Here is a 72,089-nt window from a genome sequence, read left to right as displayed (position 1 = left end):
AAAAAAAAAAAAAAAACCCACTCAGTAGCTATGGTTAGGGGAGGAACCTCCGTTTAACAGGCAACAGCTGTAAGTTAACAATGTCCTATTTTGGATGTCAGTCGTGTTTCTATTCGCAGGCAGCTGTCTGAGGAGCTGCGTGGATGTGAAAGTCATAATGGGTTACAAATACCAGTGCGGCGGCCGTGATGTGATGTGATGTCGTTCGCAGAGAGAGTTCAGTTCAGTTTGGTTTGGTTTGGACCGCTGACAACGTTACAAATGTATTTATAAAATACGACATATCAGACTTTACATCTGTTTCTGTCAGCGGCAGGAAACTGGGGGAAAGCAGTTTGACGTCAAAGCTACAACTAGGCTATTAAATCCATCATGTGCACCCCCCAAACCCCCCTGCTACATAAACCTGATGCTGTGAGGAAACTACATTCATTCATTCTCCATAGAGAGCATAAGCGGAAGCAGGAAGTAACGTCACCATGGGACCTCAACTCGAAAAAAGTCTCCATGTAAGTGAACGGGAGTCAAAGTTTTATTTCGTGATCCAATTGAATTGTGCCATGAGAACAAAATATGACCTCTACCTGTTTAAAACATAACGTTTCATGCCGAGAAATCAGCAGTTAAAACAGAAGTGAGTGATATATTTGTGTTCATATAAGTCTTAAATAGTTATATCTTCCGACAGCAATCACTTACATAGAGTGTTTGGTCTGAAATACGGGTCTGTCAGTCCCTCTGCTCTGCTCTGAGCCGAAGAGAAAACATTTATCGTATCCTACAGTTTTTATCCAATGAGGAGAGAGAACGGCATGCAGGGCTGTGTGTGCAGCCAAGGAACGCCGTGAATGTGGTGACGTAGCGACGAGGACTGTTATGGTGCGTTCAAGGAAACTCGTATTTTTCCGACCGTGAAGTGGTACCAGTTCGATCTGGTACGAGTTCACCGGTCGGAAGTTACGAGTGGCCGTTATAGTGACTTTCACCGGTAAAACAGGTCGGAAAAACACGAGTGGGTTGCCTGGAACGCTACAAAGTCGTAAGTTGTGACTTGAAGCTGTAATTTACGATTTCAAAAGCCTGCCTGGAACGGTTCCAGGGTGCCATTCCGAAGGGCCGCCACTCCGAACGTTTACTTTAATTTGTCGGAATGCCGACCCTTAATTATTTATGGGAAAAGGGTGCCATTACGAACCTGAAAGAAAGGGTGCCATTCCGAACCTGAAAAAATCTTGAATGGTTTACGGCACGGAGTACACAAGTCTAATTGCGGTGGTAGCGTAGTGGTCAGAGCATCTGCTTTTGACGCGGTGGATCAGGGTTCGACTCCCGGGGGAGATACATATTAACTGCGATTTTATTGGCCTCTACCTAACCTTTTTACTAAACTTAACCAACTCCTTTCTACATTGCCTAAACCTAACCAAAGCACAGAGCAAAGACATTTATTTTCAGCAGGAGTGCCGCGGCTGCATCAGACCATGGATGTAATGCATCAGACTCGCACCTGGGTGAAACTTTGGAGGGGGAGGGGGAGGGGCCGGTCGGGCGCTGTCCCCGCGGCGCGTCGTGTCAAGCCGGGCAGGAAGTCAAACCAAAATAAAACACATTCGGAACGGCGGCCCCTCGGGAAGTTCGAAATGACGGACCTTCGGGAATTTTCGGACTGGCAGACCGTCGGAATGGCGGTCCTTCGGAATGGCGGTCGCCCCCCGCCTGGAACGCAGCATTAGCGATAACGACCGGATCACTCACTTCTGCTTTAATCATAAAACGGCAACAGAAGAATGTATTTTGTGTGACAACGCTCTGCGGACTACAGATCTGGTGTCCCACAAAAAATACGTCACCAACTGAAAGGGCGGCATGTGGTGACGTCACCTACGCGACTTGTCGTCTTTCTGGTAGAGGTCATATTTTGTTCTCATGGCACAATTCAATCTGATCACGAAATAAAACTTTGACTCCCGTTCGCTTACATGGAGACTTTTTCCGAGTTTAAGTCCCATGGCGACGTTACTTCCTGCTTCCGCTTAGGCACTCTATGGGCTTTATGCACAGCTCCACTACTTCCTGAAACAAGCCAGCTCGTTTATTTCCTGTCTTACATTATTGGACAAACTAATTAATCCAGGTGTGCCTGACCATTGTTGTGAGGTCAGACACACCTGGATTAATCAGTTTGTCCAATAATGTAACACAGGTAATAAAGAGTTCACTTTTGATTCGTCCAAAACACACACTATGAAACATCCAGATACCTCCATACTGCTCGTCCTACTGACCCAAGTGTCCTGAAGTAACAAGGGAGGGTATCGCCCGTAATTAGCTTAGCTCAAACACTGGAAGTGTATAGGTAGTGTTAGCCTGCCTCCACCTAAAGTCATCAGAGAAACTCTTCAGGAACTCTAAACAGAAACCGGCGGGCCGATCTTCGTCTCAGAGCTGACAAAACTCTCCGGTAAGGCATCTTGAGCGGTCAAATGCCGGTAACGGGACGAGATCGGTCAAAACGGAGGGTTCAAGCAAAGACGGTTTATTTTGGTTCAAGCTAGCTACATCGAGGGTAGGTTAGCTTCCTATTTCAAAGTAAAAGCACTTATGTATATAAAGGGCAACGGGTGTTTTATTTTGTGAAAGTAACCGGAAGTGCGTTGGTCACAACGGCTAGCTTGAGTAGCGATGAATTCGCCTGAACAAAATTGTAAACAGCTGGTATTTAGACAAATTAACGACACACTGCTGATCTAAACGGCTACTTTCTCGCCTAAAAATGTTTGAAATGTCGATAAAGTGATATATTTACAGAGTTTAGAGCTAAAATGAAATCAGCTTCTGACTGCTGATTTCGGCTCGGGTAGCAGGCAGGCTAACACTACCTATACACTTCCAGCGTTTGAGCTAAGCTAATTACAGGCGATACGGCTCTATCTCCCTCGTTACTGCACGCACAGTCGAAAGGATGGTGTCTATCTGCTGGTCATGGACTCTGGAGTGAGGCAAGAGAAGAAAAAAAATGTTGGCGTTTCCCTTTAACGTTGAGCATAAATGGGCCTGAACTCTTTAACCTTCAGGATGAAACGATTTTCGGCGCTCAGACCGGGGGAGACGGCACGCGTGAGCCAGATAAGCATCTTTACGACATTACGCACTAGAGCTCATGGGAAATGTAGTTTTAATTTCAGCAAAACAATACCACTTCTGTCCACGGGGTTGCCAAAATCAACACAATATGAAAGTGCTTTGTAGGGGCTTTAATATTGCGCTTGCTGTATGTGTTGTTTTTGGTCGTGCTTGAGTCTCAGGGGTAATAAAGATTACCTTGACTTTGACCTAGTTCAGTCTTCGGCAGCAGTAAAATAGTAAGTTAATGTTGATATCTTGGAAGCAAAAGGAACAGTGTTAATGATTCCCTGTAATGTCTGTCCAGCAGATCATTTATCAAGGAATGAATAAATTTAGACCGAGCCTGACGCCAAACCTTCTTCAGCACATACTAAAATTATTTATGCTCATAAAATATGAATTCAGTCCAGAGTTGTCTGACTGAACTGTGATAATGGAGATATGACCGGGTCGGAGCGTCTCCAGATCCTACAGGAACTGGTCCAAGGGACAGAAGGAGGTAAAGGAGGCAATGATTCACTCGTGGACTGAGGACCGGTCTGGTCTGAGTCCACGGAGCAGCTGATGCAGCAGTAGCGGGTTCTGGTTAGCCGTTAGCCGTCACCTCCTCCACCGCCACCACACAGCTGTGTCTGTCTGGTCACGGACGGGTCAGAGAGACCTGACCTCTGTTCACCGCTGGATGTTCCCTCAGTGGCCGTCTGAGCGTCAGAACTGGACCATGAGGTCTGAGTCCATGAGTCATGGTTTCTTTGACATCATGGGGAACAGATGGCACCAGGATGCATGATGGGAATGATGGGAAGAGGAAGGAAAATCAGCGCTGGCACTTTGATGCTCTCAGTGATGATCTGATAGGAAACCTCAGTGTCCTGCTCTCACTCCTCCTTCATGTGACACTATCGGCCTTTTACAGCAGAACATTGGGCCTCATTCACCAATATCTCTGAACATTGGTAACACTTTACTTGACGCCTATCTCTTTAACACATTATAACCATACTTATAATGAGTTATAATGCAGTTATAGCACTGTATAACTATAGTTATAAACACTCATAAATGACCATAATGCTTTTTATACAACAGTTAGTTCCGACCGGTCCCAACCGAGCAATTTGATTGGACAACGAGACATTCCATAGTGCTGATATACAGTATAACAGCACTGGGACTAGGGCTGAAACGATTCCTCGAGTAATTCGAGTACCTCGATTACAACAAATGGTCTGAGGAATTTTTTCTGCCTCGAGGAATCGTTAATTTAATTGTAGTTCAAGCGGCCGCACGGACTACTTTCAACTGCACCGGTAGATTCAGGGCACATCGGACATAATTTATGGTTGAATTTGCGATGCATCTCTTCTAGCCTTCTACATCGGTAAATTCCATGGTTAAATCGATCATTTCATTTTCCGAGGGAACCTGAACGCACCACTGCGGAGCCGTGCCCAGCCTCCTGCCCCTGCTCCTGCTCTGACAGCAGCAGCAGCTGTAGTCAGAGCCGCCAAGAAAAGTAAACAGTCCGAGTGAAGCGGCGGGTCAATACTCGGCCGTCAGCGGCTGTAACTAGGAGCAGGGCCAGGTGGTAGTGGCTCTGGTTGTAGTGAGCTGGGAAGCGGTGGTAGCCGCGGATGCTAACCGCTAGTTAGCGGTAGCGGTTAGCACCCGGACAGCTAGCAGGGCTAGTACAGTCAAAGATATTCAAACCGTCTTTGGTACAGCCAGAGCCAGTCTATTGACAATTATCAATATTAGAAATTCTCTGGTACAGCTCTCCTACTCTGCTGCACGGACCTACACCACTGAGCTCTGTCACTGGCTGGAGAGAAAACACAGACTCTTCACCCAGAAATGTCCTGTTCACAACAAAACATCTGTGACTTGTCTCTTTTAAGTTGTTTTGTGAAGCACTTTGTAAACTTGTGTTTTTAAAGGTGCTATAAAGTTATAACATAGCAAAAGTCCAAACTGCAGAGGTGCCACCACACAAGACTAGCCCATATGATTAAGCTGGATTTCATTTCTACCATTTATAACCTCTAGACTGTACCTTTCAAATATGATTTATTGGTTTGCCCTGTAAAAATTAACCAAATATAGGCAACATCCCTCAAATTGATACAGAGAGTAGCCTAAAGCAGAATGGTATTGAGGTAATAAACGTGATGTGGGAAGAACTCTCATATCACAACTGTATCAAACATCATATCGAACCAAATCTCTTTGTAATTAAGTCATATCGTTATCAAATCGCATTTGAATCGCAATACAGCAGAACAATCCTGCCTAGGAGCTATCCATGGTTAGGCTACTTAACCAAAGTCTCTTGAAATATCAAACAAAGAAGCTTGAATGGCCAAAATCCAGAAGTTATCATGACGTGAACCATATGTTGCGGTGTAAAAAAAAAAAAAAAAAGACCGTTGGTTCGGTAGAAACCCGGCTTATCTTGAAAGTAATTTAATTTTATTTATTTTTATTTGTGTTTTATTTATTCTTATTTATGTTAGCAGTTGCCTCTTTGGTAATGTTTCAAGACCAGAAAATACTTGCTTGTGAATTTAAGAAATAAAAACAGTTGATTCTACAAAAGGAAACCAATTGGTCATTCATTATTAAGTGAAATATGTTATTTTCTCTTGTGTATTCATAATTGCTCTTTAACCAAGCAAAAATACGTTTTATCCGATTACTCGATTAATCGATGTAATTTTCAGTAGAGTACTCGATTACTAAAATATTCGATAGCTGCAGCCCTAACTGGGACTTTTCACAGACATAATCACTCCGCTGTTCAGCTGGACAGGAGCTAAGTCAGAGCCACGCTCCCCATACAGGAGCTGCCCCATCTCTCTGCTGCTACTGTTGCTGCTGCTGCTACAGTTATAAACGGACGTGAACATTAAAACCTGGACCTGACCTGGTCCGTCTAATTGGAGATAAATCTCTACTAAACACGGCTGGAAAAAAATCGCCGCGGGGGCAACTACGTTTTGACGGTGATGTGTTTTGATCATAGACTGTAAAAAGAATGGACGTAGCGTCCGTGACGTCACCCATTGGTTTGGGGGAGTCTGTTTTGTGCCGCTACTACGGGGGTTAGAACCGCGCCATGTTGGATTCTACTTGCCATATTTGGAGCGGTGCGGCCGTTGGCCGGCCGAGAGCCCGCCCACTGGCCTCGTAGCAGCGGTCGCCGGACCTGTCACTCAACGGTTCTGCGCCCTGATTGGCCAGAACTTTAACCCTAATAATAGTAAAACGGTAGAGTTTAAAAAAAATTCACCCCCCTCAGAGTGTGTGCGGGGGTAGAAACTATCGATTGAGACCAAAAAAATAAAATGTACCAGGCTGTAAATATGTTTTTTTAAGCTGTAAAATCGGCTATTTTAACATGGGGCTCGATTGGAGTTGCTCCCTTCTGGAGCCAGCCCCCAGCGACAGCCGAGGGGATTGCAGCTTTTTGAACGCGGAAGTGAGCTTCACTTCTCAGACCGACAACTGCCCCCTTGGTTTTGATATTAGCATTAGCTGTTGTTAGCCACGTAGCTCAGCTACTTAGCTTCAACTGTGTTTATATTGATTACATAGCAGATAAACACATGTAATACGGTATCGACAACGTCTCTGTGTCTTCACGCTGGTCCTGTTGCTGCGGTGCTAATCAGACACGGGCTCAGAACCAGAACCAGCACTGGAAGCAGCTCGGTGGAGAAGCTTGTAGCTAGTTGCAGGCTAGTATGAAATGTTTATGTGTTGCCTGGCAACAGCCTTGTCTCCCTTCCAGTTGCAGAACTATTTCTGTTGGCGGAGCCAAATAAATGATTAAATAAACAAACAAATCATAATCTCTTGTAGTTTATTACTGTTTTAAAATGCGCTCGTAGCACTGTTGTATAAAAGCAATATCACACTCGAGGTCGTGCTGTTGTACTGTATATCAGCACGGTGTGATTATCTGCGTCTGCTACGACCGAATCACAGCCGTGCTGATATACAGTACAACAGCACTCCCTCTCGTGTGATATTGCTTAAATAACATTAAAGGTTGACTATGTAGAAATACAAGAACAACAACAGAAAAAGAATTCCAGCAGTCGATTGCCAGACCGTTGCTAGGTAAAACGGGCCGTTGCTAGGGACTCCGCTCTGAACAGAGGACAGCAGAGGAGGAGAACTATGCAGGATATTTACCTTATGTTTCATTTTTACCGTCATTAACAGCATAATAAATGACTTGTAGCTTGTTACAGGGACAGTGGAGGCTCTCTGCCTTCCACACCGCTGCTGCTCAGAGCCTCCGCTGTCACTGCTCTCCTCAAGTTGGAAAAAAAAAAAAAAAAAAAGGAGCTCCGTGGCACCGAAAGTCCGCGACGATAAACGTGTTTATGACAGATAAGACTACACAAATACACCCATCCTAACAAGTATATGATAATCCATTGATCCACCGATTGATTATTAAAAAGGCTTGGTTGGAAACAAACGCATAGGACCGGGAGGAGGCAGGAAAACAGCTGAGAACTGAGCCACATGTCGGCTACAGGCAGGTACGAATGTAAACAGAACGTTGACAGAAAGTCATTGTCGAGCCCGTCAAAAAAATTAAAAATAATAATTCAGACTAAAAAAATTTTTTTTGTGGAAAAGCAATACTTTCATTCTGTACCCCTCTAAAGGCCCCATGGATGTATTATTTTTGAAAAAATATAGCTTTTAATAAATATTCTACATATTCAACCTTTAAGCATAACACACTATAAAGCATTTTATCATGACTTACAAGGTCAGGTTTTATAATGGGTTATAATTGTTGGTAACTCACTGACAATGACCACATTGATAATGCATTATTAATATAGTTATAATGTGTTATAATTGGCTTATAAACATGTATAACTATCATTATAAACACTTATTAATTATCATAAGGCTTTATAACAATAAGCATAAGACATCATAGAGCATTTTATAATGGCTTATAAGGTCTTAGTATTATAATAGAGTTATAATGCTCTATAATGTGTTGTGCTTATTGTTATAAAGTCTTATGTGATTTATGAGTGTTTATAATGATAGTTATACACGTCTATAAGCCAATTATAACACATTATAACTATATTTATAATGCATTATCGATGTGGGCATTGTCAGCCAGTTGCTAACAATTATACCTGACCTTATAAGTCAAGATAAAATGCTTTATAGTGTGTTAAGATTATTGTTATAAAGCAGTGTTTATAGTTATACAGTGCTATAACTGCATTATAACTCATTATAAGTATGGTTATAGGCGTGTTGCCATAAAATATTTTCTTAGATTCTTAGAAGAAGTTGTTCTTAAGAAATGTATTAAGAAAATTCTACGTCAGATTCATTAACGTGTTCTTAGACCACAGAAATGTTCGTAGCTGTATTACAGGTGCCAAGTGATCCCAGTTAACATAGGATTAACATGGGTAAACGCCCCATCAATGCCCGTTATCATCATCAATATATATTATCATCATATGATGAGTCACTTCATTGCTATTAGTCTACTTGCCAACAATGAGTACCCGGAAATGTTGAGTACCCCAAAGTTTTATGTTAGAAATAGATAGTATGGGTCCCCAGTATTCAGAAACTGCCGGATGCTAACTTATATATATTGGGCAATTAGCACAATTGACATAATTAGCATAAATTAGCATAGTTGCCTATATGGGCAATATTTCAGCAAAATTGACTTGGCTGATCTGGGCAATATTGGAGTGGTTTTAGGGGTTATTGATGATGCTGAATCCATTTCTGACATTTTCAAAATTCAAAATGGCTGTCTAAACCGGAAGGTACCAGATTGAATCCATCAAAATCGGCCCACTGGCGGTTTAAATCTGGTCACTACCGGTTTAGACAGCCATTTTGAATTTTGAAAATGTCAGAAATGGATTCAGCATCATCAATAACCCCTAAAACCACTCCAATATTGCCCAGATCAGCCAAGTCAATTTTGTTGAAATATTGCCCATATAGGAAATTATGCTAATTTATGCTAATTATGTCAATTGTGCTAATTGCCCAATATATATAAGTTAGCATCCGGCAGTTTCTGAATACTGGGGACCCATACTATATATTTCTAACATAAAACTTTGGGGTACTCAACATTTCCGGGTTCACAATGGGGCCCTATGGGCTGGCAAGTAGACTATATTGGATGGTGTGGTTCCCAATAAACATGATTAATGTGAAGTGTCAATAGTGCTTTTTAACAGACCACAGCACTTCTTAAATAATTAGGTAACACTTTATTTTAAGGGGTCCTTGTTCCTGTGTATCTTTAATTACAGTTTAATTACCTATGTAACCGTATGTAATAACATGTACTTACATTGTAAATACATAGTGTATTTTGGTGTACTTACAGGTCCTTGTTACACTTGTAATAAGAAATGCCAAAGTGGCCTCTCTCTTTGCACAAGCATTTCTTATTAATTAATTAACTTATTAAGTGTAACAAGGACCTGTAAGTACACCAAAATACACTATGTATTTACAATGTAAGTACATGTTATTACATACGGTTACATAGGTAATTACACTGTAATTAATTAGGTAGATACACAGGAACAAGGACCCCTTAAAATAAAGTGTTACCAATAATTAAAATAATTATTAAAAACATAAAAAATGATGAGAAAATTATTCAAATTTATACCATATAATATTATACAACTGCAGAAAACAAAAAAAATCTGACTTTGTTCTAAACTAAGGACAAATCCTGTCACAATCTGTATAAAAACTGCGTAAGTGGGATTTAAGACCAATTTTGAAGAGTTAATTTGCAAAAGCAGATAAATGCCATTTTGAAAAAGGTGAGCTGATGCTTTTGAATTATTCTTTGCATTGTGTTGTTTTCAATAAAGCATTATTTTTTTTGAGCTACGTCTGTTTTTTTTTATGTCTCATCTCCTTGGTCAAGGCCACTCAACTTTGGTTTGACTGTGTAAATAATAACTAAAATTTGTTTTGAAAATTTTTGAAAGTTATCTGCTTTTGCAAATGAACTCTTCATTTGTTCTTAAAGGGATAGTAGCATTTTTTTTGAAGTGGGGTTGTATGATCTACAAATAGCCCCTAAGTACTTTAATTGCAGTAGCAGACTCTCTGCACTCCTCCTGTTAGCAACGCCAGCCCATAGCCCTGCCCAGAGATTTACAACATACATTGTTGTGAACAGACCCAAAGAAACGGCCTATTTTCGCAGCCTAAAAGAGGTTTTACCTGAAAAAAAATACACAGTTCCATTGTTCGCTATAATATAATTTTTTCCAGCCCTTCAAAGTGCAGGAAAAACACAGTTTTTATTTGGACCTAACCAACTGCTGATCGGCGGGCGCTAACCCTGGGCCGGAGGGATACGTGAGTTGGTTAGGTGGCGTTGCTAACGGGAGGAGTGCAGAGAGTCTTCTACTGCAATTAAAGTACTTAGGGGCTATTTGTAGATCATACAACCCCACTTTTTAAAAAAAAAATGCTACTATCCCTCTAAGAACGGTTTGTGAATGAGGCCCATTGTTCCCTCACACATTGAAAACACTGATGTGGTTTGAGGAACATGACAGAAGTCAAGGTGTCTCCAGATTAAACAGATCATCAACAGGCGTCTTAACTTCAGGTCTGGATGGAAGATGGAGGATGCTTGCTGACCTCAGGAGTCTGTCAGAGCTATTTTTGGGAGCTAAACAACCGTAGGCAGCTGGTTTACATGTTATATATACTGTGTAATGTCATCAGACTCAGATAAAGTTTATAGCAGCTGCAGTGAATGACGCCAGGAGGAAGTCGTTTTACATCTGTTTTCATGCATTTAGCTCCTGAACACACGTTTTACACTGATGCTGTGTGTCGGACATTTGGATTCTGGATCTGGTTTAATGACACTGGTTGGTAGTTGTGTGGTTTTTTATTGTATTTATTAATTTCACTTCACTTTGTGATGGATATATTTCTACTGACTGCAAACCAGACTGGCCCTCACCATACACATTTTATTTTGTCCATTTTCCTGAGGTCTTGGAAAAAAATAAAAAAAATAAACATCAAGAGATCTTTAGATGCCAATCAACATATAACAGATAACAACAAAACACACACCATGCAGTGTGTAGCAATGTCAAAACATCAGTTAAATATTGATCGGCACAACATATATCTCTTCAATCAAAGCTGACACACCAGGGCGTCAACCATAGAGATACCACACTATGCTGTGTGACGGAAACCTCAGACTCATCTCTAATTAGTTATATCGTTAACTCAGGAAGAGAGAGTTTCTTTTTTTCTTGAGATCTTAAGTAAATGAACCAATTAGGCCTATCTCAGGAAATAAAATGTATGAATGTGTGACACCTTGAACCTTTGAAAAGTATTATTGTCCTAAAATCAGACTCCACAGAGGTACAGTAGTAGCAGATGTTTTCTCTAAAGGACTAAAATATCCACAGCTGGATCTTTTCTTTGTTTTTTCTTTAGGTTTAATCAATGCACATATTTTCCTCTGCATACAATGAATGTATGGTGTGTATGTATGGTGAATGTACAGGTCACAACTTGTCCACCAGAGCGTTGTGGAGTTGTTGGGTTGTGTATTTGATGAGTTTGATGAGGGACAGGGGACCTGTACCATTCACCTCCATTGTGTTCCCTGAGCAGCTCACTTCTCTGCCCCGCCGATCTCAAAACAACATGCACCGATAATTAAAAGTAATGAACCTACTGCTATGACTAATAGGGATTATGGTCTTGGGGGGAATTTTCCAAAATGTTGAACTATCCCTTTAAGGTTTTGAGAAAACGGGTGGAGGTGTCAAGAAATGTGTTTTGTTTTTTTTGCAATTGGGAGATACTGTAATATAAACAGTGGGGGATTCCTGAGTTTGTGTTGTTATTATAATGTCGCCAAATGTGACACTTCTTTCTGTTTCTCTTACAGTACTTGTACAGTAGTGAGGGGGTGCGCGGTGCATTGTGGGGGATACAACAAATACAGCGCAGAAAAAAGAGACCAGCGGGGGAGTGCAGAAAGGAATTAAATAAAAACCACAACACAACAGCACCTCATCTATGTTATATATTTAACTTTGTAAGCCATGAGTTTGATGAGGGACGGGGGACCTGTACCATTCACCTCCATTGTGTTCACTAAGCAGCTCACGTCTCTGCCCTGCATAATGCATATCTCAAAACAACATGCACCGATAATTAAAGGTATAATGAACCTACTGTTACTAATAGGGATTATGGTGATGGGAGAAGCCAAAAATTTGCCAAAAATGTTGAACTATCCCTTTAAGGTTTTGAGATAACCGGTGGAGGTGTCAATAAATGTGTTGTTGTTGTTTTTTTTGCAATTGGGAAATACTATAATATAAACAGTGGGGGATTCCTGAGTTTGTGTTGTTATTATAATGTCGCCAAATGTGACACTTCTTCCTGTTTCTCTTACAGTACTGTACAGTGAGGGGGTGCGCGGTGCATTGTGGGGGATACAACAAATACAGCGCAGAAAAAAGAGACCAGCGGGGGAGCGCACAAAGGAATTAAATAAAAACCACAACACAACACAACAACAGCAGCACCTGGGGACAAACTTTTAACTGTGATGTGATGATGAAGATGTGCTTTTTTAACACCGTGAGCTCCGGGCGCAGGGCAGCGGGCTGATGACAGACAAACGGCCGCGACGCAGCAGCAGCAGCAGCGGAGGAATGTGAGCGGAGCAGCGGCGGCAGCAGCCAGCAGGTCCAGGAGAACCGAACCGCTGTCTCTGTCTGTCTCCGACCGGCCGTCGTTACCTACAGGCCCCCTCTCTCCCTCCCCAGCCCCGCTCCCCTACGCCCCACAAGGTAAAAGAAAAACAAAACAAAACAAATCCCCCCCTGTCTTCTCGCAGCGTCTGTCTGAGCTCAGTAAACCTCCGCTGTGTCCCGTCGATAAAGAGCGAAAAGCGAAGCCAAGCTAACGGGCTAACTAACAACAGCAGCAGCAGCAGCAGCAGCAGCTCCGTTAGCTCGCCTTAGCTTGGTGGCTAACGGCTAACGGCAGTTGGTTAGCGTCGTCTGTGATGTGTACGGGGTTACCCACGGGCAAACCGGATGTGGCTCAACCGGCTTCAAAATAAAGGAGGAGGTAAACTGAACTACTTTTTATTTTTTATTTTAAAATACATTCAGTAAACGTTTATGCCGTTAAGTTATTTTGTAATTTCCACAGGCATGTTTAAAATTAAAATGTCAATTTCAATAGCTTGCATGCATACAGTTCAATTAAATTTGTGTATTGTCAATGATGTCGTTTAAGCATTTTAGTAGTGGCATGATTATCATTGCAGTTGACAAACATTGTTGATATTGGCATTGGTATCAGTTAACTACGACTGTACTTTCACATGTATATTATTTGAATAACTTAGTGTTGAATGCACACAATAACAAGGTACATTTATACATGGCACTAGGCCCAGTGTAATATAAAACACAATTTATACATAATGTATATAGTTGGGGGTCCCTTCTTCATCTCCATCAGTTTGGGGCTCCTTGGCCTAAAACATGTTGAAGACCCCTGGTTTATGCTACTAAGTTATTTGCCATAATGTTGCATTTATGAACCAATAGAGCGAGACACATAATACAGGTCGAGACTGGAGCTAATTTTAACACAACAACACGAGTAAAATCAGGTGATGGGAATACATAATCAGTGTTAATGTCTTATATTAATTAAGAATAATACTCAAAATGATGAAATCAGCTACATCTTAATATGTGGCCATTAAAAAAAATCCCCTTTTAAATGAAATATTAAGATAAAAGTAGTGTAGTTCTTTTATTTTGACAGTTGGAAACGGAAGTGCTTTTCATGTCTGCGCTGACTTGACCTGTTGACTTGACACTGTTAGCCAGAGCTAAACTGTGATTGTAGGGAAACATTATTTGTGATCTGTTGGACCCCTTACACACTCACATAGTTTATCCTTTACACACACATTAATACACACACACACTTTGTTGTTGTGACTGTTGTCTCTCCACCGTCTGTTCCCGCCAAGTGTCTGTGTGTGTCTGTGTTTGTGTCTGTGGCCACTTTTCTCTGATGAGTGATGTAAACACAGTGAAAGTACCAGGGCCCTTTGCTGCTGCTGCACCACAGAGCTGAAACCACTGGCTTATTATCCAGATGTGTTTGTGTGTGTGTGGGTTTTAACTCGGTGTTTGAACAGATCACCGTGGTAACCGGAGCAGGTTAATTTAATTTAAAAGACACCTGCATATTAGCCAATCAGATCCCAACCTACAGCATCCAGACAGAGACAAAGTAAATGATAATAATAAACTTTAAACACTTGAACCAGGCAGATGGATGCACAGATGTTCCCTAATTACAGAAGGACAATCACATCTGCATTTTTATTAATAGGCTAATATTGTTTTCTTCCATATCCTTAACACAATTTTGAGTCTTTTATTAGAAAAACAATCCACGCACTGTCAAATATGTCCCATATTTCCAGTCTGATAAACCCCAGTTAATAAATAGTTTGTTAACCAGATAAAAAATTATCATATTTTACCAAATACTTTTATTTTTTTGTATTCTCTGAACTGACTTATAAACAATAAACCATGAACACTTGTACCAGGCAGATTGATGGACAGTTGTTCCCTAATTACAAATGGACAATGACATCTGCATTTTAAATAATGATATTGTTGTCTTCCGTATCCTCAACATCATCACCGCTTTGAATAACAACAACATTTTTTGTCGTTTATTAGAAAAATAATCCACCCAGTGTCAAATATTTCCAGTCTGATAAACCCAAGTTTGTTTACCAGATAAAAATGCTCACATTTTACCAAATATTTTCATATTTGTGTAACATTTCCCAGCTTTAATCTTATTTTAATAATTAGCAACTACTCCCACTGTTGCAGAAACACACTCCTAAGCAGAGTTAAAGTGATACGCCAACATTTTTTTTTCTTGTCTTGCCTCACTCCCGAGTCCATGACCAGCAGATAGACACCATCCTTTCAACTGTGCGTGCCGTGCAGTAACAAGGGAGATACGGGCACAGCTGGCGCACCGCTAATTAGCTTAGCTCAAATAATGGAAGTGTATAGGTAGTGTTAGCCTGCCTCCCCGAGCCGAAATCAGCAGTCAGAAGCTGATTTCATTTTAGCTCTAAACTCTGTAAATATATCACTTTATCAACATTTCAAACATGTTTAGGCGAGAAAGTAGCCGTTTAGATCAGCAGTGTGTCGTTAATTTGTCTAAATACCAGCTGTTTACAATTTTGTTCGGACGAATTTGGCGCTACTCAAGCTAGCCGTTGTGACCAACGCACTTCCAGTTACTTTCACAAAATAAAACACCCTTTGCCCTTTACATACAGAAAACCACGACGATAGAATTTGTGCTTTTACTTTGAAACAGGAAGCTAACCTACCCTCGATGTAGCTAGCTTGAACCAAAATAAACCGTCTTTGCTTGAACCCTCCGTTTTGACCGATCTCGCCCCGTTACCGACATTTGACCGCTCAAGATGCCTTACCGGAGAGTTTTGTCAGCTCTGAGACGAAGATCGGCCCGCCGGTTTCTGTTTAGAGTTGCTGAAGAGTTTCTCTGATGACTTTAGGTGGAGGCAGGCTAACACTACCTATACACTTCCAGCGTTTGAGCTAAGCTAATTACGGGCGATACGGCTCTATCTCCCTTGTTACTGCACGCACAGTCGAAAGGATGGTGTCTATCTGCTGGTCATGGACTCGGGAGTGAAGCAAGACACCTAAAAAAAAATGTTGGCGTATCCCTTTAATGGATCCTAGCTTTGTCGGACCTGAAGCTGAACTCAGTTTGTGTTGGCGGCCGTGAGGAGGTGTAGCCGACGGTGAAGTCAGCGTGTTTACAGATCGCCTGCAGGTCAGCTGACTCCAGAGATCACATCCACAGCCTGGTGATAATGGAGCCGTGAAGCTAAGGGACTCGTTTCAGGCTTCATTCAGCCCGTTCCCTGCTCGCTAGATAACGCTAAACTAGCCAGCTGTGTGCAGATGTTCTGGCTGACGTCTCCTCAGCACAAACACTGGAGATGAATTAGTGAGCAGACTTTCGGTTCCTGACCTGTCTGTGCTCAAAGCGACCATTAAAGTGAATGTGGTGTACTTAATTTAAGCATCTGCTGACAGTCCGTGTGCAGCTGTAGCGTTTATTTTTGAAAAAAAAAAAAAAAAAGCCCATCGATGACGCCCTTCTTAGTGGTGCAGGTCTTTTTTTATAATCTTGCTTGACTGTTTTTTAACCAAAAGAGTCTAAAAGTATCGTGTTTTTAGTTGTTTCGCACCGGCCAAGGAAAATAAATCCTCCGTCGTCCACAGATTTATAACCGGGAAATTTTTTTTTGTGCACTTTACACAGTTTTTCTACAGAAGGAAGCCGCAGTGTGGTTCACCTGTTGAACATAGGGCGACGTCCAGCCTCAATAAACAGACCATAATATAATATGAAGTGTTTAAAACACATAAGAAATCATCACAGCTGAGGATATAAAGTGTCAGGAATCTAATAATCTTTACAAGATCAAATAAAAAATGAAATTATTTTGTTAATATCAAAACAACTGTCCCTGTTGTAACCTCTGTCTGACACTGTAGGAAGTGTTACTCAGCCCTTCTGGCGATCTGATTGGTCCGCAGTCAGGAGGATGTTGACAGGTTCTGTCATCCCTGCAGCTGCACGAGTTACCATGGCGATCCACCTTGGCTAAAACGGCGTGCCAGCTCCGTGATACAGGGGGAAAAACCAGAGATAAGGCCAAAGAAAGACAGATGTTTAACCCACTAATCCTGCTCCTGTTCTGTTCTACCGCCGTCATAAATATTTTTATGGTGTTTAAAAAAAAAAAATGATTTCATTTTTTTTATGACGCTGTTGTTGCTGACTCTTAGTTACATAAGCGTTGATTAATCAGTTGATCTACGAGCGTATAAAAACGGCACGGTGATGCCTTCGGATGCCTTATTTTGTCTGACAAAGCAAAGAGCTCGGCTCGGAGCGCGGTGAAGTGAAAGTGAAACAGTCAGCACATCCTCACATCTGAGGAGCTGCAACCAGGGAAACCGCTTCAGATTTCTCTCTGTGGTCGCATATATACGTGTTTCTCTTATACGTTTGATCCTCCACATGGACTTTTAAGATGTAAAATGGTCTTTTAATTTGACCATGGGTTTGTCAACAAGATATAGAATCAAAAAATACTTAAAGGGATAGTTCAACATTTTGGCAAATTGACCCATTGCCATAATCGCTATAGTCATAGCAGTAGGTTCGTTGTCTTTAATTGTCGGTGCAAGCTATTTTAAGAACGGCGGAGCAGAGCCGCGAGCTGCTCAGTGAACACAATGGTCCCTCATCAAACTCATCAAATACACAATCCAACAACTCCAAAATGCTCTGGTGGACAAGTTGTGACCTGCACATTCACCATGCTATGAGATAATAACACAACGTTACCAGACAGAGTTGTTTTAGAGGTAAATGCAGAGACTGTTGATGAAAAACTGTCCCTGAAGGCAACGCGCATCAGCGGTTTTGCATGAATTTCCCTCTAAAACAACTCTGTCTGGTAACGTTCTGTTATTATCTCATAGCGTGGTGAATGTGCAGGTCACAACTTGTCCACCAGAGTGTTGTGGAGTTGTTGGATTGTGTATTTGATGAGTTTGATGAGGGAAACCAAGAAATCCCATCAGCCTCCGTAGAGTAGCTCTGAGCAGCTCACGGCTCTGCTCCGCTGTTCTAAAAATAGCTTGCACCGACAATTAAAGGTAACGAACCTACTGCTATGACTATAGGGATTATGGCAATGGGCCAGTTTGCCAAAATGTTGAACTATCCCTTTAAATGAAACTGTTATGTTTCAGTTCTCCTCTTCCAAACATAAAAATCATAATCTAACCTCCCAAAAGTTGATATTAACATTAACGATTATGTAATCGGATTATTGCAAATTGGTGCAAACTGTCCAGAGATCAATGAATCGACAGGTTGATTTTCACTTTTACTTTTTTTTTCCACAGAAGAGTTGTCTGTGATTCATGTCGCACGTCGACAAAGTTTTGTTGAACTTTTAAATGTGACATCTTTTGATTCTTCTGAGCATCACCTCACCTTCCTCTGTAAAGTTCATGTACTGTGAAGGAACTTGACTTAGAGATTACACGTGCGTGGGGGTAAATAACTCTTCTTCAGGAGACAGTGTGGCCGAATGAAAACCCCCTCGGTGGACTCGTCTGAGTGTCGGCCGCTGTTTGCTGCTTCAGACGAGGAACTCTCTTGTTGCACCACAGCAGCAGCAGCCCAGGTCTATAATTCACTCTGCCTTCACTGGGCCAACATAGCCCAAGAGTATTTTCCTTTTGGTCTGTGTGTGTGTGTGTGTGTGTGTGTGTGTCTGAGCGCTCTCCCTGCGAGAGCCCCTTCACTTGAGCTTTTGTTTGATGGAAAATCTCATGCCTCAAAGAATCCACATGTCTCTCAGACAGCTGCTGAGCATCCTGTAGTGCACTGGCCTCCACATGGGTCTGGCTCGCATCGCTGCGCATCTGCTTTGATTGTCGTTACATAACTTGGCATTTTGTCCTCCATGCCCCCCCCTTCTCCCCCCTCCCTCACCTCCTCCTCCCACCTCCTCCCCTCCTCCACCCTCTTACCTTTCCTTCCCCTCCCCTCCGAGCTCAGAGAGCACCGTAGTATTTCTCCGTACCTACGCCCACCGACTTTTTTTTTTCTTCTTTCCACTGTGGTGGAGTTTGTGTTTTGCACCATGTGACGTCTCTTTTTTTTTTTTTTTTTGCCTCTGAACCCAGAGGTTTCTTTCTTTCTGATGAGGTGTTAGTTAGACGATCATCAGACACTTTGGCTTCGCTGTGTAAACTAATGCTGTAAAGTATTTGACACTTCTTCTCTTCACCAGACACAGATCTTTAACCCTCGCTGAGATTCGGTTCAGACGGTTCAGCTTTCACAAACTCAAGTTTTGTTTAGTTTTTTCCATATTCTTTTTTATTGAGCATCAATGATACATACAAATACAGAAGGATCACAATGCACATATCTATATTGAACATGTTGGACACCAGAAATAAAGCAACAGGGCTCCAGACTGACCCTAAATGGGGGCATTTTGCTCCTAAACTTTGAGACAACGCAAGTACATTTTTAGCACATGTGCAACCAGTAAATTAGCTGTTTTTTTTGTTTGTTTTTTTAACACTGGTGAAACATGGAAGAGGCAACTCAAAGAATCTGGTATCTGTCATTACAGGTGTCAGGAAATGTAAATATTTGCTTTCCAAGTCGATTTATGCCCCTACATTTTCTGCTTGCGCTCCTAAAATGTAAAGTTAGGGGGCCACTTCTGTGCTCCTAGAACAAAGTTAGTCTGGAGCTCTGGTAAATAAATAAAATAAAAGTAAACAAATAAAATAAATAAATAATATAAAAATAAAATATAACAAAAAGAGCACATACCTAGGCTCGCCAATACTTAAGCTGTGCACTAAACAAGACATGGCTCACGTGGATTCAATCACAAATACAAATGCAAGACGACTGCTAAGTGGAAATTTAAGTTGGCACAGTTTTAAGTTTCACCGGATACCAGACAGAAAATAATTTGTCCCTGGACCCGCTGAGAGTATATTTTATTTTCTCTAATTGTATGAATTGTAACACTTTGGGTGGACGTTTTGATTTCCAATGCATTAATATTCTTCTACGTGCAAGCAGCGTCGTTAAGGGGAGACACTACAGGTGAATAGGGTAAAAAAATTAAATAACAGAAATCACCATGAAACTTCCCAAGTTTATCACTCACATTAAGACAAATATTTTTTGTATTACAAGTTTTGTCAAATTTTATGTTTAAATATGTGTAATATATTTGTTGACATATTAGAGTCAGAAGTTTTTACAGAGGAGGATTTTGGATATCTCTTTTTATCACTCTGTAAATGAGAAAATACTGTCACCAGCCCTAAAAAAATCCAATTTCGCCCAGTTTTTAGGAATAAAATGTTGTATAAATCAGACTGTGAATGATATATCAACAATCCCCTCTGTAAAAACCTTCAGAATATAGACAGGAATGAAACTGGAAGGTTTGGTGTCTGTAAGTGCTGCTGAAGTGGAGATTTCTAGCTCAGAGCCTGAGGAACAACTCATTTTGAGAAAACGGCCTTTAAAGACTAGTACTGTAAAACTCCATAGATTGTTAATGTAAATCGTACTTTTACGATTGGTTGCTGATACGGAGGAAGTGTCAATTTTTGGAGCCTACATCATTGTTCAGGAGAGAGAGAGCTTTACAATGATACCTGACATGACATGGGTCAGACAATAGGAACAGCACAGTATGTCACAGTAGCATGTTAACTTTTAGTGAATTTAGGAGAAATTTACTGACGAAAGAGACAAAATGAAGTAAAATAAAAACCTTAATCTGGATTTTCTAACATTTCTCTTGACTTCTCTGAAAGAATACATGTTAAAGGGATAGTTCAACATTTTTGGCAAATTGGCCCATTGCCATAATCGCTATAGTCATAGCAGTAGGTTCATTACCTTTAATTGTAGGTGTAAGCTATTTTCAGTACGGCGGAGCGCAGCAGCTGGCTGCTCAGAGCTACGCTATGGAGGCTAATGGAATTTCTTGGTTTCCCTCATTAAACTCATCAAATTCAACATCCCAAAACTCCACAGCGCTTTTGTAGACAAGTTGTGACCTGCACAACCACCACGCTATGAGATAATGACGGAACGATACGAAACGGAGCCGTTTTCGAGGTAAATACAGGGTAAATACGGAGACTGCTTGCTGAAAAACTGTCCCTGAACGCAACGCGCATCAGCGGTTTTGTATGAATTTACCTCGAAAACGGCTCCGTTTCGTATCGTTCCGTCATTATCTCATAGCGTGGTGGTTGTGCAGCTCACAACTTGTCTACAAAAGCGCTGTGGAGTTTTGGGATTTTGTATTTGATGAGTTTGATGAGGGAAACCAAGAAATTCCCTTAGCCTCCATAGCGTAGCTCTGAGCAGCCAGCTGCTGCGCTCCGCTGTACTAAAAATAGCTTACACCTACAATTAAAGGTAACGAACCTACTGCTATGACTATAGCAATTATGGCAATGGGCCAATTTGCCAAAATGTTGAACTATCCCTTTAAGGAAGAAAAATAGCCCAACATAATTGATCAGTGCATGAAAAAACAGTGTTGTTGCCTGTTAGCGTCTCGCCAGCAGTTATGTTTTTATTATGCTTCTCCACAAACTCAAGTGTTACGTTTGGGTTTCTCTCGCTGCAGGACGTGTTTCCTGTACACAGTCGGGCCCTGACTCCAACATGGGGGTCAAGACCTTCACCCACAGCTCCACCTCCCACAGCCAGGAGATGCTGGAGAAGCTCAACGCTCTGCGCAGCGAGGGCCACCTGTGTGACGTCACCATCCGCGTCCAAGACAAGCTCTTCCTGGCGCACAAGGTGGTCCTGGCCTGCTGCAGCGAGTTCTTCCGCTCCAAGCTGGTCGGCCGGCCGGACGAGGAGGACAAGTTCGTGCTGGACCTGCACCACGTGACGGTCAGCGGCTTCGCCCCGCTGCTGGAGTACGCCTACACGTCCACGCTCTCCATCAGCACGGAGAACATCATCGACGTGCTGGCGGCGGCGAGCTACATGCAGATGTTCGCCGTGGCCAGCACGTGTTCGGAGTTCATGAAGTCCAGCATCCTGTGGAGCCCGGGCGGCGGCGGCGGGAACAACAGCAACATGACGACGGCGGCGGCGGCGGGGGACAAGCCGCACGAGTCGGCGCAAGAGAGCGCCTCGTCAAACTGCGCCCTGACGCCGCTGGACGGCAGCGTGTCGCCCGTGTCGTCGGACTGCAGCGTGATGGAGCGGAACGTCCCCGTCTGCCGAGAGTCCCGGCGGAAACGCAAGAGCTTCGTGACGATGGCGTCGCCCGAGAGTCCGCTCAAATGCACCGCGCAGATGCAGATCGTCACCACCTCGCCGCAGATCCCCAACCCGTCCCCCTCGTCCTTCTCCGACGGCGCGGCGCAGCCCGTCGAGTCCTCGCTCGCCTTCCCGTGGACGTTCCCGTTCGGCATCGACCGCCGGTTCCACTCGGACAAGTCCAAGCTCCCGGAGAGCCCTCGCTGTCTGGAGCAGGGCGCGGCGGCGGCGGCCTCGGAGGTGGTGGTCGGCCGGCGGCTCAGCGACTTCCTGACGTGCGAGAGCTCCAAGGCGGTGTCGTCGTCGCCGGCGGCGGCAGAGGAGGAGGACGTGCGGGTGAAGGTGGAGCGGCTCAGCGACGAGGAGGCGCAGGAGGCGTCGTCCCAGCCGGTCAGCGCCTCGCAGAGCTCGCTGAGCGACCAGCAGACGGTGCCGGGCAGCGAGCAGGTCCAGGAGGAGCTGCTCATCAGTCCACAGTCGTCGTCTATAGGTGGGTGGTGTTTCCCCTCAGTCGGCCCGGTGATACTGTATCTGACCTGACCCAGTTTACACCGAGTCGCTTTGTGAGACGCACAATCCACCGGCCTCAACCGCCGTCAGGGTTTTTTATTGGTGTTGGTGTCAGAAAAAAATAGAAACATGGTTCAGCGGCTTCAATAAGGGATTAGTACAGTGTTTTTCAACATTGGGGTCGCCTGAAATGTCTAGTGATTGATAAAAAAATGACTGATAAAAACATTTTTTAACCAATTATTATTCTTTTTAAAGGTGCATTGTGTAGAAATTCCCCCCATCTAGCGGTGCGGTTGCATATCTGAACGTGTTCTTGATGTGCATTCAGGTGAAATCGGGCACAATATTACATCCATAAATGCAAATGGTCATCCAAAAAAACTATATATATATAATTTTTATGAGTTTAAAATAGAAATCAGATATTATACAGTACAGGTCAAAAGTTTGGACACACAATGCATTTCCTTTATTTTCATGACTATTTACATTGTAGATTCTCACTGAAATTCCACTAATGAACCCTGACAAGGCACACCTATGAAGTGAAAACCATTTTCAGGTCAGGTTCACCTCTTGAAGCTCATCAAGAGAATGCCAAGAGTGTGCAAAGCAGTAATCAGAGCAAAGGGTGGCTACTTTGAAGAAACTAGAATTGGTGGGGGCAGAGATAGAGGAGAAGGAGGAAGAAGGAGAGGAAGAAGAAAAGAAGAAAGAGAAGACAAAGAAGAAAAGACGTGTTTTCACGTGTCCAAACTTTTGGCCTGTACTCAGTTCAGGCCAAAAGTTTGGACACACCTTCTCATTCAATGTGTTTCCTTTATTCTCACTGAAGGCACCAAAACTATGAATGAACACATGTGGAATTAACAAAAAAGTGAAATAACTGAAAACACGTCAAGGCAATTTTATTTGTATAGCCCGTTTTTACAAACAGTTTGTCTCAAAGGGCTTTACATGGCATCGTAACAACATCCTCTGCCCTTAGACCCTCACATCCACTGAGGAAAAACTCCATGGAAAACCCTTTTTACAGGGAAAAATCTGAGAAACCTCAGGGTGAGCAACAGAGGAGGGATCCCTCACCCAGGACGGACAGACGAGACAGAGATGTTGTTACAGACAATAAACAGTTTATAACAGAGAATGTGGTTAGCATGGAAATGTTAACAACAGCTGAAGAAGGAAGCTTCTGGTAGGCAGGGAGAGGGAATTTCTTATAAACCTCATTGACCTAATAATATAATAATAATAATAATAATAATAATAATAATAATAATAATAATAATAATAATAATAATAATAATAAAGATTCATATTTTACATGACTCTAGAAAAACAGGAATGTAGCTGGTCCCTAACTAGTAGCCTATCTGAAGACTGTTCCCTAACCATTGTATACTGGTCTGTAACCTTTGTAAAGTAGTTCCTACACTATGTGAATGTTTTCTAACCTTTGTAAACAATTTCTAATAATTGTAAAACTTGTATCTAACCTCTATAAAATAGTCCCTACTCGGTGCAGACTGTACTCTGATCTTTGCAAACTAGTCCCTTATCTCTGTACAAATCTCTTACCTCTATAAACTAGTCCCTACCATATGCAAACTATTCTCTAACGTTTGTGATCAATCTCCTACCCATGGAAACTAGTCTCTTACCATTTTAAACTAGTCTATAAACTATGCAAACCCCTTTCTAACGCATGTAAAATAGTCTGTAACCTTTTGTAAACAATCTCTAACCCTAATTGAATCTCTAAAGACTAGTTTACAAAAAGTTGGAGATGTTTACAAAAAATTAAAGACTAGTTTACAAAAGGTTGGAGACTAGTTTACAAATGTTAGGTTCACAGAAGTTAGAGCTGGTTTACAAGGGTAAAGACAAGCTTTCATGGGTTAGAGAATGGTTTGTATAGATTAAAGACTAGTTTTCAACGGTTAAAGATAGTTTTTGTAAATTCACTCAAACCTCTGTAAGCTGGTCTCGGTGAAGGCAGTAATCATAGTTTCTCCCTCTCTTCCTCTCAGGGTCGATGGATGAGGGAGTGTCTGAGGGTTTGCCGTCAATGCAGGGCACCTCTAACGCTGGAGGACACGCAGAAGACGATGAAAGGTATCAACGATTTGTTACAACTTGCAGCGAGGCAAGTCGCAGGCAGCAGAGTGAATATATAGTGAATATACCCACAGCTCGTCAGTGCAGTGGGTGTCTGGGCCACACCTGTATAGGTGATAAATATAAATGTCAAAGACATGATGCATGTAAGTGTGAAGAGGTTAACAAGTCCTTTAACTGGAAATGTATAAATGATAGACATTAAACGACCAGACACTGGCGACGCCACTGACATGTCGGCCTAGAAACAGCTGGTGTCTTTAAATTACCACAACTATGACGTGAATAAGACTGGTATCAATATATTTTAAAGGGATAGTTCAAAATTTTGGCAGATAATCGCTATAGTCTTAGCAGTAGGTTCGTTACCTTTAATTGTCGTTGCAAGCTATTTTTAGAACTGCGGAGCAGAGCTGTGAGCTGCTCAGAGCTAGGCTACGGAAGCTAATGGGATTTCTTGGTTTCCCTCATCAAACTCATCAAATACACAATCCAACAACTCCACAACGCTCTGGTGGACAAGTTGTGACCTGCACATTCACCACACTATGAGATAATAACACAACGTTACCAGACAGAGTTGTTTTAGAGGGAAATTCATGCAAAACCGCTGAAGCACGTTGCCTTCAGGGACAATTTTTCATCAAGCAGTCTCTGAATTTCCCTCTAAAACAACTCTGTCTGGTAACGTTGATGTTGAACTATCCCTTTAATGAGAAAAGCACGTATGAGGCTGATAACCACTTCCTGTCTGTGTGTTTCAGGTTGGAAGGTATCCAGTACCCGTACCACCTCTACATCAGCCCGTCGGCCCGACCCGGTACCAACGGCCCTGACCGGCCCTTTCAGTGTCCCACCTGCGGAGTCCGATTCACACGCATTCAAAACCTGAAGCAGCACATGCTCATACACTCCGGTAGGTGAAACACTGAGACACTTAAAGGTATAGTTCAACATTTTTGGCAAATTCTCCCATCGCCATAATCCTTATATTCATAGCAGTAGGTTTGTTACCTTTATTTGTCGGTGCAAGCTATTTTGAGATCAGCGACGCAGAGACGTGAGTTGCTCAGTGAACACAATGGTCCCTCATATCAAACTCATCAAATACACAATCCAACAACTCCACAACGCTCTGGTGGACAAGTTGTGACCTGCACATTCACCACTTTATGAGATAATAACACAACGTTACCAGACAGAGTTGTTTTAGAGGGAAATGCAGCCGGAACTACATTCCAGACACGGCTGCTGGGCGGTATTTGCTTCATGTGTTGTAATGTTACATAATTATTTCATAGGGTGGTGAATGTGCAGGTCACAACTTGTCCACCAGAGCGTTGTGGAGTTGTTGGATTGTGTATAGACTGAATCGCCTTGTTGTTTACAACTACTTAAAAACCAGCATGAGAACAATAGTGACAGACGAGAGTTTCGCTATATCTCATTTTTCACGTCACTATATCGCCGTTTAGACTAATCTGATGTTTGTTAAGTCTATAAAACCAATGATTGGACAAACATTACTATTTACGTGTGCACGTTTTGTAATTAGTCATTGTTATCATTGATTAGCGTTAGCCGGGCTAACGGTTAGCTGTTTAACTTTAATAACTCAGTGACTCAATAAATGGTCCATGAAAAAATGTTTTTTCCAGCGGAAATCTGAGTTACAACATGACTGAGCTAACTGGAGTAGTTTCATGTCGTGTCCGACAACGGGAGGGTTTTAACAGCTGACGTCCTGATATTAGCTTAGCTACTGCTGTTAGCTTAGCTACCGCCGTTAGCTTAGCTGCTGTTAGCTTAGCTACCGCGGTTAGCTTAGCTGCTGTTAGCTATCCATGTCAGTTGAGCCACTGATGCTTTCTAGACACCGTGATTCCCCCCAAACTGAATAAATACAACACAAAGCAACACAAAACACACACACACAGAAATAGTAATGTTTCTTCAATCATTTCAGATTTGTCTAAACGGTGATAGGGTGTGAAAAACATGATACATAGCTAAACTCTCGTTCGTTACTATTGTTCTCATGCTGGTTTTCTACCCGGAAGTAGTTGTAAACAACAAGGCGATTCGTTCTATTTGATGAGTTTGATGAGGGACCATTGTGTTCACTGAGCAGCTCACGTCTCTGCCCCGCCGATCTCAACACAACATGCACCGATAATTAAAGGTAATGAACCTACTGCTATGACTATAGGGATTATGGTGAGAGGAGGATTTGCCAAACAAGTTGAACTATCCCTTTAAGACACTTTACAGCTAGATTTACTGTGGTGCTACTGTTACTGGAGACTCTGGCGTGCTAGCGGCGGCTATCGTAGCCTGGTGTCCGTGGCCTCAGACAGATGACATGTGGTGAGCTCACTTCGCTGGAACTCCACACCCTCGGATATTTCTGCAGTCGACTCACTTTGTAATCACTCGGGCAGTTTATCAGATTTTCTGCAGCTTTCACAACCGACTCTGAAACAACTTTTACTCTTTTTTAGCTCGGCCCAACTCCTCTAAACACACTTTTATGTTCAAACTCAGCAGCGTCTCCACATAAAGTGCATCACAGTAAGAAATAGTTAAAAGAGTTTTGAGTTTTATGTTGGTATCGGTAAAAACATGAAGTCAGTATTAAAAAAAGGAATAAAGGGAAAAGAGAAAAACCAGTTCTCGTGGGTGAAACCATTTATAGTCGGTGTATCTTACATATTAGGACATTGAGAGGAAAGTTTGGAAGCGTTGCCCTGTTGTAAGATGTTTTGGATGTTCTGTCCTCGTTTATTTTTAGATCATGTAGAAATTGTCCAAATTATCATGTTGGCGCTGTTCTCTCATATGATCCAATACTGTTGGATTTAATCTATGTTTAGTTACATCAGACGCTATTAAGCGAGGTTGTTTAAAGAGAGAAAAAGTGCCATAAATAGAGTTTGAAGTCTGGAATAGAAAAAGTATAAAATCTGAAACCTGCTCAGGTCACAGAGAAGTTTAAATGTTGTAGCTCTGATTGTTTTTGTGGTTTATTTTTGTTCCTGTGGAAAAAGATCAACATGAAATATTATTTGTATAACCTGTAAACAAGTCTAGATTACAGTTTATATACATATTTAAAGTTTATAAAACTCTCTAACTCTCTTTTTAGCCTGTGGTCGAAAAACAAAACAAAAAACGATAAAAATAAAAATCTGTCTTCAAATTGAATCAACAGACAAAACAAACACAGTGTTCGTCACTCAGACTGAGTCACATCAAAACACTTTAATGTCCAGTGTTAATTACACTGAAGATAAATCAAGTGTAACCAGCTGGAAAAGGGGGGAAAAACCTTCAGACAGAAACAGAACCGGGCAGCAGGTAAATTCTGGCTCGTCTGTGACGTCCGCAGACTAAAAACTAAAACTGCTGCAGTCTGAGGAAGTTTTAAATCATTTTCTACGACCTGGTGAGAGAGTCGGACCTGTTTTTTTTTTTGCAAAAGGCCGGTTCAGGACAAGAGTTTGAAGTGCAGCAGTGTCAGCAAAAAAAACATGAACCATGAAATCTGCTCAACACAGAGCTGCAGGAGGACGACAGGTCTGAGGATTTCAGAATAAAAGTCTGCTGTAGTGTAGTAGAGGAGAAAATGGATAAGATAGGATAAGATGAGACAAATCTTTACTGTTCCCACATCAGGAAATTCCCTTTTTCTTGCAGGAGAATGAGGTTGAAGACGTAAAACAAGTGATAACAATTAATACATTAGAAAAATAACAAATCAGCCACACGTAAAAATGTATATACATAATGAATAAATTGAATTAAAATGCAATTTCACACAAAAACTAAAAAAAATGTGTTGAGATATTGTTGCACAGATTTTTGTAATTTCACAGAAAACGTTAAAGGGACAGTTCAACATTTTGGCAAATTGGCCCATTGCCATAATCCCTATAGTCATAGCAGTAGGTTCGTTACCTTTAAATGTCGGTGCAAGCTATTTTTAGAACCTTTTTTTACCTCTAAAACAACTCTGTCTGGTAACGTTGTGTTATTATCTCATAGCGTGGTGGATGTGCAGGTCACAACTTGTCCACCAGAGCGTTGTGGAGTTGTTGGATTGTGTATTTGATGAGTTTGATGAGGTGAAACCAGGAAATCCCATGAGCCTCCATAGTGTAGCTCTGAGCAGCTCACGGCTCTGCTCCGCCGTTCTAAAAATAGCTTGCACCGACAATTAAAGGTAACGGACCTACTGCTATGACTATAGGGATTATGGCAATGGGCCAATTTGCCAAAATGTTGAACTATCCATTTAAGTGAGTTTCTGGCAATTGTGACAACAACAACAAATTAACGATTAACATCGGCTACCTCAACACAATGAATTGTGGGTAAACTATAAATAAATCCACCACTGTACCGGAGAAGCAGCTACTCATTCTTCTTCTCCTCAGTGAGTTCACTTCGCAGGACGTTGTTCTTTTAGGGGAAGACCAGATTACCACGTGTAAACAAAGTGAAGTGTGAGTCAGTGTGATGTGTTCGTCACGACTGTGAGCAGCTGATGCAACACTGTGGAAAACCTCTGAAATATATTCAACCTGTGCTGCTCCGTCCTGAAGGAGAGGCCGAAAAGAAGCGTCTGTTCCAGTCGGACACATGATTTCTGATCAAATCAAGAGTTCAGATTTATATTTAGTTGTTTGTTCAGAAAACTAAAACTAAAATTATACCACACGGAAACTGTCAACACATGACTGTCTTTTAATATTTGAGTCACCTTGTTTACCTGTGTCAAACACATTGGAAACATATGGAAGTAAATTGATGCCGAAATAATTTGATTTAAAAGAGAAGACAGATTTTTTTCTACCCTGAATATTTAAAAGTTTGAATAGATTCAATTGAAGCTTTGTTGTTTTTTTATTTGTGTCCTGAATGATCAGAGCTGAATCTTTAATTTGAAATCTGAATGTAGTTTATTTAAATAGAGAAATATGAGACACGTGAGTCCTTAAAGGAGAATTCTGGTCATTTTTGACCCCTAAATCGTTGTCCTGATGGTCACCCAGTGTTGGGGGGAGCAGAAAACGCGACTAAAATTGATGCAGGCAAACCAGAGTTACACCATGGCAACCCGGCGCTAGCGATAGCTACAACGCTAACCTATGGGGGCAATTCTTTCAACCACAACAAACACTCAGAAAACAATCAAATATCTATGGTACATGACTGGAATCCTTAGACACCATTGAACCCATATAGTGTACAGTATAAACAGTATAAACTTTGTGTTTTTGCATGTAGCCACTCACCTCAGACAGCCGAACTCTGGAACATCCTGGAAAGACATTACTATCCGATCGCAGAGCGCCTGCTCTCCCCGCCACAGAAACGAAAAAAAATAAACGGTTGGAGATATTTTGGATATTACCACTGCACTGCTCCACCGTTTATTTTTGTAAAGAAATCATCACAACAAGGAAAAAGTGTTTGTTTCTGTGGCGGGGAGAGCAGGCGCTCTGCGATCGGATAGTAATGTCTTTCCAGGATGTTTCAGAGTTAGACTATCTCAGGTGAGATTTCGCTATTTTGTGCACAGACGAGCTGGGTACAATAGAACATTTTGTGCAGAGTCCCCTGAGAGTCAGAGTTAAAAGAGTTAAAGGAATAAGTGAGATAACATAGATGAATGGCATTGAAGAATAAAACACAGATAAAGCTGCCAAAATATATTATATACACAGAAATGTAAATATGTGTGGACAAATGTAATGTTTACTTCACTGACTGTGGGCGTCTTCGCTCTCCAACACCTTGGAAACGACTTAGTGATGAACGGATGAAACTTTTTGTTCTGGGCATTTCGTGGAAATCCTGATTAGGAAAACAGTCTCACTTCCCATGGACACTGTTGTGATGTTGATGTACAGATGTGTCTGAGCTCTGGTTTTCTCCCTCTCCTCCCCCCTCCTCCTCCCCCTACTCTCCTCAGGCATTAAGCCTTTCCAGTGTGACCGCTGTGGGAAAAAGTTCACACGGGCCTACTCCCTAAAGATGCATCGGCTGAAGCACGAAGGTAAACGCTGTTTCCGGTGCCAGATTTGTAGCGCCACATTCACGTCCTTCGGTGAATATAAGCACCACATGAGGGTCTCCCGACACATAATCCGCAAGCCGCGGATTTACGAGTGCAAAACGTGCGGCGCCATGTTCACCAACTCTGGCAATTTAATTGTACACCTGAGGAGTCTGAACCATGAGGCATCCGAACTAGCAAACTACTTCCAGAGCAGGTGAGGAAGTCCGGGGGCGCTGATACACCCCAACCCCCCCCACAACCCTCCACCACCCCACAACCCCCCCACAACCCACCACCATCATTTACTTACTCAGATCTCACCTGGATCAGAACATGAGCTACATGAGGTTTAGATGCTGATACCTGACGATCATTTGTTCCTTGTGCAGGTTTCTGTCTGTGATGAAGGTTTTACCTGATTGATGCATTTGTTTTTGTTTTCACTGGGGAAACTTTGAATGTCTCTCAGTTAAAGGGATACGCCAACATTTTTTTTTTCATGTCTTGCCTCACTCCCGAGTCCATGACCAGCAGATAGACACCATCCTTTCGACTGTGCGTGCAGTAACAGGGGAGATTCGGGCAGAGCTGGCGCACCGCTAATTAGCTTAGCTCAAATGCTGGAAGTGTATAGGTAGTGTTAGCCTGCCTCATACCCGAACCCAAATCAATCAGAAATTGATTTCATTTTAGCTCTAAACTCTGTAAATATATCACTTTATCGACATTTCAAACATTTTTAGGCGAGAAAGTAGCCGTTTAGATCAGCAGTGTGTCGTTAATTTGTCTAAATACCAGCTGTTTACAATTTTGTTCAGACGAATTTGGCGCTACTCAAGCTAGCCGTTGTGACCAACGCACTTCCGGTTACTGTCACAAAATAAAACACCCGTTGCCCTTTACATACAGAAAACCATGACGATAGAATTAGTGCTTTTACTTTGAAATAGGAAGCTAACCTACCCTCGATGTAGCTAGCTTGAACCAAAACAAACCGTCTTTGCTTGAACCCTCCGTTTTGACCGATCTCGTCCCGTTACCGGCATTTGACCGCTCAAGATGCCTTACCGGAGAGTTTTGTCAGCTCTGAGACGAAGATCGGACCGCCGGTTTCCGTTTAGAGTTGCTGAAGAGTTTCTCTGATGACTTTAGGTGGAGGCAGGCTAACGCTACCTATACACTTCCAGTGTTTGAGCTAAGCTAATTAGCGGTGCGCCAGCTCTGCCCGTATCTCCCTTGTTACTGCACGCACAGTCGAAAGGATGGTGTCTATCTGCTTGTCATGGACTCGGGAGTGAGGCAAGACACGAAAAAAAAAATGTTGGCGTATCCCTTTAAAGGAACATTCAGACACAGAAAGACAGAGAGAGAGAGAGGGAGGTTGAGGTGCTCGTTGGGTTTTCCTCCCTGGAGTCAGAGGATCGATGAGACTCAGATCTGAACGGTGAAAAATCAAAAAGTTGAATTATTTAAACTCAGAAACGAACATTAATCTCACTTGTTTAATCCAAACAAACTTTCATTTTCTATTTTTTCTTTATTTTGATAATGATCAGTTCCTCATCCTGATGAATTGGCCTTCTAACGCTGCAGTTTATAAACTAAACAAACCAGATTGAACTTGTTATCTCATGAGCTCAAAGCTGGCAACACACTGGATGTGTAGCAGTGCACTCACTGATTGTTGTGTTGTTACAAGTTTCTTGTACATCAGAAGAAATTCATTATTTATTCAGTGAGTGCACTATTTTAGAGTAGTGTACACCACGGTTAGTGTGGTTAACTAAAATTTGTGTACAACTAAATAAAAAAATTAACTCAAACTAAACTGAAAAGTTGCAGGAAGACAGAGGACTGTTTCCAGTACGACCCCCCCAGGTGGATAAAAGTAAATGTGTTGAAACATTTGGGGGATGAAACTAAAAGGGAAACACAAATTGAAAGTTCATCTTTAGAGCTCTCACAGAGAAACTTCTACAAATCAAGACTTCCCTCCTGAAAAACTAAGACTTAAACTGCTTAATCAGTTAACTGAAACTAAACAGAAATAAAAAAGCAAACTGAAAAATGAAACCAAAATAAAAACTAATGAAACAGTGAAAATGTTGAAACTATAATAACACAAACAGTACAGTGCACATAGAAACATCTGACAACTGTACACACACGTCAGCTAATGACAGAAATGACCAATGATGTCGTATTTGCGTTAAAGCAGCAACATCTGCATAGAAACCAACACCTTCCACTTTAATTGTCAGTGTCCAGACTGAATCTGAAGATGATTTATGAAATATTTAACCACTGTAGCAGCGACAAGTTGAGATTTATTGATGTTTTCTGTTGAAAAAATGAATTTATAAAGAAAAGAAATCAACATTTCAGAATAAAACACATGAAACGCGGCAAAGACTCTTCAGAAACGTCAACAAACACAGTCAGGTTTATTGTCAAGTTGATTTTCACATGTAAAGAAGTTGTTGTGATTTGTATAAAACAGTAAATGTAGGAAAAACTGAACATGAATAAAGATCAAAGAAACGAGCAGAAGCTACAGGTCGAACCTGAAGATGGATAAAAAAGACAAAAAAAATGCAACAACAGGTTCAGAATTAAAACTATTAAATAAACTTTTTACATCACAGGGTTGTTACTGGTCTGTTTCCTCTGCACAGAACCGTTCAGGTGTGACGTTCATCAATCGACTCTGACTCTGAGCACGTCAAAATGTTGAACTGTTTCTTTAACACCAACCATGGGAGCAGCTGGTAGCGGTACATGAATAAATAAATACAATAAAAACAATAAGTAAACACCTGCAGCTCATTCTGGCTGTTCATGAGACGTGAGTACGAAGTGGGGGATGTGGGAAGTTCAGTTTTCTGGACTGAAAACACACACACACACACACACACACACACACACACATACATCATCAAGGACTTCAGTGTTGTTTAAAATCACTCGTTTTACAGTTTTCATCTTGAAAACTTGTGTTGTCAAATGTTTTGGCCCCGTAAAAAGCTCCGGTCGGTGGCTCAGTCGTCTCTGTTTGTTTCTATATGAATGGATTTTCCTTCAGCAAACACAGGAGAGAGTGGGCTGTGTTCTTTTTTTTTTATCAAAGCCTCGTGAAAGTCTGAACACAGTGTCTTTATGGAGTCGACAACGTGTGTTTTTTACTTCCCAGACTTTTCCACTTCTTAATCAAGTCAAGTCCTCACAGGTCAGCGGGACTCAAACGGGCCGTTGACTCCTCAAAGGTTTTATAGTAGTAGGTCGATGCCTGAGATCATGACAGGATGGAAAAAACTCTCTGGCAGTCGACTCGGCCTCTCGACTCCCATCATCCTTCAGTCCTGCATAGAGAAAAGATATGTTAACCACCACACCGACTGGATGTTTCTGTCTCTCTGTGTGTGTGTGTGAACTTGCTGCTTTTGTTCCTGTCTCAGTCTCAGTCTCAGTCCACCTTAAAGGGATACGCCAAAAAATTTTTTTAGGTGTCTTGCTTCACTCCCGAGTCCATGACCAGCAGATAGAAACCATCCTTTCGACTGTGCGTGCAGTAACAAGGGAGATAGAGCCGTATCGCCCGTAATTAGCTTAGCTCAAACGCTGGAAGTGTATAGGTAGCGTTAGCCTGCCTCCACCTAAAGTCATCAGAGAAACTCTTAAGCAACTCTAAACGGAAACCGGCGGGCCGATCTTCGTCTCAGAGCTGACAAAACTCTCCGGTAAGGCATCTTGAGCGGTCAAATGCCGGTAACGGGACGAGATCGGTCAAAACGGAGGGTTCAAGCAAAGACGGTTTATTTTGGTTCAAGCTAGCTACATCGAGGGCAGGTTAGCTTCCTATTTCAAAGTAAAAGCACAAATTCTGTCGTTATGGTTTTCTGTACGTAAAGGGCAACGGGTGTTTTATTTTGTGAAAGTAACCGGAAGTGCGTTGGTCACAACAGCTAGCTTGAGTAGCGCGTAATTCTTCCGAACAAAATTGTAAACAGCTGGTATTTAGACAAATTAACGACACACTGCTGACCTAAACGGCTACTTTCTCGCCTACATTTTTTTGAAATGTCGTTAAAGTGATATATTTACAGAGTTTAGAGCTAAAATGAAATCAGCTTCTGACTGCTGATTTCGGCTCGGGTAGGAGGCAGGCTAACACTACCTATGCACTTCCAGTGTTTGAGCTAAGCTAATTACGGGCGATACGGCTCTATCTCCCTTGTTACTGCACACACAGTCGAAAGGATGGTGTCTATCTGCTGGTCATGGACTCGGGAGTGAGGCAAGACATGAAAAAAAAATGTTGCCGTATCCCTTTAATTAATTATTGATTTTGGATAACAAGCTCTGATCCCTCTGTTTCTATAGAGACAAGACATACTTGGAAATGATTGTGCCACAGCAGCTTTCACATTAGTGCAGAAGAGAAGGGAAAAAATTCAAATACACATATAAATCCACAAATCTATAATAAAATATCCCAAAAATAAATAAATAAATACAAAATACTGGTGTAATGTTGTAAGAACGGTGCCAAAATACATGAGAAAGTTTAGACGCACACTTTTATTTTGATACAGAAGTCCAAGTTTATACTTTCGAGGGCCCAGTCTCTATTAATCCAATTTGAAATCTAAATATTTTAAATCTGTAGTGGTTTTAAACACATTGGCGACTTATGGAGGCAAATTAGAGCTGAAAGTAATTGACTTGAATCATCAACTGAAACACATTTTGAAATTTAAACAACAATGAAGTACTTTGACTTTTTCTTTGGTCTGAATTTAACCCCAATGTCCTGGATGTTCAGAGTGTGTTTGACTTTTTCTTACGGAAGCAAATCAGTGCCGAAATTATTCTGAGTTCAATCAGCAGCTAGAAATTTAATCACTATTGAAATTTTAAACAACACTGAAATGTTTTGACTTTAAAAACTCTTTCTTTGGTCTGAGTTTCAGCTCCGTAGATAAAAGTTTGAATTGATTCATTTGACATTTTAGCGCTTTTTTTATGTGTTCAGATCCAAATCTTGAATTTTAGCATCAGAGTGTTTGATCAACAACAGTTTTTAACTTGATTTCGGATTGGACGGCCAAAAAACATACATAGATACATGATCCAAGTGATGTAGAAATATATTTACAAATTTTACAAAACTATAAAAGATGAGGTATTTTTGTGTCATGCTAACAATCAATCTAATTAATCGAATTGTCTGTTTATTGATGTGTGAACTGATCACTTCTTCCAGGTTGAACAGTTGAATCAATCAACATCAGTGTTGAGATTGATTTTCTTGATTCTCCAGACTTATGGAGTTGTTTTCCTCCAGTGTGACGGAGGTTTATCAGGACCACTTTGTTATTTGCCAAACGTTGAGATAATAATTATTATTCCCTTTAAAGGGATACGGCAACATTTTTTTTTCTTGTCTTGCCTCACTCCCGACTCCATGACCAGCAGATAGACACCATCCTTTCGACTGTGCGTGCAGTAACAAGGGAGATAGAGCCGTATCGCCCGTAATTAGCTTAGCTCAAACACTGGAAGTGTATAGGTAGTGTTAGCCTGCCTCCACCTAAAGTCATCAGAGAAACTCTTCAGCAACTCTAAACGGAAACCGGCGGGCCGATCTTCGTCTCAGAGCTGACAAAACTCTCCGGTAAGGCATCTTGAGCGGTCAAATGCCGGTAACGGGACGAGATCCGTCAAAACGGAGGGTTCAAGCAAAGACGGTTTATTTTGGTTCAAGCTAGCTACATCGAGGGTAGGTTAGCTTCCTATTTCAAAGTAAAAGCACTAATTCTATCGTCGTGGATTTCTGTATGTAAAGGGCAACGGGTGTTTTATTTTGTGAAAGTAACCGGAAGTGCGTTGGTCACAACGGCTAGCTTGAGTAGCGCCGAATTCGTCCAAACAAAATTGTAAACAGCTGATATTTAGACAAATTAACGACACTGCTGATCTAAACGGCTACTTTCTCACCTAAAAATGTTTGAAATGTTGATAAAGTGATATATTTACAGAGTTTAGAGCTAAAATGAAATCAGCTTCTGACTGCTGATTTCAGCTCGGGTAGGAGGCAGGCTAACACTACCTATACACTTCCAGTGTTTGAGCTAAGCTAATTACGGGCGATACGGCTCTATCTCCCTTGTTACTGCACGCACAGTCGAAAGGATGGTGTCTATCTGCTGGTCATGGACTTGGGAGTGAGGCAAGACATGAAAAAAAAATGTTGGCATATCCCTTTACTCTTGACGTGGCGTTTCAGACCCGACGTGTGGTTGGTTTGATCTCAGGATCTTATGTTGCGGCGTTTGGCGTCCAGGTCGGTGAAACTCAACTCAACTCAACGTCTTCTCTTGGTCCTTGCAGTGATTTCCTCGTGCCCGACTACCTGAGCCAGGTGCAGGAGGAGGAGGAGGTGCTGGGAGTCCAGTACGAGCTGGAGGAGCCCCAGCACCACCCCGTCTACCCGGGCAGCACCTCCGCCACCGCCGCCTCCACCCCCGCCTCCAACGCCTCCGCCGCCGCCTCGTCGTCCTCCTCCTCCTCCTCGGTCCAGATGCCCGTCATCTCCCAGGTCTCCTCCTCTACCCAGAATTGCGAGAGCTCCTCCGGCTTCCTCTCCCCCGAGCCCCTGGATCCCCTCAAGATGGACGCTGACGAGACGGCCGCCATGACAGAGGAGACCAAGATGGACAACAGCGGCGGGGGCAGTTCCCCGGAGGCGTTTGAAGAAGAGCAGCAGCAGCAGCACGTCGTCCAGGCCAAGGAGCTGGTTTCCATCACCATCGAATGAGTCACGTCTTCTACTCGCCCGTCATGTCTTACTTCCTCTGCAGCCATGTCATATGGGAACATCCACGGCTTTAAAAAGAAAAAGAAAAGAAAAAGGGGGACGACGACTTGGACGTGTTTTGACGGAGACGGAGACTTCAGTTGCCTTAGTGTTGCCTCCCAGATGCACTTATCGATATGATTTTAACGTTTTACACCAAAAAGAAACAAAACAAATTCAGCAAAGTCAAAAGTTTTCTTTTGTTTTGTTTCTTCTGATCTCTTGAACTTGAATGAAGCTCGTGCAGTAAATCACTTTAATCTGGGTTCAGTTCATCCCCCGGATCTGAATTTCAAAATAAAATAAGGCTTATCAACAGTGAGACAGTATTTTTTTTCTTCTTTTTTTTTTTTTTTACAGAGGAGTTGTTTTTTTTCCCATATGACGTGAATGCAGCGCTACAGTCGTTTCTGTCTTAGCCAACTTGAGGTCTGTTCAATCCAAGCCTTGTCCTATTTTTTGGAAAGTGCCTGAGTTCCCGTGTTATCAAAGTAACGTGTAGACGAAGAAGAAGAAGAAGAAGGAGAAGAAGAAGAAGAAGAAGGTCTTGACTTTGCCAACGGTGACAAATCAAGTCTTTGCAAACTGAGCTAAAGAAAAAACAACAACTTGTATTTCATTTGTAGTGATTATGCTAGTTTGTTTGGGCAGAGACTGTGTTATATTCCTTCAGTGCCGTCGCTATAGGCAAACTGTTCAATGTCAATATTATCTATATTGCAATAGCTTGTACTGTAGTTTACTATTTGAATGCTGTGTAAGTTGGGTGTTGTGAAATATGACATGTCTGGTGTGTGCGTGCTTTTCTTTTTATCAATATGAACACAGTACATTTCATTTTTTAAATGTTTAAAACTTGAAATTATATCGACAGAGTATTCCCTTTAGATGTTTGTGCAGTTTATGATTTTTTTTGTTTTTAAATCGATCTTCGATTAACACTGTTGTTAACGTCAAAAGCTTAAACTCGACGAGTTTAGGAAAAAAACTCAGATCAGCACTGATGCATCTTTTTAAAAACAAGAAAACATAAGAATCTAAAAAAGTCTGAAGTTTTTTCCTCACGGCTGCAGCGCCGTCGTCGTCGTCGTCCCACACGAGCTCGAAAAACACGAGACTTGGTGAAGTAGCGTTTCATCCCAACCTGGAGTTCGGCCTGTTGCCGTGGCGTCCTGGTGTTTTAGCGCGGTACTCTACTGATGCTGCATGACTGTTACAGTGATGTTTCATTTCGGTACAACTTAGGCCTGTCACAGTTATCACGTCATCGCCCGATCGCCATCATTTAGTTTAGCGCGGTGGTTCTCAAACTGTTTTACATCAAGGACCCCTAAACTGACCACGGATCCCCCAGTGGACAACATTGTGAAACAAACACCAGAAATACACAAATATTTGTGTAATATTTGACTGAATAATGTTACTTTTCTGGTTTACTTTTTTATGTACGTTCAAATTGGGGCCAATAGTGTGAATTTTTGGAAAAAAAATTGGGAAATTTCTAGTCTGGGGCCGCTGACTCGCTGTTTTGGTAAGCAACCGGATCCAGGGTGAGAGAGACAGACCTTTCCGTCAAAATAAAAGCACCAAGCTAATAAAATGCGGTGAAACTCTTTAATTTAGGGAATATCATTTACAAGAAAGTCCCAGAGCCATTTAGTTAACCTTTTGCTTTTATTGTATTACAAGTTAATATCTATTTTATAAGTTTTATGTTGGTGAACACTTTTATTTTGGTGAATTTGGTGATTTCCGGATCCACTAGAAGACGGGAATCAGAATGCAGACAAAATTCGGAGTTAACAGACACCTCTCTGAAGACCCTGGTGACCTGAGGCTAGGACATTTCTGGAAAATAATTTAATACTTTTGGGAAAAAGTGGTAACATTTCAAGAAAAAGTTTGGGACCCCCTTGACCCCAGTTTGAGAACCACTGATTTAGCCTAATCTATCAAATGGTTTCCATTCCTCTGGATGAAACCAACAGAAATGTCAGATTTCCATGACCATATTCTCGTTGTTTTCCACCGTTTGATGTTTGACTGTTCCTCTTTTAGTGACGTCATCATCACATTGCGCCCCCTTCTTCTTCTTCTTCTTCTTCTTCTATGGTTTAATTGCACTTGAGTGGAGCCAGAAACTGTTTATTTGGAGCGTCTATTGACATCAGCATCATAGATATAAATGGCTCCTCTTCTTCTTCATAAGGCAAATGTGTTTTATTAAGGTTTATTCTATAATAGCACAGTAAAATGATCAGTAGAGGTCAATTCACTCGTTAACGGTCGATGTCATAATTGTGACAGTTCTAGGTCCAACATCATCGTTTCATCCCGTGTGTGTGACGAACTGATAATATTACGTTACCCCTCCTCCGAACCCTCCAGAAAGCGTGGAGTGACCACCAGCATCGTCTCTGTTGTTTTTACTTCTCTTTTCTTTTCTTTTCTTTAAGTCGTCGTCGTCGTTGTTGTGAAAGTTTCCCTGACTAAACATGTAGAGATTTACTGTACGTCCTGCGTCCAGGGAAGCAGGAAGTGGTGATGGCGGCCGTCTGTGATGGCCTGTGATGATGATGATGATGATGTCGCTTTGGAAGCGACGTGAGCGTGTTTGTTTTTGTTGGTGTGAATGCAAATACTGTGAGTCCAATCATTATAAATGATGATTTAAAATAATGTTGTGTCAAGCAAGAGCCGAAAACAGTTTGGCAAGTTTGTTACCAAGTTTTTTTTTGTTTCATTTTGTTTTTCTGCTGATTTTGGGTCAAACCTCCAGCTCCTGTTACCTTGGTTACCTTGTGTTGTGTGTGCCAACATGGTTGTAATGAATGTTGTACTTGGACATTATTGTCGTGCCTGTACTTTCTCTGAGAAGAAGATAATGACGCCCATGGCGACGATCCATGAGTTGAATGCTACTGACTGTGAGTTGGGGGTTTCTCGTGAAGTGAAATCTTTTTTTATTTCCCGTCGTCGTCGACCCCCTGAGCCCCTGAACCCCCCCTGACCCCCCCTCCTCAACAGGATGTGATGTGAGCCCTCCTGTACAGGGTTGATTGTAAATGCAAAGATGAATATTCTTATTATTAGCTGTGATGAGGACATTGATGTGACACTGTCCTCCTGTCCTGACCGTTGAAATCCACTGAGAGCATCTTAAAGGGATACGCCAACATTTTTTTTTCATGTCTTGCCTCACTCCCGAGTCCATGACCAGCAGATAGACACCGTCCTTTTGACTGTGCGTGCAGTAACAAGAGAGATACGGGCAGAGCTGGCGCACCGCTAATTAGCTTAGCTCAAACGCTGGAAGTGTATAGGTAGTGTTAGCCTGCCTCCTACCCGAGCAGAAATCAGCAGTCAGAAGCTGATTTCATTTTAGCTCTAAACTCTATATATTACTTTATCGACATTTCAAACATTTTTAGGTGAGAAAGTAGTCGTTTAGATCAGCAGTGTGTCGTTAATTTGTCTAAATACCAGCTGTTTACAATTTTGTGCGGACAAATTCAGCGCTACTCAAGCTAGCCGTTGTGACCAACGCACCTCCGGTTACTTTCACAAAATAAAACACCCGTTGCCCTTTACATACAGAAAACCATGACGATAGAATTTGTGCTTTTACTTTGAAACAGGAAGCTAACCTACCCTCGATGTAGCTAGCTTGAACCAAAATAAACCGTCTTTGCTTGAACCCTCCGTTTTGACCAATCTTGTCCCGTTACCGGCATTTGACCGCTCAAGATGCCTTACCGGAGAGTTTTGTCAGCTCTGAGACGAAGATCGGCCCGCCGGTTTCCGTTTAGAGTTGCTGAAGAGTTTCTCTGATGACTTTAGGTGGAGGCAGGCTAACACTACCCATACACTTCCAGTGTTTGAGCTAAGCTAATTACGGGCGATACGGCTCTATCTCCCTTGTTACTGCACGCACAGTCGAAAGGATGGTGTCTATCTGCTGGTCATGGACTCTGGAGTGAGGCAAGACACGAAAAAAAAATGTTGGCGTATCCCTTTAATAAGAGCTTGTCCCCCCCCCCCCTCTTCCTCGCCCTCGTGCCATCCTGTCAGTCACTTTTTTCACAAAGTTGTGCCATTTGCCCTTTTGTCTGGGTACAAATCAAGCTTTTTTCCTCCAGGACCAAACGTCCTCTATGTCATTGGGGATTTTTTGCCGTGGCAATCAGTAACTGCACATAGTTAAAGATAAATAAATAAATAGAAAGATAATCATTTCGAGTGGTCCATGCTATTTCAGCAAAAAGGGGGTCCCGCTGTCTCGCCCCTGAAAACACTGTATGATGTTGTGCATTTAAGAGGCTAGCCTTAGTAAACGGACCTATTAACTCTAGTTGCACAATGTCGAAATTTAAGAGAGAGAGAAAGAGAGAAAAAAACTTTTCTATTCTCCATTTGTACGTCATGCTTTTCATCTGTTGTGTTCGGTGTCTGTATTCAAAACAAACGTTTTTATAATGAAATGCTGCTGTTTGTTGAAACGCAAAAGTGCCCAAAATATTTTTGTGAACCAATGGTGTGCAATAAATGGACAGGTGGTGTTTTAAGAGTTTTAATTCTGTCTTTGGAATGATGAATTATATATATATCTATAGTATATATATACATATATATATAAATCAAAAAAAAAGAAAAAGAATGTATCCTTTTTTTTTCTTTTATTCAAATGTGACTGAAGGTAGGCAAGGACCCCGTCTGATCTGTGAAACAAGGAGCAAGGCTTCGATATCAAGTGACTGGTTCTGTTCGGTTCCTTTCTGTTTTTTGTTTCTGTTTTGAAAAGTTTCTGCATGTTCATATCGTCGTCGTGTGAAGCGGAGAGCATGTCTCCGCCCGGTGCCGATGCGTTCTTCTGTCTGATGATGATCTATCTGCCTTATCTGTTCTCAAACGACTCTTCACCCAGCATAGCTTTCGATCTGTTGTTCAAGCATGCACCTTCTTCTTTTTTCTCTCTACGTTTTCTTTCCCTCTTTTTATGTGCAATGTTTTTCAAGAATATCTCGATTATATACAGGACATGCCTTTTCAATGTACACTTGATGTTGTATACGTTTTCCAGTCCTTATGGTTTTATTTAAAAGTAGGAAAATATAAGGAAAAAAAAAACCCAACAAAACAAAACATGGTAGCTCTTCATAATGGCATATATATTTTTGGTGACTTTTGTATGGGTGCTGTTTCATGGCACCTTTGGATATTCTTGTTAAATGTGAATAGAAACAGCTTAGTCTGGTGGGAGTATGGGGGGCCTTGGTAGTCTTCACTTTGTGACTGTCTGCAGTGTGTGTATATATATAAATATATATAAATATACAGTATATACACTCATACTATGTTGCGTATTCTTTATACTGTAGGCTACTTGAGTACAACCTGCTTTGAGACAGATGTTGTATTTTGTGTCTTTGATACTGTATTTAAACTGTAGTTTGGAGAAACTGTACAAAAAAAGAAAAAGTAAAAACATCCCGGATAGTAAACAGCAACCTGCACAAGTGTGATTAGGGAGAACTGATGTTTGTGGTGTTGAGTGTTTTAACTGGATCATAGTCCACAGTTTAAAAGGCTTTTAAAAACTGACAAGACCACTCTGTATTTTAGGGTTCATGGTTGTTCTGAATCTTTACTAGTGCTCTGGCTTTGCAGTCCTGTTGTTATTATTAAAAAGAGTTGTTTTTTTTGTAAAAGTATAAAATGTAAATAAAAAAAACTAAAACTCAGAATAAGTCTAAACCTTGTCTCAAGTTGTTTTTGTCACTGTAGCCTAAGTTTATTTAAAAAGTAATTTTAACACATTTAGATTTGGTAGTACAACATGAGCTAACATCAACACAAAGCAAAGGCGTTTTTTAACATGATACGAAGGATATACCCTTTTTTTTTAATAAGAGTTATGGCAACAACACTGTAGTTTCACCTCAGCATGTGAATGTAAAAACAACAGAGCAGCTGCTTTCTGTTTGCAACCTGATCCCAAACTGATGGAAATCTTCATCTGATCAACTGGTGGAGCCCCAAATCCATAAATATAAATTTATTCTCTTTATTCTCTGTCCAGTTAGGAGTCAACATGAAGAACCAGGGGAGAGAGAATTTATCACTAACAACATCATCATCATAACAAAATACTGAAGATCCATAAATGTTGTTTGACTGAATCCCCTCCCTTTGGGAAAGACTAAAAGTGAAATTTCTTCTACATTAGTCTCTATTTGATTATAATTTTATAATCAAATATATACTTTTTATATTTTTCTTTCATGTTTAACTTATTTTGACATTTCACTTTTGTTTGTTTTACTTCAGTGGTTAGGAAAGGGACTTGTATCATCACAGTGTTGTAAATAAAGTTAGTTAAAAAAAAAAAAGATAAGTGAAATGCAGTCAAATTATCAGAACATCTCAATTGTTTTTTTTCTAGCGTTTATATGAACTCTACTTGTGAATATCGTTAAGAAAACAGATTATTTTGACTTGTCAAACGCAGCTCGACTCTTCAGGAACCTCGTGCGGTGACATTAGACCGGAAGTCCGCAGGCAGCGAGTGCGCAGCTAGGTAACGGTTGCCAGAGCGATTCTCCTTTTGCAGTAACCAGAAATAATCAGAAGCATCAAACAATCGTTAAAATCGTTTTTACAGCTCCCTAACGATATGAGATTATGTATGAAAATGAAAAGTGTGACATTGTTCATTAACGCAACGTCCTGAGGAGGGAAATAGCACTGCCGAAATCCTAGAAGGAGAAGAAGACACAACCGGGAAAGAAGGAAAATGGCCGCCATGCGAAGGAAAGTGGTGCGTGTTGTTTTTGGATTGTCTGCAACACAACGGACTTCACATGTCGGTAGAATATTGCTATGAAAACCTCTTTTTGGATTTCTCTGGTCCATGAACCTCTGAAGGACTTTAAAGGAACGTAAATAAACCCAGATTCATGGACCGAAAAACACACGGACCGCCTCCAACGGTGAGTAACATTGGTCAGTTTAGTTATGCATGCACCTGTCTGTCGCTGGTTTATTATGTTGCTCTTTCATTAAACCAAGACAGTTTAATGGTTTAGATAGTCGTAGAACATCTTTGATTAAACTTTTCCACTCGTGGGTAGCCTACTGTAACATAACGTGACCTAAAGTAAAAGTAAATAGTTGTGTCTTTTGAATGTTGTAATGAAGCTTCTTAACTTGGCAACCATGGCGACCAGGTGGGCTCCAGCAGTGGGCAGGTTGTTTAACCATCAGTCCTACAGTACATTCAGTGTGATCATCACTCATCAGCTTTTAAGTAAAAACAGAATCTCTCATTTCCTAAAGTATTCAGACCCTCAGCTCTGTAACCTGTGTTCGGGTGCTTCCTGTTTGCTTTGATTAATTCTCTATAGGAGTTATTAATAATACAAGAAAGCTAGCTACACACCTGTGATAACTGTGTGTGTGTGTTGTATTGTCAGGTGCAGGTTCTCAGTGGTTTTGTCCCAGCTTTACACATAGGTTAATGACAAATAACACAATCTGACTGTCTGTGTGTCACATACCAACAAAATTTTATATTTTTTAGTATTATTTGACATGATATAGTCCAATAATACCAAAGTTGTTGGTGCTGTATTAAGATTTCTACTTAGGCTTTTGATCCAAACGTCAAAAATGTCATATGGTGTGACTGTCCGGCATATGTGTGAATTTAATGATAAGAGTATATTTCCAATACAGTCCCAACAACACACACACAAAAAACATTCAGGGATAATATTTTGAAGTTTAAAAAAAAAGGGTTCAACTTTTATCTGGCTTGCATGTGAACCACCCACATACAATGTAAACTTTAAAGTTCACCTCATATAACCAGACATATGTTTCTTTCTGTAGATAATGGCTGTTACTTCTGACTCTGTGAACTAGAAACCAGGATAGGCTACTGCTGCTGTTAACGTGGCCTTACGACTAAAAAATAAGTTTCACAATAAGTCCTGAAAAGCGAAGAGCAGCCTGTGCAGTTGGACTGGCTTTACTAAACATAGCCGATACCTTTAGTGGCACCACTGTCTCTGTAGTAAAACAACGGCTCCGCCAGCACAAAATGTTTTTACTGCTAATCCTGTGCTGTCACAGCGAGCAGCCTCTGAGCGATACATCTGTTTCTTCTTCCTTTGATTTTTGTTGATGAAATCCGAGTTCTCTCTTTCTCTGATTTGATGGCCGCTGCCGCCAAAGCTAAATGTGTTTTTCTGTAATTTATAACAAAAGAAACCCTGAAGTAACTGTGCCTGTAAATATAGAGGGCACCATCCGTTGTGTGGTATTTAACAAAAGAGATGTTACATAATGCAGTACATTTATATGTTATATTATATGCAGATTTGTTGGAAGCTCCTATAATAATATCCATATTTATTGATTCTGCACCATGGTTATTGTGCATTATTGCTGTCAGTAGTGTTTATTCCATATGTAGCTATATAATTATTGGATGGACATCGTAATTTTTATTCAGGCAGGCCTTTGGCTGACTGGCCTGACGTTGATGTATTTTATTTGTATTTTGGTTTGTGGTTTTTATTGTTGTTTTTCTGTTTGTGACTTTGTTCTTAATATAAAGCACTTTGTTATTTTATATCTGCAAAATGTGCTATATAAATAAAGTTTATTTACTTACTTATATCTAGTAAATCAGATTTTCCTGTAGGAGCAGAACAGCCATTTGGGTTTTGGTTGATATTCAAGTTTCTTCATTTTCCTGCATTATTTCCCTGTTGTGGTGTCGTCGTTCTTTGTGTGGTCTGCTCCAAACAGATGGCGAACACCATGAGCGTATGCAGAGTCAGCGTACACATTTAGCAGCTTTGTTTCTGACTATAATTGGCAGGTTTCATTTGGAGCCGTCGTCTCTGCTGGTTGAGCTGAATGTGGCTGCTCACAACCTTCAACCTTTGCTGTTATGAACACTCAGTTTTTCCTGTAAAAACAAAGGCAGCGCTGGCGTGGAAACGCTGCACGTGTGGGAACCGTGTTCCCCACAAAGGTCGAGCGATGATGATGAGGCCAAGTAAACATGTCCACAAAGTTATTCTGGACTGTGATGGAGCGGTTGTGCCAGTTGTTTCAGTAATGTAACTGAAGAAGAGTTGCTGACTTTGTTTGAACAAATAGAGTATTTTAGGAGTTTGATTGTGTTTGAGTTTGTTGAGGGAAAGAAACTCATGTTCTGCAGCACCAGAGGTCGGGTTGTGTTTTCATGTCGTGCAGCTTGATTAAAGGAACTGGAGGGAAGATTTTTGCATATTTTTCCCTGGAGCTTGTGAAATGTGTTGATTTAACCCTTCAGAAGCATTTATGTAAGAGTAATTATGAATATACCGTGATACTGTTACTGTCTGTGCCTCAAACTATACTATGAATGTACAGACCTTTTGTGTATACTGGCCTATATTTGACCCATTTTAACCACAGTATCTCCCCCCCAAGACCAAAATGATCTTTTTCTTGTTTGTTTTGAAAAAGTTTTCCGTATCAACAAATATCTGCGTCCACACAGATCCACGAAAAACGACTCTAAACGCTGTAGTACACCCACCACCAGCCTACAGCTTTTTCATGTGGCAGCTTGGGTCAGTGCAGACGAGCAGTATGGAGGTATCTGGATGTTTCATAGTGTGTGTTTTGGATGATTCAAAAGTGAACTCTATCCGCCGCCATTATATGAAAACCCGTTGCCAGCCGGACCCCCCCTCGTTCTCCAAACCCTTCCTTGGCATGACGGTGAGTAGATGATTGGTGAATTATCAATTTTGGGTGAAGTATCCCTTTAATCAGTCCTGTGTGCAGATGTTGTGGAAAGCAACAGTTTTAAAAGTCTTATGGTTGTTAAAGGGATACCCAACATTTATTTTTTTTACGTGTCTTGCCTCACTCCTGAGTCCATGACCAGCAGATAGACACCATCCTTTCGACTGTGCGTGCAGTAACAAGGGAGATAGAGCCGTATCGCCCGTAATTAGCTTAGCTCAAACACTGTCTGGAAGTGTATAGGTAGTGTTAGCCTGCCTCCACCTAAAGTCATCAGAGAAACTCTTCAGCAACTCTAAACGGAAACCGGCGGGCCGATCTTCGTCTCAGAGCTGACAAAACTCTCCGGTAAGGCATCTTGAGCGGTCAAATGCCGGTAACGGGACGAGATCGGTCAAAATGGAGGGTTCAAGCAAAGACGGTTTATTTTGGTTCAAGCTAGCTACATCGAGGGTAGGTTAGCTTCCTATTTCAAAGTAAAAGCACAAATTCTGTCGTCGTGGTTTTCTGTATGTAAAGGGCAACGGGTGTTTTATTTTGTGAAAGTAAGAAGTGCGTTGGTCACAACGGCTAGCTTGAGTAGCGCCGAATTCGTCCGAACAAAATTGTAAACAGTTGGTATTTAGACAAATTAACGACACACTGCTGATCTAAACGGCTACTTTCTCACCTAAAAATGTTTGAAATGTTGATAAAGTGATATTACAGAGTTTAGAGCTAAAATGAAATCAGCTTCTGACTGCTGATTTCGGCTCGGGTAGGAGGCAGGCTAACACTACCTATACACTTCCAGACAGTGTTTGAGCTAAGCTAATTACGGGCGATACGGCTCTATCTCCCTTGTTACTGCACGCACAGTCGAAAGGATGGTGTCTATCTGCTGGTCATGGACTCGGGAGTGAGGCAAGACACGAAAAAAAAATGTTGGCATATCACTTTAAAATGGTGGTTAGGAAACGTAGCCTGGTGTCCTTATCAGGCATTAGACGGAGCCGCAGTTCTTCTACTGGAGCTTTTACTTCCTGTTTTTTCGAAGCGAGACGTTTGATTGGTCGTCAGTGGACAGGAAGGAAAGGACACGAGGAATGTGAAAATAAAGGAAGGGTCATTTCTACACCTGTGCACATCTGGCCGGTTGTTATTGGAGATGGATGCTCCACAGTGTTCAACAATGTTGTTTATACCTGAAACACTGAGGCCCAACATCTGCTCTCACATTGTTGTTATTAACACACTATCAATATTTCTCACTGGTCGTCGTCTGTGTTGCTTTGCTGTGTGTGTGTTTGGTTGTGTTGTTGTGAGTGTTTGCAGCTTGTGTGTTGTCAGATTGATGAAGGTGTTTTCAGATTTTTGCTCTTGTTTTCTGGAGCCATGGCGACTGGCGTACCCAGATGATGGATCACACAATTTATGAATTATACCAATTATTAAATATACAAATGATAAAGTCTAGAATAAATTGAGAATAAATTCTTTGGATTAACCTTGTCATTGTTAAGTGTTTTAGATTTTTTTTGTTTTGTGAAAAATGATGAACAGTTATTGCTCCAGTGTCGGTCTGGAACAACTTAGAGAGCCCAGTCGTTAATAAATAAACCAGTCATTACCGATTTATCACTTTTCTTAAAGCAACATTTATCTCATAAAGAACAGGGAGGGAGTTTTTTATTTGAGAGGAGCGTCGTTAACATGTGTGGCATAAATCTGGTCTAAATCTGTTTCGTAATCAAATATTTTTCTTTTATATTCCTGGAAATCTTTGATGAAGAAGACTCAGAGGTTTTGGTGCTATTGAAGCTGAAGCTAATCTATTCCATCGTACGCAGCCAGAGACTTTGTTGCTGTTGGCCGCCGCTCGCCTCGCCTCGCCTCGACTCGCTGCTGCAGCATCGAGAGTAAACTCAACCCTGCAACCCCCAAAAAACCTCTGGTTCTCAAGATGAAAACAATTACCTCCAATTCTAGAGAAGAGAACTGTATTTCATTATGTAATAATGAGGATAAATTAACCCTCCTGTTTCCTTCTGGGTCAAAGTGACCCAATCTGTTCCCTTCCTCCATCCTTCCTTCTTTCCACAATCATTTTTCCATTCCTTCCTTCCTTCCTTCCTTCCTTCCTTCCTTCCTTCCTTCCTTCCTTCCTTCCTTCCTTCCTCCCTCCCTCCCTCCCTCCCTTCCTTCCTTCCTTCCTTCCTTCCTTCCTTCCTTCCTTCCTTCCTTCCTTCCTTCCTTCCTTCCTTCCTTCCTTCCTTCCCTTCGCCCATCCTTCTGCTTCCTTCCTTCACCTAATCTGTTCCTTCCCTCCATTTTTCTTCCTTCCTTCGTTCCCTTCATCCTTACTTCTTCTTCCTTCCTCTTTTGATCTAATTGGCTCAATCTATTCCCTCCCTCCCTCCATCTTTCTTTCCTTCCTTTTCTCTTCCTTCTTTCAACAATCCTTCCTTCCTTCCTTCCTTCCTTCTTTTCCTTAGTCCGTCCTTCCTTCTTTCCTTTTGTCCTTCCTTCCTTCCCTTCATCCTTGCTTCCTGCCTTCCTTCCTTCCTTTTTTCCCTTTGTCCTAACTTCCTTCATTACTTTCTTCTTTTCCTTCGTCCTTCCTGCCTTCATTCCGTCCTTTTTCCCTTCGTCCTTCTTTCTTTCCCTTCCTTCCTTCCTTCCTTCCTTCCTTCCTTCCTTCCTTCCTTCCTTCCTTCCTTCCTTCCTTCCTTCCTTCCTTCCTTCCTTCCTTCCTTCCTTCCTTCCTTCGTGCCTTCCTTTTTCCCCTTCGTCCTTCCTTCCTTCCTTTTTCCCTTCGTCCTTCCTTCTTTCCCTTCGTCCTTTCTGCCTTCCTTCCTTCCTTTTATCCCTTTGTCTGTCCTTCCTTCTTTCCTTCCTTCCTTCCTTCCTTCTTTGGTTTTTCAAAACAGCTGCAACGTGTTACTGATGGAGACTCAGACTGAAGGTGCAGCAGCAGCAGCTTCTCTTCTGGGAAAAAGACAGGTGGATGGATGTGAGTTAGTGGGACCCATCGCTCTCTCTCCTCCTCCTCCTCCTCCTCCTCCTCCTCCTCCTCCCTCCTCCTCTCTCCTCCTCTTCCTCCTCCTCCCTCCTCCTCCTCCTCTTCCTCCTCCCTCCTCCTCTTCCTCCTCCTCCTCTCTCCTCCTCCTCTTCCTCCTCCTCCTCCTCCTCTCTCTTCGTCTTCCTCCTCCCTCCTCCTCCTCCCTCCTCCTCTTCCCTCCTCTTCCTCCTCCTCCTCTCTCCTCCTCCTCTCTCCTCCTCCTCCTCCCTCCTCCTCTTCCTCCTCTCTCCTCCTCTTCCTCCTCCTCTCTCCTCCTCTTCCTCCTCCTCCTCTTCCCTCCTCCTTCTCTTCCTCCTCTTCCTCCTCCTCCTCTCTCCTCCTCCCCCCCTCTCTTCCTCCTCCTCCTCCTCCCTCCTCCTCTTCCTCCTCCTCTTCTTCCTTCCTCCTCCCTCCTCCTCCTCCCTCCTCCTCTTCCTCCTCCTCTTCTTCCTTCCTCCTCCTCCCTCCTCCTCCTCCTCCTCCCTCCTCCTCTTCCTTCCTCCTCCTCCTCCTCCTCCTCCTCCTCCTCCTCCTCCTCCTCCTCCTCCTCCTCCCTCCTCCTCCCTCCTCCTCCTCCTCCTCCTCCTCCTCCTCCTCCCTGCATGCGCTGCCTCCATTAAGGCCCGGTTGCGTAACAGCGCCGAGCTTCCTTGTAAACTTTTACTGCGAGAGCCAAACATGTTTTTGCAGATGCATTCATGGCTTGTTGTTTACATTTTGTCTGGGCTTATCTATTGGACCTGCACCTCCTCCCTCACCTCCCCCCTCCTCCCTCCTCCTCTCTCCTCCCCTCCTCCTCTCGCTCCCTGAGGGGGAGTTCAGACAGACCGGATACAGCAGTTTGTGAGAAGAGTGATAATGCCGCGGTGGAGAGACTCCCTGCCAGGAAAAATAAAACACACTGCATGACTAATACACGTCATACATTCCTAATCAATGGACGGAGTTGGATTCAATGGAATATTCCACAAATCACATCCTCGCCAGATTCATTAGCCTTTTTTTTTTTTTTTTTGTATCCACAGAAAATAATAGTTAGACGTTCAAACTCTTGTGCTTCTTTCTCTGAAGAGACCTGCGGGGACCTGGGTGATGTTACCGGCCGCTCACACTCACACTCACACTGCTGTTGCTGACATGTTACTTTTAAGGGGAGACACTCCAGGTGAATAGGGTGAAAAATTATAAATAACAGATATCACCATGAAACTTCCCAAGTTTATCACTCACATTAAGACAAATATTTTTTGTATTACAAGTTTTGTCAAATTTTATGTTTAAATGTGTAAATGAGGCAATATCTGATGAAATATGCGCTAATTTGCATACATTTCCAGAACCGAAATCTGAACAATGGATAAAGCCCCTTTCAAAATTCTTGTTTTATTTTGTTGACATATTAGAGTCAGAAGTTTTTACAGAGGAGGATTTTGGATATCTCTTTTTATCACTCTGTAAATGAGAAAATAGATTTGGTGTCTGTAAGTGCTGCTGAAGCTCGGCCGCACATCTGTCGAACCAACCAACCAAACACCTGAGGAGAACCGGCTCCTCCTCCTCCTCCTCCTCCTCTTCCTTCTGATGCTGCCGTTAATTTCTGATAACAAGCTCCTCAGCACTTGACTTGATGTTTGATTCTTTCCACTACAGCTCACGACTAAATCTGCTCTCACGTTTCTTTTTCTGTTGTTTTTTTTTTTTTTGGAAAAGCCTGGTTTCAGCCAGACATGGAACATCCAGACTTCATTCCAGTGTAAATTCCTCCGAGTCACGTGACCTCGGACCGAGGAATGAAGAGGAGGTAAACATGTGAGAGGAGGAGGAGGAGGAGGAGAAGGAGGAGGAGGAGGAAGAGGCCTTGTAACAATTAACACACACCTCAATCTGAAATCACAGCTGCTGCTAAAGACGCTGAAGAGTCCCACAGCACATGAACGCCACGCCGGGCAACGTGAAGCCGCCTGTCTCACATCATATATTTAATACTCTCTTAGTGAACTTTATCTTCATCTCATCTTCCAGATTAGGGCGGAATAATAGGAACATTTATGATTTAGGATATGAGTCAGCTGGAGTTGTCATTTTTACAGTGTCAATGAGAAAATATAAAATGTGGTACTTTTTAAAAAAGCATCTTGTATTAGAGCTGTCAGTCTCCCCCCAAATCAGATTGAATTTCTCATGCTTCTTATGTTAAATATTCAAATTATATTATATAAATAAATTATATAATATATATATATACTATATATATATATATATATATATATATTTTAGCTCATTACAGTATATTCACCTATACCAGCTTATTATTAGGTCTTGCATCCACTAAAGGGCATTCCAACCAAATCTGTTATGTAACATTTGCCAACTCAATAAAAAAACTTCAAATTGAAATATTATGTAGTGGTGCAACTGATCACAGTTGATCCGTGAAGTGGTCCTCTGATCGATCGATTAAAAAAAAGGAGGTGTGTGTGTAGTAGTGTGGCAACACGTAGGCCACCCCCCCAGCCGAATAAACGGGCAATTAAAAAAAGTCTGCTCGTAAATTTGAAGCTGCAGCTCTACGTCGCACAACAATAACAACAAAATTGTTTGTTTTATCAACATGTTTACTACCGCAAACGTCACGACGCACAACGTTAATTTGCGTTGTAGCGTAAGGCACACGTTCAAACATCAGTTTCCACCTTTGAATGTTTTTATTTTTTCAATAATTTGAATCCTGAAGTTTGTTCTGACAGTCCCGTCTTGTATCAACCCTCTGAGGTTGGTACATTCGTATACGATGGTGGGGGATTGTTTTACTCCAGTGCGCTGAATGATAGTGATGTAATTCTTTTTTTATTGAAAGCGGGACACTTCAGCCTTTACAAAGAGTCACTGGTGAGTCTGTAGCTTCTCACCCAGAAGCTGAGTCGTCCTGCCTCAAACGTCTGTGTCCAACAGGAGACCTGTGTGCCAAAGAGAGTTCATCTACATCAAGATGAAAATCAGCCGTAAATGCAATAAGTAATGCGTAGATTAACCATTTACGCATTTCATGCAAACTAAAACCAAGACAAGAAGGGGAAAGTTTGTTCACAGAAGGAAACAAAACAAAAAAGCCTGTGTGTCTCTGTCTCTGCCTCACTGCAGACACGCACTGTTTTCATGTCAGACCAGTGGAGCATTTCTGTAAATAATGTTAAAAATAATATGTTGTATCATAGTTAGAGCCTTTATTCTTTTCCCTTTAATCCCCAAGACCTCAAATAACAGTTATACAGTGTCTATAAATAAGTTTGAAATAAGTTTCTGTGTTTCCAACAAATTTATTTTCCGTTTTTTATCTTTCTGATCATATAGCCTTCTCTACATCCACGTGATGCCACTAGAGCAGGGGTGTCAAACTCATTTTCACCGAGGGCCACATCAGCATAATGGCTGTCCTCAAAGGGCCAGATGTAACTTAAAAATGTAACTACATGTAACTGAATGTAATGTAAAGTAAATGTAACTACTCCTTAATGTTAAATAACTCTGAATTTATTACTTATTCAAGTTATATCAGTTCTTGCACATTACAGTTGCATAGAAAAAAATGTTTGCTTGTTGCTCTGTTACAACATAAATCCTTTTGTTAGCTTATGAAATCCACATAACTCCATCAATCATGGATCAAACTATCCAAGTGAATAAAAAAAAATAACATAATAAATAACGTAACCCATTAAAATGGGATTAATTACTGTTAAATCAACAATTGTGAGCTGCTAAGAACATGTATGACAGATGTACAGTAGCATTTTAAAAAAAAAGGCTGAACACAGCCTTGCATCCAACTGATAGTTTGATTACAATAATTTGTCTGCATACACACATAAAACCTGCAAACACTAAATAATTGCAATGGCAGCTACACATAAATAATATGTAATCAACTAAAAATAACAAAATAAAGGTTGACTCAGTTGACAACTATATTGGTCAAGTTTTTAGGTTTTTGAAGAGGAGATGCTGCCTGTCCTTGAACACACCAAGTGGATCCCCTCTCTACCATCCATTGATCATGTTCTGAAAATAACAAACACAAAACAAAATGCAAGCACAATCATTAAATTGCACACAGAGTATAACTATTCTTCTTCTTTGTTGAATTACATTTTATTATATTCTAATTAAGTTTCTTTTTTTTTTTTAAATGCTTACCTGTGTGTTTTCTGACTAGATGTCTGACACCGTTTTCCCTTTACCAGTGTGTCAATGTCTGGTTTTAGGTCCTGTGCTGTGGCAATCCGTAGAACAGCATGGAGGTTGTCATCAGTGAGGCGTGATCTGTGCTTGTTTTTGTTCAGATTCATTATGGAAAACATCTGCTCGCACAGATAGGTGCTCCCAAACATGGACAGAACACGGGCAGCATGACGTCGAAGCTGTGGCATCAAATCAGGGGGCAGCAGACGGTAAAAGTCCTGGATTGCAGCATCCTGGAACTTTGCTCTCAGGCCACTGTTGCTTTGAAGCTCAATTAACTCCATCTGAAGGTGTTGGGGTGCAGTGCAGATGTCAGTGGTAAAAGGACTGGCAAAGATGTCAAAGCCAGACTGCTGTACTCTGAAGTCAGAGAAGCGCCGATCAAACTCAGTCTGTAACTGGCTCAGTTTGGTAGCCAACTGAGTGCATGAAAAAGTCTCGGGAAATGAGGCTGACATGCTCTGACAAACGGGAAAGTGGGCAAGATTGTCCTGTTTCACTTGGCACATCCATAGGTCCAGTTTACGCTGGAAAGCCGTGATCGTGTCGGACATCTGCGTGATGACTTGTTTGCGTCCCTGCAGCTTCTGATTCAGTTGGGCGAGATGCTCTGTTATGTCACACAACACAGCAAAGTCACACAGCCACTTTGGATCTGTCAGTTCAGACAAGGGTTTTCCTTTAAGGCCCTTTCACACCGCGGACGTAACGAATAAACGACACGAAATTGCGAAATATTCGCGGCCAAATATTTCGCATCAAAACCATACACACCGGCGGCGACGCGAATATGCGACGATGCGACAATTAAATTCTAAAGTTTCGCTTTGCGACGGGTGGTTCTTCGCCTCCACGTCATTTCTAATCTGTTAATTATCCCTCATGTATTCGCTGCTACGTTATGCCACTGTTGTCTTGTTACCAACTTCACTCAACACAGCAGCAGCTCACTGTCTGATCACTGATCAATATCTGATCACTGTCCTTACAGTATGGACACACTCTATTGCTATTTCTCCTCTTTCCACTTTCCCCTCTTCCTCTCCTCCTCTCTCCTCTTCCTCCCTCCTCCTCCTCTCTTCTCCTCCTCCTCTTCCTCTCCTCCTCCTCCTCTCTCCTCCGAGACACAGGTTACTTATTGTTTACATTAGCGGCCAAGCACGTGTCCATGCGCCCGCATGTCCGTGTGTGTGTGTGTGTGTGTGTGTGTGTGCGTGTGTCTGTGTGTGTGTACGTGCCCAGAGAGACGGCAGGTGGAGGGGCTGACTGGCAGAGATGAGAGCAAAGACGGTGAAACAACAACTTATTTTTCCTGTGAGAGACTGTGGCGGCCCGAGACTGTGCGGCCACCGTCTGTTATGGGAAACAGCTGTGTTCTGACGTGGTGGGTGTGACGTGGCCTACCTCCTTTTCACGCCACATGATTGGTTGATGCGTTTATTCGCCGGGCGAAAGCTCAGAAAAATCGACCTTGCTCCGAAAAAAAATTGTGCCGCATTTTCGCCGCGAAACATTCGCGGTCGGTGTGAAAGGACCCGTGATGAAAAACGGGGTTCGAAAAAAAATATTGACGCGCGAATTATTCGCACGAAAAATACGTCTCCGGTGTGAAAGGGCCTTTACTCTGCATAAAAAGAGCAATGTCTTCCCTGAGCTCAAAAAATCGCTTGAGGACTTTGCTCCTACTCAGCCACCGCACTTCTGTATGGTATGGCACATCCCCGTGCTCCGAGCCCATCTCCTGCAAAAACAGCTGGAACTGACGGTGATTGAGGCCTCGCGCCCGAATGAAGTTCACTGTTTTCATGACTGTGGTCACTATGCCATCCATCCCCAGCACCTTCCCACACAAAGCTTCTTGATGGATAATGCAATGATATGTTATCAGAGGCGTGTGGCAGTTCATTTTTTGCATTTTCCCCTTCATTAGTCCAACCAAGCCCACTTTTCCTCCACACATTGCCGGTGCACCGTCTGTAGTTAATCCCACCAAGTTTTCCCAGGGCAATGCATTTTTACTTACGGACTTCTCCACCGCATCAAAAATGTCCTGTCCCATCGTGGTCCCATGCAGTGCAGCTACATCCAACAGCTCCTCAGTGACAGAGAGATCCGACTTCACGCCTCTAATAAAAATTGATAACTGTGCTGTATCCCTGTTATCTGTGCTTTCATCAACAGCTAATGAAAAAGCTGTGTAGCTGCGTGTCTCCTCGGCCAGCTGTGTTGCAAGATTTTCTGCTAGTTCCTCAATTCGGTCCGCGATGGTGTTTCTTGATAAACTGACATTTTTAAAAGTCTGTAACTGGTCGGGACACACCTGCTCACAGACCTTCAGCATGCACTGCTTCAAAAACGCTCCTTCTGAAAAAGACTTGGAAGCGTGGGCGATTTCTTCAGCCACAATAAAGCTAGCTTTCACTGCCGCATTGTTTTTGGCTGTGGATTTCGTGAACACACTCTGCTGCGACCGCAGTTTGCCTTTTAATTCTTCGGCAATTTGTTGCTTTTCTTGAAGGCTAGCTTTGCCGTACTTAGCGCCGTGTTTGGTGTCAAAATGCCTACGCAGATTGTACTCCTTGACAACCGACACCGCCTCATAACACAAAAGACATACCGGTTTTTCTCCTTGGAGCACAAACAAGTACTCGCCTTCCCATCTTTCTTGAAACAGTCTTCCGTCTGCATCAACTTTTCGCTTCCGGGACATTTTAGGATCATTATTTATTTCTCAATTCCACTCGTTAGCATTGATGCGGAAACGCTGCCGCGTAGTGGCGGTGAGCCATCACTTCGCGGGTATCATAGTCGACAGGCATTGTGGGAAATGTAGTTTTTGGTCAAAGCACGCTTTTGACCTATTTATTTTTAGACACTCAGACCTTTTAACCTCCCGCGGGCCACATAAAATGACGTGGCGGGCCACATTTGGCCCGCGGGCCTTGAGTTTGACACATGTGCACTAGAGGATGAATATTTTCTGAAAGTCCAGGTTGCCCTGACAAAAAAAGGATGTCAGTGACTTGATTGTGCATCACAGGGTTGAGGTTTTACAAACATGAATACACAAAGAGACCGGAATGCAGAAGAAAAGGCCACAGAGACTCTGAAGGGTTAAACAAGTGAGTTCTTTGCAGATGATTGGACGTTCAGGTCAGGACGTGTTTGATCTGTTCTTGTGCCTCATTTCACTCTGATTAAAAAAAGCTGCAGCTCCTCTGATCTGGATATTTATAGTATTCTGGTATATTGTTGTTGTTTTTGCAGCATGAGGTCATTGCTGTGTGTCAGCTCTTTGCCTCCATCGACGGAGCAGCAGTGTGTCGGTGTTTGGAGCTGAATTACATTAACGGCCAGAGAATAAGTGCGAAGTCTGGAATTCGCCTCGTTTTTTTACAGACGTGCAGTAAATGCCACGCAGCTGGCTCCGGTCGAGTGTTTGTGATTGTTATTGTGGAGCTGTTGTGCAGTTTGTTAGTGTGTGTGTTGTGTTGTGTGATGTCAGTCCAGAAATAACAGCCAGTGGATGGATTTGCATGAAGTTTTTTTTTTTGCACAGACATTTACGTCTCCCAGAGACTAGGGCTGGGACGATACGTTTTTCTCCCGATTTGATTCTTCTACGATTTTTTTGGATGCCGATTCGATTTAAATTGCGATTCTACGATATTGCCTATTTTCTCGATTTTTAGTCTGCATTTTTAACACGAGTGATTGTCTACAGACTATTCCAGGAACCATATTTCTCCAAAAAATACACATCACGTGTAAGTCAGTTTTTAAGATTTATTCAGCAGCAGTATATGTATTTACTCTCTTTTCAAAAGCCTGGACTGCAAGAGGCATTTTTACAGGCATCATTACAATAATAGTGCAAATATAAATTGAATCAACATTTTTAAATGCAATTAAAATCATGAAATTAATATCAAATCCAAAATATACTCAATCATGAACTGAAATTATCATGAAATACTTAATTTCTCATATGGCACCGACATAAGATTTAACACATTTTGTGCTCCTGTGTCCTTACATGACACCGACAGGACAAACCCACTGTTTTAACGCTCTTGCTTTACTGAGATCAAACTCTTTCCTTCACCTCAGTCCGACTGTCGCTGCTGTTTGTAAAGATGTAGAGAGAGAGAGAAGATTTCTGCATTAAAACTAAAAACAAAATCTGATTTTCTTTGTATTGTCTGCGGTGATAGAGCGACTGTCTGGATTCTCCCTCTGTTTATCCTAAAAACAATCATGCTGTATTACAAAACACAGGCGTAGACAGAGATTGAATCTATTTGCGCCGCTCAATGTAAAAGCTTTCAGTTAGATTTGAGTGATAGCGAGGAGCAGAACACATTTATTTTATTTATATGAACATGTTCCAGATTTTGACCTGAAAAATCTTTTTCAGCTACTGTTTCCAACATTTATCCTCCCACCTGTCTGTCCTGGGGCCAGCAGCGCAGCGCATTTTCCAACAGAATCACCGAAGCCATCCAGTCGGTTGTTACATAACAGCATCGGCCTCTTAATGCACGTCTTGGTCAGCGCCGCGCAGCCACGGCCGTTTGCAACCTGGGCTTCCTGTTGGAGCCCTGGGAAGCTGGCCTCCTGCCCTCAGACTCGCTGCACATGCAGAAGGTAGAGCGATCAGACCGTACGCACTTCAGCTCCCACTGACGTGACACAGATTTAGTGTTTTCTGTCTGGACTCTGTATCTGACCCGTAGGAGGGGGTCGGTCCTCGCCGCGACCCCCCCGCGGCGTCCAGGCCAAGCTGGAGATGTGTGTCTCTGACGACAGCGGCGGCCGGTCGGACAGTGTGTACCAGACGGCTCCCATACTGACTGAGGCCACTGTGTCAGTTTTCTTTTATTATTATTACTCTGACTTCTCTGTCTGTTAAATTAAAGGTGCATTCCTGATTATTCATGCAATTATCCAACCAGCCAATCGTGTAGCAGCAGCATGAAGTACAACAACCTGCAGACACAGGTCAGGAGTTTAGGTAAAGGGATAGTTTGTGTTCTTTTGTGCTGGTCATGTAGAGTTGCTACATCAGATCCTGAGCAGCAGAGCCACATGTTGCTGTTTTTGGAAACTTTTAACAACTCCCATTGACGGAAGTCAGTGTCTGTTTGTGTGTACACTCTCAGAAATAATGTGTAAAATTTGTACCTTTAAGGGTCCAACAGCTTGTCACTGGGGCAGTACCCTCAAAGGTACACCTATTAACATGGAAACATTTTTGTACCCTTCCTGTTAGTACCTCATGGGGACATTTATGCACCCTGGGGTACAAAAATAGGCTTAAACACTCTAAGGAACTCAAATGTACCCTTGTAAATGGTACAAATCTGTTCTCTAGAGGGTACAACCCCAGTGACAAACCATTTGTACCTTCAGATGTCAAATCTGTACTCCATTCAACATGAATTAGTCAAAAAAATAAATTTATCTGAAATATCAATGAAACATTGATACCAATTGATACAATATAATTTTCAATGAAACATTTCAATACAAAGTGTGTGTGTGTGATCTCAGCAATTTGTCTTGCTGTGAAAACCGGGGCCTGACCAAGATGGGATATTGACCCAAATACGCAGTTAAGTCCGATAATATATATCAGTTAATGGTGCTGAAACACAAAAGAAAGTTAAAACACACACAATGACTGAAACCTACCGTGGCACGGAGCGATCCATACCCCCAGGACTTATAGGTCCTCGTTGTGTAGCTTCTGTCTTCCTTGAGGGTGTACCGTGTGAGTCCATCATGGACACCGGGTCACAAGTTACAACAGTGTCCGAATGCTCTTCTTGAAATCCATGGAGCTGGTGGACAGCAGGTCCCCTACCTTGGCTACATAGAAGCTCGTGTCACTTTCCCTCTGTCCGTTCCTGGCAGGGAAGAGGAACTAGTTGTGTTAGCACTTGTGGTGCCAGAGTGTCAGTTCAACAGCAGGACGCCCCTGTTGATTGGTACTAATGTGTTATTACGACTCTATGAACAAGTACTTGAACGAGATGGTCCAGAGTTCATTCGCAAACTCACCTCTAGAGACCTTGCAGTGATCTTCCAGCACATTGCCCGGATCCATGACCTTGACAATCATGCACATCCTGTCAGGTTACATGGTGGAAATCCCATCACCATCCCTGCAAAACAAAAATGCTGCGTCACAGGTGATGTCAGGCTGAGAAAGAACAGTCAAACCACATTTGTGCTTGAACCCAACGAACGTCATGGGTTGCCAGGTGGCGTGTTCCTTGAAGCTGCGCTCATGGACATTCCCTTTAAGTCCAGCAGCAAGGTCCCTGTCGTCCTGCGTAACCTTAGTGACCACGATGTTACGCTGCAGCCGAAATGCATCATTGCTCAAATATGTGCAACTCAGCAGATCACACCGCTTGGACCAGAGCAAGGTGACTCTCGTCACAACAAACCTGACATTGACAACCTCAAGTTCAATCTCGATGATTCGCCAATATCTGAACAGTGGAAAGACCATATCACCACCAAGCTTAGATCCATTTCAGAAGTCTTTGCTGTGGATGACCTGTCACATGGTCACACCACTGCTGTGAGACATCACATCAGGCTTCAGGACGAGACTCCTTTTAAGGAGAGGCCAAGGCCTATTCATCCCAGCGACAGGGAGGCGGTCAATCAACATCTTAAAGAACTGCTCGACGCAGGAATCATTAAAGAGTCACAGAGCTCTTTCGCGTCGCCAGTGGTCTTAGTGCGAAAAAAGAATGGCTCAATCAGACTATGCATCGACTACAGGAAGCTAAATGCTCGAACCATCAGAGACGCATATGCTCTTCCGAACATTGAGGAGACCTTTGCAGCCCTAAGCGGCGCTAAATGGTTCTCAGTCATGGACTTTAAATCTGGTAATTACCAGGTTGAGATGGCTGAAGAAGATAAGCCTAAAACTGCTTACACTTGTCCCCTCGGCTTCTTCGAATTCAATCGCATGCCGCAGGGTGTCACGAACGCGCCAAGCACCTTTCAGCGCCTTATGGAGAGGTGTGTCGGCGACTTGCACCTCAATGAGGTATTGGTGTTTTTGGACGACTTGATTGTCTTTTCAGACACATTGGAAGAACACGAAGCACGGCTCATGAAGGTGCTGAACCGTCTTAAGGACTACGGTCTAAAGCTTTCTCCAGAAAAATGTCACTTCTTTAAGACATCAGTCAAGTATCTTGGCCATGTGGTTCGATGCGCGGGGAATTCATACAGACCCTGACAAGGTATCCGCCCTGAGAGATTGGCCTCGTCCTTTAAACAGGAAGGAGCTCAAATGTTTTTTAGGCTTTGCTGGTTACTATCGGCGGTTCGTCGATGGGTATTCCCAGATAGCCAAACCTCTTAATAGCCTGACAGCAGGCTACTACCCACCGAAGAAGAGAGGCAAAGTGTACAAGAGGGAGCGCACCACGCCTCTTGTGAGCCCTAATGCTGTGACGATATGTTGTTGTTGTGTGTTACTGTGACGAACGTGTAGCAATTTACCGAGCTGTTAGCTCAGCTGCGGCCTGTTAACGAGGCCGAGCACGGCTCCACAGCCGTCACCGTAGCTCAGATGCTAAAATGATGCAGCATTTAATGTGTTTCATATTTCCTGTAGTTGAGTTGCTTATTTCAATTAATGAAGCTGTATTGTGTAATGTGCACTGAGAAAAAGTAAACAGACAGTAGATTAAGCTGATGAATAATTACGCTGCATGTTATGCAGGCTGGTTTTTTTGAGGGACGAGTTCTTCTGTTCAACTGTGATCCACACCACCGCCGTTGCCGCGTGGAGGCTCTTGGTTCAACTGCAACCTGTATCACCGCCATGCTGCATGGAGACTCTTGGTTCATCGGGACCAGTGTGGCACCAGTGTGGTAGGACAGGACTCAGTCCTGAGGAGTAACACATTTTATTTGCACTTTCTTTTCTGAGATCTCAGTATTTTTTGACTTTTTCCTATTTTTGACCTTTTTCCTATTTTTTTTTTTTACATTTTTTTGCTAAAAACAAACTGACAAAGGGACTTAAAGAAGTGTTTTCTCCTTGGAGAACCCGGAAAGACAATAAATAAACTGAAACAAACAGTGGAAAACAGGGAATAAACAGGACAATTCAACCCATTTATTATTTTCTATACCGGTACTTACCTGGTCAGCTAATTTTATTTCGTTCTGTGAATTTAATTTATGTGAAAAGAACTGCATTTCAATTAATGTGTGCAAAGCTGAACAATTTAAGTTGAGAAAACAAAACTGAATACTTGAATATAAACATTCATACCATATTTTGTGTTGTGTGTTATGTGGGTTGGAGATCAATTGCTCTCATGCTTCAGTGCTACTGCCAGTCTCCTTATTATTAACCTAGTTGATCAGACAGAACCCGAGAAGACTAAGAAGAAGGTTACACTCGGATATCATCTGGGGGTCGGAGGGGAGTCCAACGCAGAAGGTTTGGTTGAAATCGGGCCGGTGGTTTTGGAGAAAATGACCAAAAACCACACAGGCCATTTTGAAAAAAAAGGCCACCGCGCGGGTTACATTTTTTTTTTCTGACCAATTTTTTTTTTTTGACCAAAAATTAAAATTTCTCCAAAATTACTTTTTTTTTTTTTGACCAAAAATTAAAATTTCTCCAAACTCGGATATATCATCTGGGGGTCCGAGGGGAGTCCAACGCAGAAGGTTCGGTTGAAATCGGGCCTGTGGTTTTGGAGAAAATGACCAAAAACCACACAGGCCATTTTGAAAAAAAAGGCCACCGCGCGGGTTACATTTTTTTTTTCTGACCAAAATTATTATTTTTTTTTACCAAAAATTACAATTTCTCCAAACTCGGATATATCATCTGGGGGTCCGATGGGAGTCCAACGCAGAAGGTTTGGTTGAAATCGGGCCGGTGGTTTTGGAGAAAATGACCAAAAACCACACAGGCCATTTTGAAAAAAAAGGCCACCGCGCGGGTTACTTTTTTTTTTTTGACCAAAAATTAAAATTTCTCCAAACTCGGATATATCATCTGGGGGTCCGAGGGGAGTCCAACGCAGAAGGTTCGGTTGAAATCGGGCCGGTGGTTTTGGAGAAAATGACCAAAAACCACACAGGCCATTTTGAAAAAAAAGGCCACCGCGCGGGTTACATTTTTTTTTTCTGACCAAAATTATTATTTTTTTTTACCAAAAATTAAAATTTCTCCAAACTCGGATATATCATCTGGGGGTCCGAGGGGAGTCCAACGCAGAAGGTTTGGTTGAAATCGGGCCGGTGGTTTTGGAGAAAATGACCAAAAACCACACAGGCCATTTTGAAAAAAAAGGCCACCGCGCGGTTTACATTTTTTTTTCTGACCAAAATTATTATTATTTTTGACCAAAAATAAAAATTTCTCCAAACTCGGATATATCATCTGGGGGTCCGAGGGGAGTCCAACTCAGAAGGTTTGGTTGAAATCGGGCTGGTGGTTTTGGAGAAAATGACCAAAAACCACACAGGCCATTTTGAAAAAAAAGGCCACCGCGCGGGTTACATTTTTTTTTTGGACCTAAAATTGAAATTTCTCCAAACTCGGATATATCATCTGGGGGTCCGAGGGGAGTCCAACGCAGAAGGTTTGGTTGAAATCGGGCCGGTGGTTTTGGAGAAAATGACCAAAAACCACACAGGCCATTTTGAAAAAAAAGGCCACCGCGCGGGTTACTTTTTTTTTTTTATTTTATTTTTTTTTATTTCTCTTTTCTCTCTCTCCTCCATTTTGTTTGGTTAATAAGTATGAAGTGCTAAATGTAGTGGAACCTATATGATATTTAAATGGCAGACATACCCAGTCTAGATAGGGTAAGGTGATGGCTTATATCAGTATGAGATTGATATATGGCCAACTTTTGTTTCTTGTTTGTTTGTTAGTTTTTTGTGTTTTTGTTCTGTTTATTTTCAGTGTGGGGAGATTTATTTTGAGATCACTCTTATTAGATGGTTTACAAAAGGCCTATTGGACTGAGGAATATTCTACACTCTGTCTGCCATGATAATGCCTCAATCCTCGATTAAAATCTGTTCCCTTAATATCAAGGGCTGTAAAAATCCAGTTAAGCGAAGTAGGCTATTATCCTCTTTCAGGAAAGAAAATGTTTCTATTGCAATGTTACAAGAGACCCACTTAACTGATGAAGAACATAAAAAGCTTAAAAAAGACTGGGTAGGGCAAGTGTATTTTTCTTCATTCAATAGTAAAAGTAGAGGAGTGTCAATATTAATCCATAAAAAATTACCGCTCATTATTGATCACTTTGAGGCTGATTTAAGTGGTTGCTATGTGTTGATTCATGGTTTCTTGTATGGTGAAAAAATTACTATCCTTAATGTGTACGCTGCTCCTGATATAAATGTATCCATCTTTACTACTATGACTGATTTATTGCTTAAATATAGTTGTCCAGTTATGATTGTGGGTGGGGATTGGAACTGTGTAATGGACAATACATTAGATAGGAACCCAAGTTTGAACACAACGAAAAGGAATCCTAGACAACGAGCTCTACAGCAAATGCTGGATGAGGTAGATGTTGTAGATATATGGAGGTTAATGCACCCTTATGATAAAGATTATACTTTTTTCTCTAATCCACATAAAACATATACTAGAATAGATTTCTTTTTGGTATCTAAAGTATCTACAGAGCTTGTATTAAGTAGCAGTATTGGGAGTATTCATATATCGGATCATGCCCCAATTATAATAGAGATCTCCATAAGTAAATCACATAAATATCGACATCCCTGGCAGTGTAATAGGTCAATATTGTCTGACCCTGAATGTTGCTCTATGATAAAAAGGGAACTTTTGGAATTTTTAGAAGTGAATGATAATGGGGAAACAGATCCATCAAACCTATGGGAGACAACAAAAGCCTATTTGAGGGGCCTGATGATATCGTACTGTTCTGCCAGAAAGAAGAAGTTTGTGGAAGAACAGAGGAGATTAGAATTAAAGCTACAGGATGCAGAATTGGAGCACAAGCTGACTCTTTCTAAGGAAAGCTGGGACAAAGTTTTAATTTATCGATCTGCATTTAACACATTGCAATCTCAAAAGTCAGAAAGAGCCTTATTCTTACAGAAGCACAAGAGGTATGAATATGGAAATAAATCAGGACATTATTTAGCTAATCTAATTAATAACAAAAAACCTAGTAATATAATTACAAAATTGAAAGATAAAAATGGTAAATTAGTATATACATCCTCTGAGGTTTCAAATGTTTTCAAAGACTTTTTCTGCTCATTATATAAATCAGAAAATTCAGGAGAAGAGGAGGGGATGAATACTTTCTTTCAAAAACTTAAGTTACCTAAAGTTAGCGATGGTGATAGGAAGAGGCTTGATGCCGAAATTACATCTGAAGAGGTTGAAAAAGCTATTATTAATTTAAAAAATGGAAAAGCTTGTGGCCCAGATGGCTTCCCTTCGGAAGTATATAAGACCTTTAAATCTATTTTTGTACCTGTATTAACAAATATGTTTCAGTATTCCTTTCAGGTTAGGAAACTACCTAAGACAATGCATTTTGCCACTATCAAGGTAATACCGAAAGAACAGAAAGATCCGGATAACCCTTCTTCATATAGACCTTTATCAATTCAAAATATAGACTCTAAAATATTGGCCAATATTTTGGCAACAAGACTCAACTTAGTACTGCCCAAATTAGTGGACACAGACCAAACTGGTTTTGTTAGAAATCGTCACTCGTATACAAATATCAGACGATTATTGGGCATTATGCAGTATTCAAGACTTAATATGAACAATGCGGTTATAGTTACATTAGATGCTGAAAAAGCTTATGATCGAGTAGAATGGAATTATTTATTTAGAACACTCAATGAATTTTCTTTTGGTAGCATTTTTATTGATTGGGTCAAATTACTCTATGCATCTCCACAAGCTGCTGTATCTGTTAATGGTTTGTCCTCCCAGATGTTTTCCTTAGACAGAGGCACAAAACAAGGCTGTCCACTGTCTCCCTTACTCTTTGCTCTGATTATAGAGCCTTTAGCTGAGACTGTAAGAGTAAGTGATCAGGTGATGGGCATTCAAACTAATATCAGAACACATAAAATGTCATTATATGCTGATGATGTACTTTTATTTATGAAGGAGCCATCTAAATCTATACCAGCTTTAATTAAGATTATAGATCAATTTAGTACTTTTTCTGGATATAAAATAAATTATGAGAAGTCCCTGGCCTTACCTCTTGGGAAGACCTACAGTGATTCAGAATATCTGCCTTTTAAGGTGACCTACAACGGATTTAAATATCTTGGGATTTTCTTTCCGCCCAATCTCTCTGATTTAACTAAATTTAATTTTTTACCTGTAGTTACTAAAATCAAATCAGACCTTCAAAGATGGGTGAATTTACCAGTGTCGTTATTAGGCCGAATTGCAATTATTAAAATGAATGTTTTGCCACGATTATTGTACCCAATTCAGATGCTACCTACTTATATTCCGTTAAAATTGTTTAAATCAATACATGGTGCAATTCGTAGATTTGTTTGGAGAAATAAACGTCCTAGGTTAAAGCTGCAAAAGCTTCAATCTCCCATAAAAAATGGTGGCTTAGCTTTACCCAATTTTATTTATTATCATTGGGCTTCACAATTGAGATATGTCACAGATTGGGTAAAAGATAGTCAGGTTTCCTTTATAGATCTGGAAAGTATAGGACTAGATAACGTATCAATAGCAGACCTCCCCTTTGTATGTTCTAGGAAACTGCAAATTAAGATGAAGGATAATTTCATAGCTACAAATATATGCAAGTCTTTGACTAGCATACGTAAATACTTTGGTTTAAATCAATATTCATTCTTAGCACCCATTGCGAATAATCCTGACTTTGAAAATTCTTGTGTAGATGTGGGATTCAGAGATTGGAAGACCGCTGGTATTACAAAAATTGGTGATATGTATATAGGTGGTGCACTAAGGTCTTTTCAGCAACTGCAAGAAGAGTTTAAGCTTTCTCGAACTCAATTTTATCGTTACTTACAAATAAGGAGTTATTTAAACTCAATTTCATATTACAAAAGTGGTAGTAAGCTGAATATTCTTGATAGTCTCATCATGAAAGCAGCAACAATTAATAAGAAAGTGATTACTTATATATACGATCAGTTGCTTACGAATGATGGGACTATAATTAATATCAAAAATAGTTGGGAAAAAGACCTTGGTGCTCACCTAGATGACCAGACCTGGCGTAAGGTGTTAAATAATGCCAAGAAAATTACTAGATCAGACAAATCACATGAAGTACAATATAAGATAATTAACAAACTGCATGTGACTCCTGAAATACGTAGTAAATATGATGACTCATGTTCGGTAGCATGCAAGAAGTGTCAAAAACAACCAGGCACTTATTTTCATTTAATGTGGTCATGTCCATTGATTAAAATATTCTGGTCTACTGTCCAAACAGAGATAGAGAAGTTCCTTGGCATAAAAATGGTAATGGATCCTAAACAGTGTATTCTTGGTATCGATCTTTTGTCTTTGTCTAGTCAAACGGGTAAATTGTTGAATATTATGTTGTATGCCGCACGTCTGTCAATTTTGCATGCTTGGCTTGACGAGCATCCGCCTACGTTAGCAATGTGGTATGAGAAACTGTTATCAATTGTTCCTTATGAAAGACTATCTCATGTGGTGCAAGGAACCTTAGATGAATTTGTTAAAGAGTGGACCCCTCTGAGTATGTTTTTTGGATGCGAGTGGCCATCAATAATAAGTGTTGGTGTAAATTAAGACAACACCCCCACACACACACACTTTTTTTTTTTTTTCTTTTCTTTTCTTTTTCCTGTCTTTTACATGTATTTGTGTTTTTGGTTTTTATTATGTAGTATTATTTTGTGTTGTATGTTGTGTTCGTGACAGCGGAAGGCTGTAAATTTGTGTTATTTTTCTGATGAGCTTGTCTTGCTGTCAATGTAAATCAAAAATTAAAAAGAAAGTTATAAAAAAAAAAAAAAAGTTAAAATTTCTCCAAACTCGGATATATCATCTGGGGGTCCGAGGGGAGTCCAACGCAGAAGGTTCGGTTGAAATCGGGCTGGTGGTTTTGGAGAAAATGACCAAAAACCACACAGGCCATTTTGAAAAAAAAGGCCACCGCGCGGGTTACATTTTTTTTTTTCTGACCAAAATTATTATTTTTTTTAACCAAAAATTAAAATTTATCCAAACTCGGATATATCATCTGGGGGTCCGAGGGGAGTCCAACGCAGAAGGTTTGGTTGAAATCGGGCCGGTGGTTTTGGAGAAAATGACCAAAAACCACACAGGCCATTTTGAAAAAAAAGGCCACCACGCGGGTTACATTTTTTCTTTGGACCAAAAATTAAAATTTCTCCAAACTCGGATATATCATCTGGGGGTCCGAGGGGAGTCCAACGCAGAAGGTTTGGTTGAAATTGGGCCGGTGGTTTTGGAGAAAATGACCAAAAACCACACAGGCCATTTTGAAAATAGAGGCCACCGCGCGGGTTACATTTTCTTTTTCTGACCAATTTTTTTTTTTTTTTTACCAAAAATTAAAATTTCTCCAAACTCGGATATATCATCTGGGGGTCCGAGGGGAGTCCAACGCAGAAGGTTTGGTTGAAATCGGGCTGGCGGTTTTGGAGAAAATGACCAATAACCACACAGGCCATTTTGAAAAAAAAGGCCACCGCACGGGTTACATTTTTTCTTTGGACCAAAAATTAAAATTTCTCCAAACTCGGGATATATTTATTTTTTGATTACAGGTCCAGTGTGTAAAGTGGGGGAAAAACCTTGACATCCATCGTTCAGATTCAAGAGTACAGCGCTCGCTCGTGCGCCCCTCTCCTGTCGGCAAAGTGACAGTGTTATAAAGCTACGAAAATCAAACACATTTTATTTTATAGCGATTATTATACTATATTATTATACACTTACACAAATATATTCATGGGTAGTATATTCAGATCTTGCCAATAAACCTTGACAATAATTATACACTGGACCTTTAACTCATTGAGTGCCGCGCTCCTTTCCAAAGTTTTAGTCAAGTGTACCGGCAATTTAGACCATTTTTGACTTTTTATGTAGAGCCATAGTGTATTCTATATTATTGCCACCAACACATACTGTAGCTCAATTGAAAGGTTTAACTTTATGCTTCAAATGGCCACAAACCGTTTGTTTCTACGTGCCTCCGTTCCTGAGAAAAGTCAAGCTAAACATGGCTGGGCTTCACCAAAATCCCTCCTTTTTTTCTAGAAAAGGAGATAGAGCGTCTTTTATGAAAGGTGCTCTGTTTGTGTCTGTCGCTCTTCTGACACTCGCATTTCTGGATCAAAGGGCTCGTATAAGATAAATATATACAACAATTGTTGTTCTATTCACAAAACCACCATCGGGGGCGGGGGGGGGGGGCGCCACTAAACAACAATAACACAGACGCACCGTGCCGTGTGACAGCTTCTCGCCGCGGAACGTGAGGGTCTGTCGGCCACAGCGGCTCGGGAAGACCGGTCCCGCCGGTGGTCGCGGTCCGTCTGTGGTTCGGGTCGGTGCCGGCGGTCTGCTTTGGCCCAGAGACCATCAGATTTTACCGCGGGAGGACTTTGGGGAGGACACGGTGTTGCTCCAGATGAAGACCGGGCGGGACAGTCGGCTGAGAGCTTCCTGTTTCTGCTCCGAGCAGCTGGAGCAGCAGCGCAGGTGAGAGCAGAGCAGCTGCTGCATCCACATGCAGAACTCCGTTTGCAGAAGCCGAGTTATGACAAAAACTTCCAGATCATGAGCTGTCATGTGACTTTGATCGTCATCTATTTCAGTTCTCCTCGTCGTAGAGTCCCCAAATTTACATATAATGTGTATTAAAGTGTCTATTTTCATAATTAAAAAAAAAAGCAAAAAACGAAAAATCTCGTTTTTGGCACTCAACGCATGGGAACGAAAAACGAGAAATTACGTGGTTGGCACTCAATGAGTTAATAGAGCCTCAATTTCATTCATTTTCACTCACACTGTGTTGATTTGAAACCATGGGCTCTATTTTCGTGAACTGGCGCAGGCGCAGCGTATCAGCCCTGCGCTTTGCCTCCGCTTCGCCAACGAGGCGTGTCCAGGAGCAGTTTGCAATTTTCCTTCAAAGCGCAGCGGGGCGCATCCCGCCTACTTCCCTCCCACCGGCGCAAATGGCATAGAGGGAGGAGAGAAGGCGTGGAGTGGGTTTGACACAGCCGAGTCAGATCTTCACCAATCAAATGAGCTCCTCTCCTCGCCTTTAAATCCGCCGCGCGCGCGAGGCGCACGTTTGATTTCACCGTGGAAGAGGGAGGCAATTGACTTGGTGCGCACACGTCACCAAGACCTCACAGGCAGGTTTCCACAGTTCCAGGCACATTTAAATGGAATTAATAATCACAATAACCCCTATTTATTGTTAATATATTAATAGTTGTTATTTTGTAGCCTGTATTCCTATGTGTCGTAATATTAATAGTTGTTATTTTGTAGCCTGTATTCCTATGTGTCGTAGTCATCAGCTGTTTCCCCTAGCCTGTGATTGGTTCAGTGTGTGTGGTGGTGGTGATTGTTTGTGGTTGTCATGGTGACGGGGCCGGTCAGTAAAGTGGAGTGTAAACACAAAGTCCGTCTCCGTTTCTCCGTTCCTGTTTACCTGTTTTCCTGATCATCAAGACTTACACCACCACAACGAACCCTCATTCTACACTATTATAACTATTATATGTAACTAACTATGTAACTATTTATCAGCACATACACGTTTATCTATATTGATTGTCCCGTCACACTGATGACAGATCAAAGGCTGTCGGCATGCGTAATGGAAACTCAACCTGACTGAATTAACACAGATGAAAGATGAGGATGGATTACTGCTGTGTTGACACTACACACTGTGCCTTTGCGATGATCTGCTATATTTATTTATTTACTTATTGATTTATTGAGCTGCATTGTCACGCGACCATAACAAATAAAACTGAAAACAAATAAACTATCATCTCTCACAGCAAGTGAGACGGGAGGAAACTGATGTTCTGGTCCGGTCCAAGCTGGCAGTGTCCGGTCGCGCGAACAGACCTCACGGGCTGATGATGCAAAAGTAGTCTGGGAGGGAGGAGGTTATGATGTTATCCAGGTTTGCTCTGACATA

The 72,089-nt window shown here is 41.7% G+C and overlaps 1 protein-coding gene across 2 annotated transcripts; it reads left to right on the top strand.

Annotated features, from left to right (window-relative positions):
• Positions 1 to 12,674: 12,674 nt before the first annotated feature.
• Positions 12,675 to 43,461, top strand: zbtb44 (zinc finger and BTB domain containing 44). Of its 2 annotated transcripts, none has more exons than XM_083984999.1 (6): positions 12,675 to 13,022; positions 21,548 to 22,684; positions 24,738 to 24,822; positions 25,590 to 25,741; positions 30,803 to 31,103; positions 37,280 to 43,461. In XM_083984999.1, exons 2-6 carry the CDS (start codon positions 21,586 to 21,588, stop codon positions 37,704 to 37,706), a joined length of 2,064 nt encoding a protein of 687 aa, XP_083841125.1. In that variant the 5' UTR covers positions 12,675 to 13,022; positions 21,548 to 21,585; the 3' UTR covers positions 37,707 to 43,461. The 2 variants fall into 2 exon arrangements, with proteins under 2 accessions (XP_083841125.1, XP_083841126.1); XM_083985000.1 differs by having other exon boundaries at positions 30,803 to 30,886; positions 37,280 to 37,435.
• The last annotated feature ends 28,628 nt before the right edge of the window (positions 43,462 to 72,089 follow it).

This window comes from Trachurus trachurus (assembly GCF_905171665.1).
Source record: "Trachurus trachurus genome assembly, chromosome: 13".
In the NCBI taxonomy this organism is placed as follows: Eukaryota; Metazoa; Chordata; class Actinopteri; order Carangiformes; family Carangidae; genus Trachurus; species Trachurus trachurus.
The sequence above is the reverse complement of the archived record's forward strand: the minus strand, read 5'-3'. Positions and strand labels throughout refer to the sequence as shown.

Coding starts and splice junctions, on each gene's coding strand:
- zbtb44 (XM_083984999.1), top strand. CDS start 21,586: ATGGGGGTCAAGACCTTCACCCACAGCTCCACCTCCCACAGCCAGGAG. Junction 22,685..24,737: donor TCCACAGTCGTCGTCTATAG/GTGGGTGGTGTT, acceptor TCTTCCTCTCAG/GGTCGATGGATGAGGGAGTG. Junction 31,104..37,279: donor GCAAACTACTTCCAGAGCAG/GTGAGGAAGTCC, acceptor TGGTCCTTGCAG/TGATTTCCTCGTGCCCGACT.